This window comes from Trachypithecus francoisi, unplaced genomic scaffold (genome assembly GCF_009764315.1).
Source record: "Trachypithecus francoisi isolate TF-2019V2 unplaced genomic scaffold, Tfra_2.0 Lachesis_group11, whole genome shotgun sequence".
Lineage (NCBI taxonomy): Eukaryota > Metazoa > Chordata > Mammalia > Primates > Cercopithecidae > Trachypithecus > Trachypithecus francoisi.
The window spans coordinates 64,697,610-64,769,698 of NW_022681456.1; the positions used below are offsets into that span (position 1 = coordinate 64,697,610).

The following is a 72,089-nucleotide window of genomic DNA, read 5'->3' on the forward strand; positions in this document are numbered from 1 at the left end:
ATGTTTTCTGTGGCTGGCCACTGTGGCTCACACATGTAATCCCAGCACTTTGGAAGGCCAAGGTTGGGGGATGACCTGAGGTTAAGAGTTCAAGACAAGCCTGGCCAACATGGTGAAACTCCATCTCTACTAAAAATACAAAAGAACTAGCCAGCATGGTGGCGGCACCTGTAATCCCAGCTACTCAGGAGGCTGAGGCAGGAGAATCGCTTGAACCCAGGAGGCAGAGGTTGCAGTAAGTCGAGGTCGCGCCATTGCACTCCAGCCTGGGCAACAAGAGTGAAACTCCATCTTAAAAAAAAAAAAGTGGTTTTCTCCCTGATAGCCACATGACTATCACTCCCTCTCTCTTTTAGGCTCTGTTCAAATCACACCTTATAAGGATCTTCCATGACAACCATTTATAGTAATACCTTGCTTTACACTGCTTAATAATTTTTAACACAAACTGTATATTTGATCATTGTCTGCCTTTCCTGACTACAAATAATCTTCAAGAGATGAGGGATGTTATGTTATATTCACGGCTATGTTCATTTTGGCGCCTGGATATGTGACCAGAATATTTGTTAAATGAATCCTACCTGAAGAGAGATACTAACTATATCTTATCTGATTCAGATCCCATAATGACCTCACATAAACCCTTCTTCCAAGACATATGACATCCTGAATACTGCAGCACCACCTCTTTTTGGCTAACCCTGAAAAGTGCATATATGTGAAAGTCCAAAAAATGAAATTCCTGAGCTACATCTTTTCTAAGTTATCTCTATAAGATTCAACAAGCTCTCAGACATAGCAGATTGGGAGCCCTACAGACTGAGCAAAATAGCTGGGTTCAGTGGCATGCACCTGTGGTCCCAGCTACTCAGGAGTCTGAGGCAGGAGGATCACTTGATCCTAGGAGTTCAAGTCTAGCCTGGGCAACATAGTAAGACCCTGTCTCTAAAAAGGTTAAAATATTCACTGCTTCATGCAAATATTAGCTAATCTTGAGGTGGACTTTTTAGTTTGACCCTAGCACAGTGCCTGACATCTAATGGGCAACTCAGTAATTCTGAATGAATGAATACACAGAACCCAATAGTACCTAAGATTTCTCAAATGTTGGAAGACACTATTCATCATCACCAAAATCCTGGCTTCCCCAACCCATCTTGGCAAGCTGTCATGTAGTGGTAGTTGCTTTCAACAATGCTAAGGTTTAATCTGTCCTAGAAAGACTGGTTCAGGTAATCTCTACCTTGGCCAATTTCTCCAGGACGCAGGCGCCAATTGAGGTCATCATTCTGAGATTTGAGAGCTGTTAGGATTCTAAAAAGTATTTGAAAAAATGAGATACCACACCACCATAAAGGCAGAAATGGTTTGGCACAGGTAGATTACCAACAGGTGCAAACATGTCAGGAAGATATACAGGCTCAGCAGAGTGGCCCCAAGTTGCGTGAAATTCTACAGCTGTCTGCTTCATAAGGGAGGATGACTGTTAGGTCCCCATTCAGGTACATTAATTGTACTGATCACTATGTCTCAATCAAGACAACAAATAGAGAAATTTGTGTGTGGCATCAACTGCAAATCAAAGTTTCAAACTGTTTACCTTGTTGTGGACCTAGAGATACCATAATCGGTAACTGAAGTCCTCCCAACCCCCAGTCCAGTACTTGGGATGCTGGTGACCAGGCACTTGGCTTTGTCCACCTAATGCTGTATGAAGACTAATTTTATGGTTGTCTGGAGAGAAGTGGTGTTATATGCTCACTTCTGATAAATATAAGCCTTATACTCTCCTTTGATATTATTTGAAAGAAAATATATCAAAGCAGTAATAGTTTCAAAATATGCTTTTTCAAACTACATGTTCCTCTCTCTCATGTTGAGATTCTCTGAGAGAGCAGAAGACTGTTTATAACACTATTTGTTACTTCCATGCCCTCATTGGACTATTATCTCCTACTTCAAGTAAAATGTACTAAAACAAAATTTCAGATAATATAAATAGAAAATCATTTTAAAGTAGTATTTGTCATGTTTTTGGAAAAATACCTAAGCATTATTTTAAGTATTTATTACTATCACCTTCTAGGTATGATGGTCAAACTCTAGAATTCAGCTAGACATACAATAGTAAGAATATTTCTATTGTATTGATTATAAAATACATACTTGTGTATTAAAATATATACTGTCCAAAGAGTAAAAAGGCTTGCGTGCCAGCCATTCTGGTTGGTTATGGCACATTAGCTGCCCTGTGAGACCTCCTCCTTGATTACATCCCTCTACCCTCCTGTCCCTAGAAAACCATGCTGAATTTTATTAATGGTTTCTTATGTTGCTTTTCTAATATGTCTCTAATGTTAGAATCTCTAATATAAATGGAATACTGTGTGAATTCATCTGTGACTTGCTTATTCCAGTAAAGAAGCTTTTTTTTTTCTTTTCTTTTTTTTGAGAGTTTCGCTTTGTTGCCCAGGCTGCAGTGCAGTGGCATGACCTCGACTCACTGCAGCCTCTGCCTCAGCCTCCGGAGTAGCCACGATTACAGGGCGCCTGCCACCACATCCGGCTAATTTTTGTCATTTTAGTAGAGACGGGGTTTAATCATCTTGGCCAGGCTGGTCTTGAACTCCTGACTTCGTGATCCACCGCACCCGGCCAATGTTAAGATCTTTTTATGTTCATGTGTATAAATAGTTCTTACACTTTCAGATTCCACACTATTTTATTGTATGAATGTCCTACTATTTATTCTATTGGTGGATATTTGAGGTGTTTCCAGTTTTCTGCTATTACAATGGTGCTGCTATAAACATTCTTGTAAATGTCTTCTAGTATAAAGATATGAGTTTCTCCTGGGGATACATGCACATTTACTTTACCAAGTAATGTTACTAGATTCCAAAATCGTCGTATGAATTTATACCCCTTCCAGCAGTATTTTCCCTTGCACCACATACTAGCCAATAGATTACATTTTGAACATTTTTTTTGCCAATATTGTAGGTAAAAAATGGCACCTGTGATTTTAATATGCACTTTCCAGAATAAAATTAAATTTTATTTCATATATTTATAAACTTTCTTCTGTGAAATGTCAGTTCATGTCTGTCGTCCATTTTTAAAAAATTTTCTTTGGGGCAGATCTGTTTATTACTAACATGGTGCAGTGTAGTTTTAGCAAATTTAATTGTTTTAGTTTCTCAGTGACAATACAGATGGTCAAAAATAGGCAACAACATCTCTTTTCTAGTTCCTCTACCTGGCCACCATTTTAAAAACACAAATCCTTCATATATATAGATATATTTATATATTACTGTATGAAAACGCATTTTAAGACTTCACAGGTCATTTAAAGCTTCAGTTTATAGTCATTCATGTGAAAAATTTCTACATGGAATGTTCACTTAGAATTCCTCACTGGGATTCCAGTGTTCTATGTTAGAAATGCAGAAGTCCTTCAGTGCAATGCTAGACATTTTACCTTTGTCCATCATAACTTTCATTCAAGGGTTTCCTAACCTCACTTTTGTATCTTCATTTTTGTTTGCTTGACTAATTTCCTTTAGTATATTTTCAGGTAAGGTAGGTTGATATCTGTATAATCATATAGACGAAGATGACAAACAAGGTATCCTAACTCATGCATAGTTGTAGAATCAACATAGTGAAAAGAAACTGCAAGATCAGAACAGCAACCAGGATCCTCTAGAGGAGGGTAATAGTTGTAATTCCAGTGCCAAAAGGTTCTGGGTAGATAATCTTTAATTAAATGTTCCGGCACAAAGGGATGAAAAGTTTCTTTTCCAGTGATACCTCTGGAATCTCCTGCTTCTACATTTATAATTTCCATGCATCTCCCCGTGCTGTCTTCAACGGAGGAACTAAACGTACACTTGTCTTGTTTTAAATGCATCAACAAATCTCTTCAAGGCTTCTTTGCTTAGTACATATTCTGCACCTCCACTCAATGTAGTCCTGCTTTACATAGGGTTTTAATTTTCTCCCTAAGTAAATGGGTCCTTCATTCAGGGTCATATTTTGAAAGAAGCCATCTCAAATTGTCTAGTATGACATACGTGTCATCATCTGCTTTCAAACACCAATCGGCATCTTCTAAATAATGTTCATGAACATACTGAAAAGCTTTGTTTTCCAGTATAGCTGATCTCTGCCTTCTTTGGTTTTCAGTCTCACAGTAGGGAAGTCTTTATTTTCTTCTGAACTCATAACAACACTTTGTGACCATGCTAGGCCCACGTAACTTTGAGGCCTTTTTCTCTAGGTTTTAAGGCTTGTCAAAACCCAGCAAAGAATTTTAACTTTTTGACAGAGGTTTTCAGCGATGTCGGTGTTGGCTAGAATCTGCATGAAGTTCATTTGTCCTTCTAGATGATTGTGTCATTATTATCTGAATGCCTTGCATGAGGATCATTATGAAGCGTATTAGGCTGGGTGCCACCCTGTTCTCCCAACAAAATACTAAATAGCTGAGAACACTAAAAAAAAACAAAAAATCCTATTGCCGATCCACAGAAGGCGGCTAACAAATTCAGCTAGGATTTAGAGGCCATTTCCCGAAAGTCTATTTCTCACATCAGCCGCGGCTCCCTCTCGCTCCTCCTGGGGGGGCGGGAGGGGGGGCGGGGGGGAGCGGAAAGGAAGACGACTCGGGATCGGCGACCTTTGGTTCTCTGGGCAGCCGCAGAAGTGGCTCGTGGCCACGAGCCGAAACCGCCCGCTGCAGCCCAAATAATTCAGCAGCGGCGGCGGCGGTCCGAATTGACCATTTTTCTGTCGGGTTTCTATTGTTCTCATACAGTATGGTTTATTACTTATTCTTGATAAAAGTCCTTTGTCAATTATCTGTGTTCCAATATCTTCTCCCAGTCTGGGACTTTTCGTTTCACTCTTTTAATAATCAGTTCTTAATTTTATTCAAATTTATCAATTTTTCCCTTTATATTGTACTTTTATGACTTAAGAATTCTTCCAATCCAAGGTCATACAACTATTTCCTATATTTTATTCTTAGAGTCTGGTTTTGCCTCTTACATTAAGTCCACATTTAATCCACCTAAAACTGACATTTACATATGAGATTCCCATTCTATCATAAATCTAGTTTTTCATAATATGTGGTTTCTAGTCTCTGTATATTGTTCCATGGTCTATTCCTGCATCAAGTCTGTATTATCCTCCTTACAATACAGCTTAGTATCTGATAAGGCAAGTCTCACTCCATCTCCCTCTTGGTTATCATTTGCTTTTGAGCTTCCGTATAAAATTTAGAACCAGACAGGCATATTCAGTAACAAAAACAAACTTCTTAGGATATTATTCTGATTTGCATTGATGCTACAGATTCGGGAGGAGCTGTCACATTTAATGATACTGACTCCTCCTACCCAACAACAGAAATATTGATGTCAATAATGCCAGTCTGCAGAACACACTTTCAGGAGCAAACAGATGTCCGTTGATTTGGGTCTATCTTAATGTCTTTCAGTAAAGGTTTAAAACTTTCTACAAAGAGAACTTTGCACATCTCTTATTAAACACTAGTTACATTATATCTGGCTTCCAAATTGACTTTATATTAATCGATCTTGCTAAATTTTTAAGTCTATTAACGTATCTGTAGATTCACAATACATATATCACCTCATATCTTCAAATAATGACCTCTAAGAATCAGTTCTACTGTCATATTCTCTGGGTTGGCTTTTCTGACTCCTAACGTGGATCAATGCTCTGCTACTGAATCTTACAAGATACCTTACCTCACCTGTAAACGAGGAACCCCAATAGGACTGTTTTTAACACTTACATGAAACAACATATGGGAAAGTGACCAGCATATATTAGTCTCTTTAGTTCCTTTCTTCCAGACAGTCAATTGTTTTTTCTTTGTATGCTCAAGGTATTTTGCACATTGTAATCACTTTGAGTTACTCACTGAATGAAAATTAATTCATTTCCTGGCTCCTAAAAAAACAGAAGTAATATTCATTGGCTTTATATCTCCTTCCTGAATACCACACACAGACATTCAAATGCTATATATATATATAATATATATATACAGCCTATAATGTTTTGACCTAGGGCTAAAAACAAAAAGCAACATGACACAGCTAAATAAAATTAAGACCACTTTCTTACACCTACCACAAGAATTCTATTCAGAATGTTAAGATACTATAAATTTCCTCAAAAAAAAAAAAAAAAGTTAAATGTATTCTCAGGCCAGGTGCAGTGGCTCACGCCTGCAAACCCAGCCCTTTTGGGAGGCCGAGGAGGGTGGATCACTTGAGCCCAGGAATTTGAGACCAGCCTGGGCAACATGGCAAAATCTGCCTCTACAAAAAATACAAAAATCAGCTGGGTGTGGTGGTGCACACCTGTAGTCCCAGCTATGTGGGAGGCTTGAGCCCAGGAGATTGAGGCTACGATGAGCCATGATCATGCCACTCTACTCCAGCCTGGGTCACAGAGTGAGACCCTACAAAAAAATAAGTATTATCTAAGGATTCTCTAAGGTAACAACCTAAATGCACAATAACTTCTTTTTAAATGAGTCTCATTGTGCGCACTAAGTAAACTTAGAAACATTTTCAGTTTAAGAATGGAAATAAAAAGGGTTTGATTTGATTAGCTGACTCCACCATAATAGTCAAAATATTATTAGGTTAATTCTGGTTTGATAGATTAGAAAAGGATCTTTCAAATCTTTCTTGGTTCCTATATCGGATCTTCAGTTCCTGAGTCTGCCCTTTACTGGTTGTATTACTGAACTATTTCCTCAATTATTAAAATGGAATTACCAAATCATTATTTACTGATTCATTTTATATATATGCCTATCTCTAGATGGAAGCACACAACATTTAAAAATATTTCAGCCACTGTAACAATCAAGAAATAGTTAAAAATAAGATACCCAATTTCCACCACTAAAATAGATTTTTTTAAAGCACTAGTTATTGAAAAGAATGTGGAGAAATACACATTTTCACATACAGTGAGAGTAAAAGTAAATCGGGGCAATTTAATGTGTCAAAAAACTCAAATATTCATACTCTAAATCAAGCACTCCAAGAAATTCTTTATTGGAAAACAGGTATTTGCACTAAGATTTACCTATAAGGAAATTCATTGTAGCATCCTTTATAATACTCAAAAACCTAGTGAAATAACCCAAACACCCAGTGGCAAGAACTGGTTAAAATTATGTTACAAGTTGAAACAGCAGGTAGCCATTAAAAGTAGTTTAAAGGCACAATCTGTCAATCTTTAATGTGCATACAAATCACTGAGGATCTTGTTCAAATGTAGATTTTGATTTCACATGGTACATTCTGCACTTGTAACCAGTTCCCAGACGAGGTGATGCCAATGTGGCTACCCTGTAGACCATACTTTCAGGAGCAAACTTAGAGCATTTAAGAAAATGTCAATACTCTAAAAGCCCTCAGTTGGCCCCACATAACCTAACTACATTCTCTTTATAAAACTGACTCAGTCACACAAAATACATCATATCCAAGAACTCATGCTACTAGTAATGTTTAGAGCCAGCTGTGTTTATTTCTAAACAATGTCAATGTAATTTTGCCGTGATTTCATCACAATATCATGTAAACCAATGAAACACTGAGTGCAAAAGAGAATTGGTTTGATGAAAACTAAGTTTACTCTGGCTTTTCTTTTTGAGACAGGGTCTCACTTTTGCCCAACCTGGGGTACAGTGGGACAATCTTCACTTGTTGCAGCCTCGACGTACCAGGCTCAGGCGATCGATCCTGCCACATCAGTCTCCCGAGTAGCTGGGACCACAAGCCTGTGCCACCACACCCAGCTAATTTTTGTATTTCTGTAGAGATGGGGTTTCACCATGTTACCCAGGGTAGAACTCCTGAGCTCAAGCGATACACCTGCCTTGGCCTCCCAAAGTGCTGGGATTACAGACATGAGCCACTGTGCCTGGCAAGTACTTTTTGAAGTCTCAATAAAAATGAGCTGCTTTAAAAGCTGCCATTGACAATGAAATAACGACTTGTCCCCATTAGGATGACTACTATCAGATAAAAAGAAAAGCACAAGTATTGTTGAGGATGTACAGAACCTACAATCCTCATGCACTGCTGGTGAGAACGTAAAATGGTATAGTGGCTGTGGGAAAGTTTCACGATTCCCCAAAAAGTTAAACATAGAATTACCATTACCCAGCAATTTCACTCCTATATACCCAGAACTGAAAATAGGGACTTAAAAGATAGTTGTACACCTGTGTTCATAGTAGCATTATTCACAATATTTAAAAGGTAGAAACAAGCTGTCCACTGACAGATGAATAAACATGTGGCATATACGTACATAAAATGGGATGATATTCAGCCACATATTGACACATGCTACAACATGAATGAATCTTAAAAACTTAAGTAAAATAGCCGAGCCCGGCGGCTCACGCCTGTAATTCCAGCACTTTGGGAGGCCGAGGCAGGCGGATCACGAGGTCAGGAATTTGAGATCACCCTGGCTAACACGGTGAAACCCCGTCTCTACTACAAATACAAAAAATTAGCTGGGGGTGGTGGCAGGCACCTGTAGTCCCAGCTACTCCAGAGGCTGTGGCAGGAGAATGGCGTGAACCCGGGAAGCGGAGCTTGCAGTGAGCTGAGACTGCACCACTGCACTCCAGTTCTGGGCAACAGAGCGAGACTCCGTCTCAAAAAACCAACAGAGTGAGACTCCGTCTCAAAAAACCACAACACAAATATTGTATGATTCTATTTATATGATGTACCTGGAACAGGCAAACTCAGAGACAGATGTACAATAGAGATGACTGGGGGCTGGGGCTAGGGTAGGCATAGGGAGTTACTGTTTAATGGGTAGAGTTTGGGATGATGGAAGTTCTGGAAATGGATAGTGGTGATGGTTGCAAAACACTGTGAATGTATTTAATGTCACTGAATTGTATGCTTAAAAATGGTTAGAATGCCAACTTCTATATGTTTTACAATTTTAAACATGCTGACACAGCTCTTAAAATAGTTGCTAACAAGACAGTGAGGCAGAACTACAAATTAAGATCAGTCATTCAAATACTAACATTTGCTTGCCCCACGCCGATGTAGACACTTGGGATTTAAGATACTACAATAAGATCCTTGCTTTCATGGGACTTTATATTTGAATGAATAAGCAAAATATATAGTTAGGTCGTAAATGCTTCTGAAGAGTAAAGAATAAAACAGAGTCAAGGGAGGTAGCAGTTTCCATTCAATAGAATGGTAAAAACAAACCTCACTGAGATTCTTCTCAGGCAGCTATCTCCAGCATTCCAGTCAGGGGAAATGGCCCACACAAAGGCTCAGACGCAAGATGATACCTAGCCTGTTTGAAAAACAAAGGCCAGAGTGGCTAGAATGGAGTGAGCATGGGGAAAGGTACTGGCAGATCTGGTCAGAGGTAAGAGGAGCCAAATTGGTGCGGCAGCTCATGCCAGTAATCCCAGCACTTTGGGGGGCTGAAGCAGGAGGAGCCTGAGTTCAGGAGTTTTGAGTCCAGCCTTGGCAAGATGGCAAAAAGCCCATCTCTACAAAACAGACAAAAATTAGCAAGGCATGGTGGTGCGCACCTCCAGCTACTCAGGAGGCTGGGGTGGGAGAATTGCTTGTGATAAGATGGAGGTTGCAGTGAGCCTGAGATCATGCTACTACACTTCAATCAAGGTGAGAGACTCTATCTCAAAAAAAAAAAAAAAAAAGGTGGGGGGGGAGCAAATCATCAACTTCTGTCAGGAATGCAGCTTTACTCTGAAATGAAGAGCAGGCTGGGTAAGATGGCTGAAACCTGTAATCCTAGTGCTTGAGAGGTTGAGGTGTGAGGATCGTTTGAACCCAGGAGTTCAAGGTTGCTGTGAGCTACGGTCACACCGTTGCACTCCAACCTGGGTGACAGAGATCTTGTCTCTTAAATAAATGGCGAGCCACTGCAGGATTTTTAAGAAACAATATAGATTGAAAGCTATACTGACAACAGACTGTGCAGAGGCAAAGACAGAGAGCAACCCCAGCATTAGTAAGAGGTCCCAGGTATCTTCTGGTGGTACAGACAAAGTATTTCCCTGTAGATGTAGGGTGTGAGGAGTCAAGAGTGATGTTTTGGGTTTACACAAATGAAATGATAGTATTTATATTTGCTGTTGGGTAAGACCGTGGGTTGAGCAGGTAGGTGGTAGGGGAGAAGAGGGGCTGAAATATTAGCCCATCTGAATTGGAAATATAAATTTGGAAACTGACAGCATATAAATCCTACAGCCATGAGACTGGATAAGAAAACCAAGTGTAGAGACAAGTCCCCTGGAAGTGCCCTCAAAATTAAAAGGTTAGGGGAAACAGCAAAGGAAACTAAAAAGAATATAAATTTGACTCCCTGCTTTTAACCTTTTCTATTAACCAATCAAATAACTAGTCTTGGCCAAATCTAATAATTAGAGGGCACATTCTGTCCACGTGTGTAAGCGGAAGAAACAACTGTTAGAAGATAAATTACTCTAGATAACTTACTGCCCAGGTACGCATAATAGAGATAAGAGAAGTTGGGCCATTCGTCTTTCAGTGTTCATTCATAGATGTAGTAAGTCAAGGAAAACATAAAATGGACTGCTATAGAAGTTTATAGGTAGGCAGTCTCTCACTGTGCACAGACATACATAGAATGTGTTTACAATGTGAAATATAAAAGGCTCAAGTTTACATACTTGGAGTAGAATGGGCTGCCAGTATCCTTGGATCAATTTCTGAGTTGTATAAAAATGACTTCATCAGAAAAGTGTTTACAATAGATAATCTAAGATACACCATTGTGAAAAGGCAGCCATCACTAAAATCCTTTAATAACTTATTAGCTCCAGTTTTCACATTCTGCAAATCACTTTTGACTGTATTCTTAGGTTAGATGCCTAGGAAGATTCTTGCATTTTGTGTTAAGCTAATTTCCCCTCACTTGAGGAAAGTTGAAGAGGTCATGATGTAAAAACGATTAATCTATTTCAGGGGGAATAAAGAGCTAAAGTGGTACACAGGGCTGGTTCCTATACTGTACTGGGGAGGGGTCCAATTTCTAGATCAGTGCCAACATTTCCCACACGTTATACCCACCTACCTCATATCTAATATGACAGCCATAGTAATTGTGTAGGTAGAACCTGTAGAAGTATTTACTGGAGACTACAAGATACCACACTAAAATGCTATGGCCTATCTTACACAAAAGTATCTAACACTGTATCTTGTAGAGTAGGTACTCAACATTTGTGCAAATGAACATTTTAAAGTCATGTGTTCCTAAATGGTTAGTTTGGGTATCAGTAAAGCTTAAAATCTTATGGTGGTGGCGGCTTAGTATCATGACGTTCAGTAAATAACTGAAAATCATTCTAACTTCTACTCACTATCTGCTAGTCATAACCTTCAGAGCCCACCGCCTCCCTTTTAAGACTAGAACACTGGCCAGGTGTGGTGACTCACGCCTATAATCCCAACACTGTAGGAGGCCAAGGCAGGAAGATAGCTTGAGATAGTTTGAGACCACCGTGGGCAACAGGGCAAAACCCCATGCCTACCAAAACTATAAAAAAAAAGCCAGGCATGGTGGCATGCACCTGTGATCCCAGCTACTCAGGAGGCAGAGGTAGGAGGACTGCTGGAGTGTGGGGAAGGCTGCAGTGGGCCATGATCACACCACTGCGCTGCAGCCTGAGTGACAGCAAGATCTTGTCTCAAAAAAAGAAAAACAAAAAAAGAATACTGTCTTATAGGATAATTAAGAAACTAATGAAGCAATAGGTACAAAAACAATTTTTTAAAAACATTGATGGGTGACCAGGCACAGTGGCTCACGCCTGTAATCCCAGCACTTTGGGAGGTGAAGGCAGACGGATCACTTGAGCCCAGGAATTCAAGACCAGCTTGGCCAACATGATGAAAAGCCATCTCTACTAAAACTACAAAAAAAATTGGCCAGGTGTGATGGCTCACACCTATAGTCTCAGCTGCTCGGGATGCTGAGGCTTGAGAATCACTTGAACCTGGGAGGCAGAGGTTGCAGTGAGCCAAGATCACGCCACTGCATTCCAGCTTGGGTGAGAGAGCAAGACTGTCTCAAAAAACAGTGTTAATGGCAATCCCTTAAAAACAACAGGACAGCATCAGTGATTGTGTTCTTCAGCTGGATTGACAACCGTTAAACTGAAAACTGAGGAAGAAAGTTACTGCTGTCTCCGTCCCATAGCTTGATCCATCTACCCTCTCCCAGGGGATGAATGTGTTACTAGGTGGATTGCCACCATAAAAATGGGCGCTGAATCTTAGATAGCAAATCCTGACAATCTCACAGATCAACACCGTTACTTCTAAACTAAGCCATGCCCACACCACAATGCCCTCAATTTCTATTTCAAAGAAAACATAAGTCACTAAATATGACATCTTAAAATTTCTACCACGCACCTACAGCCCACAAACTTCTATTTTTATCTACCCTTATCTTCTCTCCTGACAGGAAGGGGTGTTTCTCTTTTATCTGTTCTTTTACCAATTTAATCTGCAGCCAGGAAGCTTTTTGAAATGCTGATTGTGACACTTCACACAATTCAGTGATTCCACATGACTCTTAGGACAATCTTTAATATGACCTACAAGCTCTGGAGAGCCTAGCCTTGCCAACTGCTTGAGCTCCACACATAAGGCTATGTTCCTCACTCCCTGCTTCAGTCAAACTGGCATTCTTTCAGTTCCTACTAGAATGCTCCTCTTGCCAAAAGCCCTTTTTGCAAGTCTGTGCCTAAAAGGTACTTCCCTTTCCCATTCACGAAGTAAAGTCATTTTTATCCCTACAGATCTCAGTATTAAAGCAGTAAATTTTTAAAAAGTTTTTCTATAAAATGAATATAGATTTTTGACAGGTAAAGTATATATCATTTATCCGAAACTGACAATAGCTTATCAGAACTGATGTACCATAAGAAAATCCAAGAACTGTTAATGAACTATGAACGACCAAGAACAGCATTGGAAATCACTTCTAATAATTATTGTTTCATGGTAATGGCTCTGAAACAAAACTAGGAAGACTGGGAAAAATCTGTCCACAAATCTTTTGTAAAAAAAGCTTCTCTCTTTCACCAAATCAGGTCTTGAACTGAGTCTTACGTAGTGTGGCATCTGGCCAAAAAATATTCCTAATGATCTTCTCTTAAAGTTAAATGCTCTCACAGGGCAGGGACGGAGAGTCTCAACTAATTCAATACAAATGGGGATTGATCAGTGGAAAGATGTAACAAACAGTAATACGAAATTTAACAAAAACCTGAACCATAATTTTAGTGGAGGCATGGAAAGGGGTCCCAGTGATGGTAGTATTATTTCTCATGTTCATATTCACTTGTTTATATTACCTTTAACATACTACTCTGAAGCTTGCAGGGTGAAATCTGAGACCTGATATTAACACCTGAAACAGAAATATCTATTGAAATCACAAGTCTGTTACTGTTTCAAAAGTACCCCATGTTTCCAAGCTAACTAGTAAAATATTTTTGCTGCAAACATTTTTACTTGATTAAAGTCTAGTGAGGTTAATGATCCTCTAAAACTAGACAAATGCTTTCTGAATCTTTGATTTAAAAACAATATAACAGCCTGGAAATCTGTCAGGCCTCTTAATCCTAATTTTAGCCCAATTATCAGTTGCTTTAAAGAGCAACAAAATGTCAATACACAAGAAAACAACCACTATCTAGGGGGCTGACTTAAAGACAAAATATAGACAACAGTCCAATTTCTGTTATACTGCATACTGCCAATAAATATTAACTATTTAAACCATACACAATGGTTACCAAACCACAAATCAAACAAAAAGGACAAACTGCAAAGTCTTATCAAAAGTTGATTTTATTTTCAATACAAGATAACACCATGCTTGTTACCAGTGCAGTTTAAGGCCGACAATGGCCATATATCAAACTGCCGAACAGTCACCTAAATGCTAAAGAAAGGAAAGACAAAGTAAACATTAAACACAAAATTGCAATTACAAACATTTTAATAAAATGGAATGAGCTTTTTAATAGAAGCTAATATGAAGTCTAATTCTCATGGACAGCAAAAAAAAAAAAAAAAAAAGTCTATTTGATCAATTATCACCTTACCTTTTTGCACAGAAATCTTATTGTGAAGTCACCATAGAGTCAATAGCTAAAATTTTAAGACTTTCTTTGGCCTTCTGATATTAAACAAATTATTTACAAACTGTGATCAGTAATTCACGGATATTGGTAATATGATACAATTTTGTTAAGGGCTTTCCATTAAAAATTGTAAAACAACTTTGTAAGGCTGTACAGGGCTGTAAACTACTTTGCTAATATACCATGGGATGCAGAGGAAGGAATAATAGACCTTTTTTTTAAGGCTAAAGTTATCAATATTATAGATGCATTCCTTAAAATACATTATGATTTATACCCAAAGGATCCTTTCCCATTAAATACCACCTGAGTACAATTTTCAAAGTAAAAAAATAAACATGAATTCACCATAGTATTTTAAAATAATTTAAATTACAGAATGTTGAGAAGTGTTACGCAGTAACAGTGCGACAAAAAGAACACACTTTCAAAATAAAATGTTTTTGCTAAATGCAGAAGGGTCTGTCCAATTATGAAATTACTGTAAAACATTTACACCCATGGCAGAATTTTAGGATACTCCCACATGAATAAAAATCTTGGTAGTATTTACTATGCACAGTTACCACTTCAAGGTGTGTGTGACTTCAATTAAATTCAACCTAATATTTAAGACTCCCATTACAATGTTAACTAACATAGCAGGAAGTCTTTAAAGACATTAAAATGTATATAATCAAGTATACGTCCCATACAAAAACCATAGTAGCTGCATACTCAGTGAATGCCAACCACCTGAAATTCTAAAAAAAGAACATTGGTTAAGACAAACCTAAATCAATCTGAACAGTGTTGCCTGAATATTTAGAATATTCACAAAAATTCCTATTGCTTCTTTCTAATGCCAAGAAAGAAGAGTATAAGAACTTTCTCCCAGAAGCCTAGACATTTCAATACATTTTCTATTTCAACTTACAATGAAACTTTAATACTGAATCTTGATTTCTCTAAATCAAAAATCTCACATTACGAACACAAGGAATGCCATATTTAAGGCCACATCTTAATAAATTTATAATTTTTGGTTGAATATTTATTGAAAAAAATTAGTCTAAGGCTTCTAAGAGTCAAGTTGCTTAAAAAAAAAAATAAATACGCCAGTGTTTAAACTGAAGGTTAAGGTTAAAAAAAAAAGTGCGCGCGCGCACACACACACACACAGTAAGAACAGAAAAATAGAATGCTTTGCTACAAAAATCCCACTTAATATATTTTAGCACAAAAATGTCTACTATACACAGTGGATAAGCGTGCATTTACGTACATACAACTAGGGGAAACATTTACAGAGGGCTATGGGATGCAAATGAACTTAATGAGTAAAATTTAAAAACCGGTTATCTGTAAAATAGCGAGAATCTCAATACTGTATTCTCAGTCAAGAATTAGAACATAAACTTCCTCTTAAGCTGAAGCTTAAAACACAAAATTGGAGCCATTGTAGAAAATACAGAAAATGCAATGATCATTCAGGTATGAAAACCAAAATGTCGAGAGCACTCCAACAGAAAAGTCTTGTAATGCATCTCATTGTATAAAACAGTATGTATTCAGATTGGCACAGTTAAATACATAAGGGAAAGAGAAAGTCTTTACCCTTTCAACAATTTTCCTTCACTATAAAATATTATACAACATTCATTAAAACCTCCATGTTTATTTTAATAACTGACCTGAACTAGTAAAAAATAAAGCAATATTCTCCACAGGAGAATTAAATGAAAATAGTATCTTAAGCTACAAGTTATCTGTATATTCCAAATTGTCATTAACTGCTTAAGAACATTCTAGGAAAAAGGACCATTAAACGGGCTAAACTATGATCAAAAGCCACCGCAACTTACTCCAAATCTTATGAAAATTGACAAAATAAAATACACATCTGCAAATTTACACTGGAATATGCTTTCCACAACATAGTTCCTTTAACCAAAACTTTCAATCCAAAGTGCTGTCTGAGAAGCAGTACCATTCAGATACCGTATCACTCATCTGTTTAACTTTACTACTGGCTGAAAGGAATGTGACTGTATAGCATTAATAAATGCTATGTTTTAAAATTCAACTCGTTTTCATATCCACTACAGTTATTAACTAAGGAAAAAATGAAAAGGTCTCTGAGACACTGTTTTTGGTGTCTATGCAAGGATTTATCTCTTTGGATTGTTTTTACACATTAAAAAACGGAAGAGTTTTCAAATAACATCAACCCATAAACAACTGAAGGGGGTATGAAGAATGAAACAAGGCTTGCAATTTTCACCTTTACTGCTGTACATTCATGTGTTATCAGGTAGAGAAGGACTTTGCAAAATTACTTGGTCAAACCAAGAAGTTATTTCCTTCTGACAACACTTAAAATAACAGATTAGCAGCAAACAAACCTAGTACCACTCACACTGTCTGCAACAAAAGTCACGTAATGAGATCAGCCAAGCAGGGAGAAGAGTGATATAGAAGGAGCAATTAAAAGGTTCCACTGATAAAAAACGAAAAGGTAAATAAAGGATTTAATTAGTATAAAATTTCCAGTTTCAAGTGCAGTTAGATTTTTGTGATTACATTTTCAAATTGTTCAAAGAAAATTTTATTTTCATGGACATTTTACTTACCTTTTAACCTTACTATTAACTAATTTCTCTTGTAATATTTACATGTCCATACTTCTTCGCATTAGGGTATTGTAGTCAAAATATTAAAAAGCCAAGAAATGACAAAAACAATATACAGAAAACAGGAAAGTTTTGATACAACTGTAAAATAATGTTAAAAAAGCAGCTGCATTTTCAACAAAACACTTAAAAAATCATTTCTGAAAGCGAACAGTTCTGATAAATATCAATGATCCCATGCAGATACTTCAAACACAAAATATTTTAAAATAAAACTGGCAGTGATATGGGTAATTTAAAACAGCTAATTTTGTCAGAAGCGGTTTGGTAGCAGACAAGATGAAAGGAAGAACAGCAGTGGAAATTTCTGGAGGGTTTCTACAGTTGCACATAACATAGTATCTAGGGTATTTTAACACTTTAAGCATTGTCCTAGAATTTGGGTATACTTTAACAACCAATGTGTATCAACAGAAGATCTCTCAAAGATAATCAGATCTTAAAAATATATTAACGTGCTCAAGAATTTTAACTCAAATTTCTGAAGTAGTGATTTCAAATTACATTCCCATAAAAACACCTAATCAAGTTGACACCCTGCCTCTGCCAATTTTGCAATCAAGAACACATGCTAGCCAGGTGCTTTTAAAGTGGGCCTGTATGTAAGGCAGGTTTGAGAAAAATCTTTGATTAAGTAACTATAGCATGAATCAATACACTGCATGAATGCACATAGTATTCCTTAAACTATGCAGACACGGTTTATCTGTAATTTCCCATTACAAATACTGGGGAATACAACCGAATGTTAATGAACATCACATCCTTCAAAAATTTATACCAATTGGAAAATAAAACTAAGGTTCTCTTTACTCACATTTAATCTTAGCTGCAGGGCTGTATTTACACTGCTTATGGCTTAAGAAATAAACCATAAGATCAATAAAAACAGCAAGTAATTGCAGCATCAAATCAGAATTGTCAAAATTTCTTCAATGTTAGCAGTTCACAATTAAGTGTTTCAGTACATCTGTGTTGTAATTAACCTGCATTACACATCAAATATGTACGGGTTTTTACTTATGTATTAAAACCTCTGCTTTTTTGACCCCTTACACATTGACTGGATTGCTATGTCCGTCAAATTTCAATTTTTACAAGTTTACATACCATTAAGCAAAGTCACAAGCTAACTAGGTAAAAACAGCTAGAAAAGCAGAATATAGAAATATTAAATATCCATGTAATCGCCTATTCTAATATCAAAATCAAGGGCAAAAGACACTTAATTACTATGTTTAATTCGCTGAACGCAAGATTAGATTGATGCATATCCAAAAACGCTATTGCAATGCTTTAAAGGACAGTAAAAACGTTGTCATAGTAACATTATCTTTAGATATTGCTGAACACAAGACTTTCCCTGAGGTGTAAACATCAAATAACTTGAACAGCTTTACACATCAGCCCCATTAAACAGTTTATTACAACACTACATCTATTGTAATCAAAGTGATGCTGTTTACAGACATTATCATATAAACATTTTTAACAAGAACAAACTACTACAAAAACAAGCATTTACTTGACTTTTTTTTCCAATTGCTTGCACATTATAATGGCCAAATGTATATAACCAGTAATAAAGTTGCAAAAGCTATAACTTTTTAAATCACACAGGTTTCCTTCAAATAAAACAGTTAAGCAACATAAAAAATAAAAGTAGAGCTACTGGTTACCATTTATGCAGATTTGCTTTATTCAGATCTATTCCTGTTCATTTTATCCATGAATCCTTACAGGTTCAGTTCAATCACAAGAAGCAAACTGCTGGACAAGCGTCATTTTCCCCCATGAAGACTGTTTTGTCTTGGAAGGTGATCCTCTTCCTTCAGCTGTAATGTGTCAAAATTTGTGATGTAGATTTTGCTATTCCCCAAAATACACAGAAAAACGCTGGCTTAACTATACATACACAAGTCGTGCATCTACTTCACTGTTACGTATTCTAACACAAAGTAAGAATTAACGGAAACAGTAGCTGCCTTTGTGGTGGTGAAATGTTCCAATTTACCTGATGATTAAACTGAGACATTCTGATTTCATTCTTCTTAGATATTATTGCCTTATAAATTTAATGACTGAAGCAGTAATGAAAACATAGCAGCTACTGTTTCTGTGATGATGGAAACATTCATAAGGCATTTTCTAAAATATGCAAGCTACAAAAATAAATGGAAAATGCTTGGATGATTTTAATGTAAATATTTTTCATTCACCCACATTATCAAGTCTATAAACTCATTTAACAATTAAATGCTGAACTAAATATAAAATTCAAAATTATTTTACAAATTAATGTATTTAACAGCATACAGGAACGTCTGCAAGTATTATAAATCAAATGGTGTTCCATGTTACAAAATTTATAAATAAGATTTATAAATAGAGTATGGACATTTAAATTAATGACATCCACGTACAAATCTTTAGACATAATACAAATTTAAAACATTTACTTTACTTTTACTCTATTCCACCTATATAGAAATACCTAATGTAGTATAAACTAACCAAAACAAGCTAAATGTGAATCTACAATGATAAAGTTCATTTAAAACTCACATAAAATTAAAAAAATAAAGTTGATAAATTAAAATTTCAAGAATACATATATATGCAAACTTCAGGTAGAGGTTCACAAGAAACATTCAATTAACTTGGATATAAGTAACCATTGAAACATTAGGTAATTAAAGTATAAATGACAAGAAACCACTTCAATAATAAAGTGATTTAAGAGTCAAGAGGGCAGAAGGTTTTTCAAAAAAACTTTTTTCAATTTGAATATGTTCATAGGGCACAGTTTAGTGATGTTTTGCCATAAAAATAACTGAAAAATACTTTCTGCTCTACAATTAAAAGTTATTTCTGCCACTGCTATAAATTTTTTTTATGTCCTTTCCTCCCCAACTAGGTTGTAAGTATCTTAAGAACATCAGTACATAGATGCATTCACACTGCCTAGCAGTAATAACTTAAAATTTTAAAACTGCAAAAGAAAAAAAATAGATGGTACAATCCAGGACTTCCTATTTTATATATAATAGTTTCTATATACCCATATTTTTCAGATAACTTCAGCCATTGCTATTGTTATCTTTTATTGCATCTTCATCTTATATTGATGAAGCTATTTAGCAAAATTATTTGGTGGGAAAAAAATCTAAAATGGTAGCTTTCAAATGTTTTATTTTTATTATGTGCAATATGCTTTTAAAAAACTGGTTTATGTATTAAAGAAAGACAAGGCATATGTTCTAATCTTAAATAATAATTACTGGGAAATTAATAAATTTAACTGCAAAAGAATGCTATCTCCCTAAATTTTCTGTTGTGCTGGAAGGGATAAAAAGAGATCAGGTCATTAAGAGTGAAAAACTAAAGTCATAGCAAAACAAAAATATTCCATTCTTCCATAAAACGTATCACATACACTGCATCTTTGTATCATTATCACTCCAGTGGAGAATTAATATTATTTTTATATAGAGAATCCTGTTTGTAAAATTGCAACACATCTTTTTCCAAGACTAATGCACTCATTTGTTTGATACTTTATAGATAGATCTTTTCTATTAATAAATTAATTTTCACCACACAGACATAAAATATGGGGGATAGTCTAGCCGTTTTTATTTCTATTTCTAAACACCTTACATTTAGGCACTTGGAAATACAAATTTTACAGTCTTAAACGGAAGTGACTTTGAAGGCAATACAACCCATTTCCAATAATCCAATTCCATATTATACTCTCAAATGTCTAAGTAGGCAACTACATCAACAAAGACAGCAAAAAGCAGCTTAAAAGTGACAAATACATTCAATGCCCATGTTTTCAATGTATCATTTGGTAAAATCTGTAACGTCAAAGCCACACAATTACTTGCTTTAGCTATTAATTATAAAAGAAAGGCCTATGTAAACAGATGTTAAAACAACTAAAAGATAAATGGAATCTACACCTTTTTAATAAAGTCTGTAAACTAAAGTGAACACTAAGTAAAATTTCAACACACAGAGAAGTACCTGTATTTTAATATATCAAGCCATTATTAACAACTCAAATTATAATAGTTTCTGTTAGAAATTTACGCACATTTGCTAGAATTAGTATTTTAAATTAATGGTAAATTCATCTTCTAAGATTCAAATAAATACTTGATAGGGCACTTTTATAGATTTTCACATTAATATACCGAATTAAAAGGATTCTCATATAATTTTAGAGATGTACTATTAATGAAATAAAATTCACTTTTCTCTATCTGAAAACTTCTCCTTAATAAGAGGAATGGAAATGAGGTGGGCAAGAGAAATAATTATCTACACACGAGTTAACTCTAAAATTAAAATTCCTTCTGGTGTTGACTAGAACATATTACATAAAAACAATTCTAGTTATTGTAGATATTTACAAGTTCTTGCTACCCAAACATTCATATTTTCATCTTTCTACCTCTGTACATAGTACTTACCTCATTTTAACTAAAGCATTTTATTACTCTATAAAACACATACATAATTGTTGCTCTTACAACCCAGTAAAATAGTAGAAATAAACTTAATCACATTCAAAGAAAAATGAACTTTGTTCCCAAAATATTTACAAAATGAACATCTCAAAATAACCTGTTATTTATAATTCATGGAGAGTTAAAACATGCTACCACAAAAGAAAAATTCCTAAAATTTAGATAGCATAAATGGCACCCTTACCCCTTTTTGGTTATTAGGTTTCTTTAAACAACGTTAACTAAATATTCATTCAAGACAAAATTTATTCAAAACAATCTATTTTACAAACTAAAACAATGGTAGTAAATTTAACACTGAGATGAAGGTGAGAGAGCAAGATGACTCACACTGGCATTGAATTTTTTTTTCAACAGGGAACATTAATCATTTGTAAACAAAACTATATTCTTAAACCACAGTGAGCAAAACACACTATACATCCATTCAAGGGATCACTTTCTACCCCCTCTTGTAACTTCAATTAACTCAGCTGTGCAGTGAGACAGGTTTTGTAATACTCAAAGCAAGAAAAATCAGAGCTAAAGCAATGAAAGCTAGCATACATATCCAGAGGAAGCAGAGCAGTTAGGATATATTAGAAAATATACGGAAACAGGGCTGGGAGCTATAAGGCAGACCTCACATAACCTAAGAGCTGCAGAAACAATTTTAAAATCTTATTACAACCAGTATCATTCACCAGGTAACTAAGATAATTTAATTTTCACATAAGCCTCAAAGCAACACTAAGAAGAAAAAGAAACATCTTCAACATGTAAGAATTTTTTTTTATTCTTTTGGCTTTTTTTGGTTGTTTTCAAATTAACACAAAGTTAATAAGCTGAACACACAATGCAAAGCATCCTAATCTTGGGCAATAACAAAATCTACGATCCTAAGATCATATTTAAGGTAGTAGAAAGATAATCAGACGAGGCTGGCCGTGGTGGCTCATGCCTGTAATCAATCCCACCACTTTGGGAGGCCGAGGTGGGCGATTCACCTGAGGTCGGGAGTTCAAGACCAGCCTGACCAACATGGAGAAACCCTGTCTCTACTAAAACTACAAAATCTGCCAGGCATGGTGGCACATGCCTGTAATCCTAGCCACTCGGGAGGCTAAGGCAGGAGATTTGCTTGAACCTAGGAGACGGATGTTGCGGTGAGCTGAGATCGCACCATTGCACTCCAGCCTGGGCAACGAGAGTGAGACTCCCTCTCAAAAAAAAAAAAAAATGTAATCGGACAGCAAAGGCAAGTTATTTAATCCAGACCCCACACCCAATGCTTAAAAATTGTCATGGATAATAAAGATTTGAGAATTGTAAAATCTCATAAAACAGGCAGAGGAAAAGCATGAATAAAGAGTATTAAAAAAATAATAATTTGGTTTCAGTAAACAAAGAAAAGCTGAATTGTTAATACAAATTTGCTGAGCAGAGATGTTCCAAAGAAGTAACAAGAGGAATGCAACCTTTTAAGTAACTCAACTATGAAACTAAAATTATTTCAGTAAGAAATGTACAATCTTAAAGCACTGAACTACTTTTATTTTGCTCAGAGTGGTCTGAGAATAGAGGCAGAAATTACAGAATATGAAGCACAATGTATTTACATACTGAAATTTACAATATTGGTATTTTCTCATTAAAATATTATCTATTTGAACTTAGATATTGAATACTTTTAGAAAAACCAATACATTTTAAAATGAGAGAATGCAATTAACATTACCAACAGTTCAAACACAAAAAAAATTAAGATGGGACAGACATTAACAGCTTGCCAAGATTAAGTTTCCAGTTAAAAAATTAAGAACTTGACCTTTTAGCCATTCATCATCACTTTAATAGATTACATTAGTATTTTATTTGTATACAGCCTTACTAGTGACATTCACTTTAGCTTTCAAATCACTCATTCCATTTAGTCCATTTAAGATTTACATGAAAGCTCAAAAGGACTCATATTTTAAAACTTCTAAAAAGGTCAACAGACCTTACTATGATGGTGATCAAATTTGCAGATAGCTTTTGTTTTTATTAAAAAGTTTTACTTGAATATATTTAATCCCAGTCCCCACCCCTTTATTCATGTCTACATCCACAATAAATACTGTTTGATATAGCAAATGTACAATAATCCAGGATAACAGAATTTTTTGCACTAGAAATGCTTATGTAAAATTTTGCTTGGATGAAGGCACATACAGTATTACAACTCAATTCTGATTAATGTACAAACAAAACATGGAAATTCTGGTATGGTACATCAGTGATTAAGAAAAAATGTCAACAATAGTTTGCACATTAGGAATTTGTAGCTAATGTCTGAATGGAATGAAACTCAAGTCATGATATAGTTAGGTGTACCCATTACTAGAATGTAATGTTAGCTAACTCAAATACTTTAAGATTAACAATGGATTTTGTTTACTTGGCTGACTATGCTAGTTTTACTAAAACCAGTAAGAAATTGTAATTAGTTAACTTTGGGTTTAAATTGGTTTGGAGGCCCCTTGATAGGCACATGCAATTTTGCAGATGAATTCAAGTTTCATTATCATGTCTTTACTAACTAGAAGCTTGCTGATAACTTATAAAGTCTAAAAAAAAAATAGGTAACTTACAGAACCTGTACCTTTCTATAATGGAAATGAGTGACATAGATAAGCATTTCAACTAATAACCCAGTCACAATCCACCTTAAGCAACTGATGGATACTGAGAATTTTTTTTCATTAAGGTGGGATCAGATGTATTTAACTCAGGGGGAAAAAGTGCTACATCTTTAAAATTTAGTGTTTAGATTTACATAACACAATATTCAATTTTTACATTCAAAAACAGTATCAATTTCAATAAGCTTAGTTTTAAAAGTATAAGATATTTTTTGCCTCATATTAAAAGAATGTTTTGAGATTTATATTATATTTTGTAATACACGGAAAACTATACAAAAATCAAAGTTTTGATATTCAATCTGCATATTCAAAATGTAAAGTATCAAAACCAGCTTTTTAACTTAAAAAGTCCTTAAAATTGTAAATAGTGTTAAGAGCTTATTTGTGTTCCATAAAAATAGCACGCTTATTTTCTAGGCATTTAAGGACCTCATTTGCATTATCTGTTATGGTTAAAGAAATTGCTATTCTGTCACAGAATTACATACACTTGATAAAGCCTTTAACTTTGCCCATAACAATTTAAATCCTAACAATTACCATGACTGAATTTTCAGTAAGTTTCCCATGATTACTGAAAATAATCATATAAAGAGTCTTTACCTATGAGGGGTTTGTTTAGCCCTTAATTTAATTTGAATATGCCAACCAACATATAAAGAAAAAAATTTTTAATTTACAGAATAACCTTTGTGTCACATGCATAAGCCTTATAGTGCCCCCCCCCAGCTCTTCACACGAATGCTGTTAACAAATATAAAAAATAAAATTACATGTGAAAATGAAGCATAAACAGACAACTCTTCCCACTTTATGAAAAATGTACACAAGAAATAGTTTTAAAATACAGAAAAAAAGACAATGATTATGATTTATGAATGAAACATCAAAGAAAATTATTTCCAGTTATTCTAAACTTGGGTATACGGCTTGACACAATTTAAAATTTTTTAGATATGGTGCACCTGAACCCATTTTAATTGAATAACTTTTACATCTTCTTTGCAAATTAAAGGATACTGTTTCTTTTAAAAACAAAAACCAGATGTCAGGATAGTGTCTCTTCTAAAAAAAAAAAAAAATTTCTTTTCCTTTTTTTTTTTTTTTTTTTTAGGAAAAGTCTCTTTGAATGTTGAGAAAACATCCTCCTGTATTATAAACTATTATTGTGTCAGATTTTCTCATAAATTTTTAGGGACAAATAAAACTAGTTCAGAAATAGTAACTTTCCATTTATTTTTAAAAATCCAAACACATAATATATATGTGAAATAACTCCCTGTATTTTGTATTCTAAATTACACACAACCTAAGTATGTGATTACAAGAATCCCAATTTTTAGATTTTAGAAGTACACAATGAGTCCTCTTGATTATTTCCTTGCTTTGTTAAGACCATTAACTATTTGAAACCTAAAAGTGATAACTCAGCAATAAAATATTCAAAGATAAAAGGGTCAAAAATTTACCTGTCATTACTTACCCATAATTTGTTTCAGATGTTTCCAGAAGATTACATTCCCAAGTAGTTGGACCATTTAAAATGTAGGTATATACTGTACAAACAGTAGCCTCGGAGTTATAGTTACTGTTAAGAATACACACACATTTAACAGGAACAAGGAATACCCACCTTCTAACGATGACGATACTCGCGCTCTCGGTCACGCTCTCGGTCACGGTCTCGGTCACGATCCCGGTGCCTCTCTCGTTCTCTGCTTCTCTCTCTATAATAATCGTCATGACGGTCTCTACTACGGGATTTATGACGCCGACTCTTTTCTCGTGATCTACTATGGTCCCTCTCTCTTGATCGTTCACGTCTTCTAAAAGAAATTACTGGATTAATGCTCTCCATAATTAGATAGCTTAAAAATATTCAATTTTTTGATGTCTAAAAAAATCTAAGGGAGCAAAAAATTCTTCGTAAATCTGGTTTAAACTTACTATCCTGAGCTGCCAATAATGATTTACCAGCTCACCAGTAAGCATGAACCAGAAATTTCATTATTAAAAACACTACCAAAAAATCAGCAACCGAACACATCACAGAAATGCATCACATCATCTATTTAAGCTAGTAGCCTAAAACAGACGTGTAGTATTTACTGAATGAACAAATAGAAAGGTACAGGGAAAATTTCAAAGCACCCATGTTTTAAGCTAAACAACATCTACAATATGATTTTTTAGATATAAGAGTCATGAAGTCGTAACATATGATGGGGCTTAAATATATGAAAATGACACAACCTATTAACATACGGTTCATGAGGAGCAGCGTTCAACACAAAGAAACTTTCTAATATGCATCTTTTATTCAGGGAAGAAGAAGAGGCACAGGAGAGGGCTAACAATTACGACCAGTAGCAAGAATTGATATAGTATTCACACTGTATTTAATATGTAGAAATGTTTCATGAACTGCCATTTTTTAAAAAGAAATAATTTAACCAAAGCTTACTGCCTAAAAGACTTCTACAAATTCTGCTAAATTTACAGTAAGGAAATAATAACTGTCTATTAAATAATATTTATGTCTTATATTACTACACCAGACAGCTAAGCTCCTTGATCAAGGCCTAAGTTATTACTTTTTTTTTTCAAGATAGGGTCTCTCTCTGTCACTCAGGCTGGAGTGCAGGGACACGATCACAGCTCATTTCATCCTCGACCTCTGAGACTCAAGCAACCCTCCCACCACAGCCTCCCAAGTAGCTGGGACTATAGGCATGCACCACCAGGCCCAAGTATTTTAAAAAATTTTTTGTAGAGATGAAGTCTCCCTATGTTGTCAAGGCTGGTCGCAAACTCCTTGGGCTCACGTGATCCTCCTGCCTTGGTCTCCCAAAGTGTTGGGATTTAACAATTATTACTTTGGACTTTAAAACTTAAAAAAATGATACAAGATACCTATATCTATGACAAATTTGTTCAGACACAAAGATTCTTACACTGGGTCAAAAAGGTAATAATTACAAAATTGGGGACCATGTCAAAGGCAGGCTCCTTTCTCTTAACTTAAAGACGACGACTACCAGATAGAGTACACTAAAGACACATCTAAGAATACCAAGTGAAGCTTAAAGGTCTGCCTTTCATATATAAAATTTAAAAGTTAGCAGCAATGCTTAAAAAAAAAAAAAAAAAAAGGGAACTACCTAAAAGATAGATCATTAATTTTTTCAGTCACTCCCTCATTCAAGAAATTTTTATTTAGCACTCATTCTATACCAGACACTCTGTAGGCATTAGAAATATTATAACGAGCATGGGTGAGCACAGTGGCTTATGCCTATAATCCCAGCACTTTGGGAGGCCAAGCTGAGAGGATCACTTGAGCCCAGGAGTTCAGGACCAGCCTGGGTAACTTAACAAGACCGCATCTCTTAAAAGAAATACAGTGAGCAGGATAAAGCCCCTGCTTTATCTCATTAGAGCACGTGTTTATTCAACATGTGCTCTAATGAGGAAAAAATATGCCTTGATAACAAGCATTGGTTATGGTAAGTACTATGGAAGAAGTAAAAAGAACAATATAACGACTAATTTGGGAGAAGCCCCCTCCTAAGAAGTTAGAAGGAGACGTGAAGAATAAGGAGTCAGCTATGTGGAGACAGGGAAAACTGCTCCCAGGAGAAGGAATATAAAGTGAGGTGGTCAAACATTTGATGTATCTAGAGAAAAAGGAGAAATATGGCTGGAGAACAGTAAGGGAGAGGTACAAATGAGGCTAAAAAGATAGGCAGGGGCTTTATCACACAGACCCTCAATCTTTACAGTCTTGTTTTAAGACTGAGTAGAAGTCTTTGAAGGGTTTTAAGCAAGCAACTAATATTTAGAGTTAAAAAAGAAAAAACACTCCAGATGCTAAATAATCAGTAAGTAAAAGCAAAGTCCTCTTTTTAAAGTCTCAAACACAGTATTTTTTCCATTTGTAAACTAACAGTTTTTTTAAATGGAAATGAGACAGGAAAGTTTTACCTTGATCCAGAACCATAAGACTTGGACTCAATTCCATGAAGGCAATCTTGCAAAGAACTAATAAGAACTTTGCAACGATCATCAGCGGACACTTTGGATTGTTTAATTAAAGAAATTGCAGTTACCAATGTCTCAATAGCACTCCCATAATCACCTGTGAGGGAAAGGAAAGAGTTTCAAGTCAAACAAATTTTGTTTACAAAATACCATCAAACCACTTGAGATAAGAGTGATAAGGCATTTTACAAAAGTACTGTGCTATAAAATAACTATGCAAGGCAATGTCTTCTTTTACTGTTTCACCATTTGCAAAAGACTTTCATGGTCATGATATTAACTCAACTTATTATTACAGGTGTGTAAAGCACATTATCATTTTGCAAATATAAGAATAAATAAGGTGGCTGGGCGCGGTGGCTCAAGCCTGTAATCCCAGAACTTTGGGAGGCCGAGACGGGTGGATCACGAGGTCAGGAGATCGAGACCATCCTGGCTAACACGGTGAAACCCCGTCTCTACTAAAAAAAAATACAAAAAACTAGCCGGGCGTGGTGGTGGATGCCTGTAATCCCAGCTGCTCAGGAGGCTGAGGCAGGAGAATGGCGTGAAGCCGGGAGGCGGAGCTTGCAGTGAGCCGAGATCCGGCCACTGCACTCCAGCCTGGGCAACAGAGCGAGACTCCGTCTCAAAAAAAAAAAAAAAGAATAAATAAGGTGTCGTAAGGCCCCGGAACCTTTAAATGTCAAGGGTAAGACTTATATCTATACCAAATAACTTAAAATTTGGATTTTCCCCACTACATTGTGACACACAGCTTTTTTCAATGCTTTTTAAACAAGTCACAGGTAATGATTTCGGAATACAAAAAGAACATGTAAATGACCTATCTTCTAGATTGTACTTACATTTTTAGGTCATTCCTAATAACATAAATAAGAAATTTTATTAATACAAGAAATATACAAACCAGCACTGGCATCAGATACAGCTCTCGAAATAGCACTGCTTGAGATTGCCCTATTTCTATTCATGATTTCTTCAAATTCAGCTTCACTTAATGGCGTTCTTGCAGTATCCATTTCCCTGTAAAATAAACACACAAACCTTAACTCATACTCAAGAGATTTCCTAGGTTAGTCACAATAGTGTATAGCAATTTATACTAGCTGCTTCTGACATGTGCTTTAGCAATAGTAGTTACTTTTCCATATTGAAGCATGCTACTTTTGCTGCAAAGAGAACATGTCTAAAAATCCTCCTATACCAGTATCTTTCAGCTAAAACAGAGTAGCAGCTTAAACACCTCATCTTCTTGGAAGGCAGAAATAACATATTTATATAGCTACAATCTAATTATTTAGTCATTGTTCCTATCTTTTATCATCAAGTACTTGCACAGATACACACTAACCTACCTTCCAGGGGGGCCATAGTCACCCCTATCATATGGTGGAGGTCGACCATATGGGTCTGTTGGTGGTGGACCTCGGCTATCTGATGTAGGCATGCCGCTGTTAGTTGGTGGAGGAAAGAAAGCTGGGTTCACATGCGGAGCTGGTGGTGGGGCACCTGGAGGTGGTCCAGGAAGATGCGGAGGAGGAGCTAGTGTAAGGGGTGGCCCAAGTGGACCGGGTGGACGAGGTGGAAAGGGGCCTGGAGGTGGAGGTGGTCCCTGTTGTGGAGGTGGTGGGCCAGGAGGGGGGCCGTAGCCTGGAACTGGAGGTGGAGGGCCAGGAGGAAGTGGACCCAATGGAGGCTGCCCAAAAGGTTGTCCAGGAAAAAGAACTGGTGGTGGAGGGCGATCTCCTCGATTAGGAGGCCCAGCTAGAGGAGGAGGCAGAACCTGACCAGGAGGTGGAGGACCTGGCGGACCAGGTGGGCCTGGCGGACCTAAGGGTGGACGTGGTGGAGTCTGTCCAGCTAAAAACAAAGGAGAAAGAGAAAAAAAAACCACTTCACTAATAAGATATTTTCTTTCATATGCCAAGATTATACTTTAAAAGCATAAAGCATACACCAAGTCTTTGTCTTTAAATAAAACCCGTATGGTAAATATTACACTACCAACTACAATGAAGTATATCCTTACAAACTTAACTAGCTCCATTTATGCTTAAGAAAAATTACTGAAACAAAAACTTTAATAAAAAAGATTACAATGCCTAGAGATATTTTCCATCTTTCAGTGTACACACACTTCTTACAGTGAAATCACCCACCTTATATTCTACTCTGATGCCAAGCTAGAAAGTGAAACAAGGAAAAATGATCTTGAAAGGCTTTTTTTAAGAGGTAAGAAAATAAGACGGATGTAAATATTCTATATATAAGTCAAGCAAGTTTGGAGAAAAATAAAGACCTTTTAGGCCAAAAATGGGTATTTCCTCTATGCTGTGCCCCATATGCCATGGAATCCTAGTTTCCAGGAACAAAGGCCGAGTTCCTTTAACAAGATGCTTGATCAAATTTCCTGGATTCCAAAAATAGCATAACAAGGAGAGTAAGTCACATTAATAATGCATTACTTGAAAAAGAGAGAAAAGGAAAAGAGGTATTAGGTAGACATGTTTTATCCATGGTAATTTAAGAAAAGTTTTACCTGGAAAAGGTGGGGGTGGCCCTCCTGGTCCTGCTGGCCCAGGAAATCTGTCCCCACCAGGAACAGCCCCTGGAAAACGGCCCCGTCCTCTACCACCTTGTGGAAATGCTGCACGGGAACTGCCTCCTGGAGGACCAGCTTTACCTTCCCCAGACATCTGTCCTGATTGTGTAGCTGCAAATATCCAAATACTCATAAATAGCAATTATTAAAAATAGTATTCTGAAATGTAACCACTATTATTAAAAACAACTCTATTTCTAACATATTAACTTGCAAATGCCTTGTGCCTATGCAAACTACATAAGGAAGTATGGGTTAGGAAAAACATTCACATCTATTTGGGTACTTTTAAAGACTCAAATTTTTCAGGTTTAAATATATTTTCCATAAGTAATCACGAGTTACTTTCAAAATACCAGCACTCTGCAGCAGCCAAGACCGAAATTCTTCAATAGATATCTTAATTTCAGTATTACATCATTTAAATTTTGTAACATACTTCTTCTTAAGTCTTAAGTGCTAAAACATTAAAAGAAAAGGAACCACTTGAATTTCTGTTAATTACATAATCATCCATCTTATCTCTTTACATAATAACATCCTTAAATGTGTAATGACAAATCTTTTCTATATTCAGTTTACTAAGTGGTGAAAGGTCTTGTTGCCAAGCAGAAAAATCAATGAACATTTTCCGGTTATCAGTGATCTCTCCCCCACCATAATATACATCCACATAGCTTTCCTTTAATCTAAGAATTAGAATGTAGTTTCCTTCTGTATCTAAGATGGAAATAATAGGACAAGAATGGCAGGGCTACAGAACTTGCACATTGTTGTGTAGTATTGGGTCTGTTATTATATCTGGAGAAAAATGGAACAAGAGTAGGTTTCTAGTACACAGGCCCACAGTCATAACCAGTGATTACATTTAATTCAAAGCATGGACTTTGTGAAATGGAGTTTCTAGTGAGCAAGTATTAAGATGACTTCTCTAGTATAAAACACCTAACAAATGCACTGGTTAAAATGTACGTATTTTAATAAAAGCCTCTGAGGACTGCTTACTTTTCCTGGACTGCATTTCAAATTGACTCAGGAACTGTTTATTGCATGGAGTTACAACAGGATTCTGACCATGAAGTTCTCTTTTAGGCAACAGATCCATTAACTTTTTTGAAGACGCTTCAGATCCAACACCAACAAGGGCAAACCTAAACGGTGTTTAAGGGGCGAGGATACAAAGTAAAAAGAGATGAATATTATTACTGTTATTCTTCTGTAAAAAGGTCTTAATCTGCTTTTATCTAAAAAAACAGCTAACCTCAGCTTAGAAGGCTGAGGCAGGAGGATTGCTTGAGCCCAGCAGTTTGAGGCTACAGCACGTTATAATCACAGTACTGCACTCCAGCCTGGGCAACAGAGTAAGATCCTGTCTCTAAAAATAAATAAATAATTTTAAAAACTGAAAATATTTCTTAAAACTATACGAGTACACATTTTTGTTCATATTCTATAACACCATAGAATTCAGTCATTCAAAATACATAATTTGGTGGTTTTTAATATTTCACAGTGTTAAAACCACCACCATAATCAATTTTAAAACATGTTCATTACCCCAAAAAGAAACTCCATATCCATTAACCATCACTCCCATTTCTTCCCATCCCTGTACCCTATGGAACCACTAAACCTAATTTCTGTCTCTGGACTGGTCTATCCTGGACATTTCATCTAAATGGAATCACACAATAGGAGATCCCTTATGACCAGCTTTCTTTAACTAGCATGTTTTCAAGGTTCACCCATTGTTACAGCATGCATCACCACTTCATTTTTTTTTATGGGTGAGTAATTTTCCATTATAAATATACAACATTAAAAGAAATCTATCCATCAGTACATGGACATTTGGGTTGCTTCCAATTTTTGCTACAATAAAAAGATGTACAATACCATTAACCATTGGGCAAGTGCAAATCAAAACCACAGATACCATCACATTCCCACTAAAATGGCAAAAATAAAAAAGACAACAAGTATTAAAGATGTGGAGAGGCCGGGTGCGGTCGCTGGCCTGTAATCCCAGCACTTTGGGAGGCCAAGGCAGGCGGATCATGAGGTCAGGAGTTCAAGACCAGCCTGACCAACATGGTGAAATCCCATCTCTACTAAAAATACAAAAACTAGCCGGGCGTGATGGCACACGCCTGTAGTCCCAGCTACTCAGGAGGCTGAGACATGAGAATTGCTTGAACCTGGGAGGCAGAGGCTGCAGTGAGCCGAGATCCTGCCACTGCACTCCAGCCTGGGCGACAGAGTGAGACTCTGTCTCAATCAATCAATCAATCAAGATGTGGAGAAACTGTAACCTTTGCACATTGCTGATGAGCACGTATTAATAAAATGGCACAATGGCTCTGGCAAATAATCTGGTAATTCCTCAAAAGTTTAAATACAGAGTTACCATATAACGCAGTAATTCCATTCCACGTACACATCCAACAGAACTGAAAATAACACGTTCACGCAAAATGGGTACACAAATATTCACAGGGGCATTTTCCTTAACAGCCAAAGGTGGAATTAACCTAGACATTCATCAACTGATAGATTAAAAGAAGAAAGTGCTATATCCGTGTAGTGGAGTATTATTCAGCCATAAAAACAAACGCTGATGCATGCTTCAACATGGATGAACCTTAAAATCATTATGCTAAGGAAAAAAGCCAGTCATATAGGACTACATATTTTATGATTCCATTTAGATGAAATGTCCAGAACAGGCATATCCAGAGCACATTAGCGGTTACCAGCAGATAGGAAATGGGAGTGGCTGCTAATCGGGTGCAAGGTTTCTTCTTGGGGTGATGAAATGTTCTGGAATGAGACAGTGGTAATGTTTGCCAAACTTCATAAATATAATAATCCCTGAATTGTACATTTTAAAAGGGTGCATTTTATGACATGTGAATTATACCTCAATAAGAAAAATAAATTTAAAATAATCAGAATGATTACCAATTTGTACAGTTACAGGATATTCTAAATTATTTGAGGGAGGGAGGGTCTTAGTAGCTTAAGAAGCTTAAGCTCTTTTCCCCCTAATGTTCAATATGATCTTGTAAACTATACTTCTTATTCTAGTCAACAAGTTCTGCTGTTTGCACCAGGATTATCTTGGGTCATAGCATTTATGAACAACTAAATTAATTTAACAAGTATTTATTAAGCACTTCTTATACGCAACGTACCATTCTAGAGCTGGAGATGTAATAGCGAACAAAAAATCTCTGCTCTCATTAAGCTTAAAGTCTTGGAAGAGACAACAAACAAGTAAAATATATCAGAGCGGAAATAAAGGAAACAGGATAGGAAGGTGCTACTTTGCACAAGGTGGTCATGGAAGAAAACTCTTGAACATTTTGAGTCCTGAATGAAGTGAAAGAGTAAGCCATGTAGATATTTAAGGGGGAAAAGTAAACCAAGAAGAGAAAACAGCTAAAGGTTCTAGGTAGAAATTGGTCTGGCAAACAGCAAAGAGACTAATGTGGCTGAAAGAGAGTGGTAGGATAGGGTTAGAAAGGTGGTGGGAAAACAGATCACAAAGTACTTTGTAGACAATGGTAAAGACTGAGACAGAAAGGAAGCCATGAGAAGATTCTGAGCAGAAAGAATGCCATCTTTTTTTAGAACTTCTATAATGTGGAGCATAGACTGTAGGGGGCAGTCTATACTTCCAGTTATGAAGCTACTGCCAAGTTTAAGTGAGATGATAGTGGCTTTGACCAAGTGGTGTAAGTGAAGTTAGTGAAGTGGTGTAAGAGAAGTGTTCAGACTCTGCATACATTTTGAAAATATTCTCAGTTTAGTATAACCTTCTAAGATAACTAAGCAATATATGAAATAAGCATATTCTTTATCATTTTGCATCTAACAATTTATCCTTAAAAGAAAATCCAAAATCTTTACCAAGACTTATATAAAATGATGTCTGCTGCAACATTATGTACAATAGGCAAAAGTGGAGATAACCAAAAATAAGAGGTAAATTACGGTAGCATACCAGCTATGATGCGAAAGAATTAGACATTAGAGATGCGTATTTATTTTTATTCCTTATATCAAACATATACACACATGAATTATAATTCCATTGTTTATTTTTAGGAAAAAGCCCAAAAGAATCTTCACTAAAATGTTAAAAGTAAACATCAACGGATGGTAGGATAGTGGCATTTTATTTTCTTACTTTTGGATATCTATATTTTATAATGTTCTCATTCTGATCCTATCTCACTTGTATAGTTTACTAGTGAAATACAGCAAAACATTCATGTAACACACAGTATTCAGCTGCCCATCTTCTCCCATCTCTTAATCACAGGCTAAACTGTGATTTCAACAACCATTTCAACCACAGAGAGAGAAAACTTGGGAAAATTAGAAAACAGATCTGTCCACATCTCCATTCTATTGGTTTTAGTGTGCTAGGTAATAGGGTACATAAAATGAACAGTATCAATCTCTGCTCAAGAACCTCCTTCCAATGTAAACAATCATGTGTTGTATGCACGTGTAATTAACATTAACTTAAAGGAAAGTTAACTTATTAAAAACTGTATCACTAGCTACTAAATCAAAAAGAAAGAAAAAAATCTTACCCCTTGGACTGGCCGTTTGCCCGATTTTCAAAAAATTTTATCTCCAAAATATCATTTACTCCCAAAGAATGAACTGCTTCAGTTAAGTCTTCATCTGTTGTCCACTGCAAGATATTTTTCCCCTCATTAACCATTAAAATATAACCAAGATTTTTATTATCCCAGTTTAGTTTTTAAGGGGAAACTTAGGACATACAAAATAAATGCTGAGTGCAAATCTAAGTCTAGTTAGGGCCAGTCAGGCTCCAATTTTTAAACAGCACAAAAAACATCTGGGAACCTAACTTCATTCCCTGATACGTATTTCAGAAACTAGAAGGTACCCTTGGGGTTACAATAGGATTTGACTCTCAAGAGTTTCTGGTACAGCTTAAAATTGCTATGATTTTAAATTGTGAATAAAACCAATTTCACTTCCTCCCATTAAAGGAAAATATTTTGAATTTCATCTTGTTTTTGAATTAAAACGTAGACAAGAAAAAACTAACATGTATTTAATATCTACCATGCACTTTATGTATTAACTATTTAACTCTTCTGACAACCCTATAAGCCCTATTATTATCCTCATTTTACACATGATACAATAGAAGTTAGAGTTTGCCCAAGGTGATAAAATTAATAATAGATGGTGGAGCTAAGATCCAAATACTTACTTAGCAACCATACTTACATAACTACACTGCTACTGTTTCCAATACTATAGAATACTCAGACTGGGTGATGGGAGATGTGCTACAAATTAGTTTTAAAAGAAATGTGAATAGGCTGGGCACCATAATGCCAGCACTTTAACAGGCTTGGTTAGGAGGATAGCTTGAGGCCAGGAATTTGAGGCCAGCCTGAAGCAATATAGCAAGAAGTCAGCTCTACAAGTTTTTGTTGTTTTTTTAATTAGCCAGGTGTAGTGACACATGCCTGTGTTCCTAGCTACTTAGAGGCCGACACAGGAGGATCACTTGAGTCCAAGAATTTGAGGCTTCAGTGAGCTATGATTACACCACTGTCCTCCAGCCTGGGTGATAGATAGTTTTGCAAATTGTCACCCCCACCAAAAAAAGAAATGTAAATAAAAAGGTTAAAAACTCAGTGTTACTAAGGAAATGCAATGGTGCCAAATTTTACTGATTTCTGGATATACAAGTTTTTAACTTTCAAGTATACATAATAACTAAATAGAGATATAAAAATTCTATAGGACTATTTTAATGATATTTAAAATGTAATGTTAATAAAAATATAAATATACATATGTGCATTTAATGAAGCTCTAAATCAATAATCTTAGTCTCATGACAACCCAAATTAAAATATACATACAGCAGTGCTTCTATAAATCAGATTTCAAATTTAAGAGCAGAAATAAAACTCAAATTTGTAATACAAATTAAATAATGGACACTATTTTTAAACCAGGAGTGATACTATGTCTCTTGCCTTTTACACTTGAATCCTGATTTGAGACCCCATGTGAGCATTATTTTTAGTGAAACTGCGCTATCTGAAGCAAGGTAAAGTGGTAGCATAAAAAAGGTAACTGAAGACAAAACTAATTTAACTATATTTAACTAGTATCTCCACCAAGAAAAGCTGAATGACCACAAAACTCAAAACTAGAAGAACTGGAATTAATGATGTTGCAAAGATATCTATATTTCCCTCCTCACTGGACAAGCAAACACGTATAGAAAAACAAACACAGTAACTTCAAACTTATAAAAATCTGGAGAAAAACAATTACTAGGGCAGTTCAAAATCAATTACCAATAATTTAATTCATATATTAACTTCACTCACCCATGTTAGATTTCCAATATATAACGCAATTCTCTTTCCAGTATATGTATAGACAACATTTGGTGCCGCTCCTTTACCGACATCATCACCAACTGTTGGTGGGAGAGTATCCATGTAATCCCGGTCTTCTGGGGCATCTCCATTATTTGCAGATGGAGATATGACATCGTCATACAAATCTATCTGATCGTGCCCACCATATTCGGCTTCCTGAGATGCAGAAATAATGTTCTAGATTATACAAAAGTCAAAATACCACTAAAACAGATTTGAACACAAATTCAACTTTTTGTTTTAAAAATCGGATAGAAAAAGGTCAAGGATGATTTCAGTACCAATTTTTTTCCATTTTATGCAATAGATGTATTCTTGAACAGGCCTAAAAAGTGAATTTCTTGCTGGGCATGGTGGCTCATACCTGTAATCCCAACACTTGGGAGGCCAAGGCAAGTGGATCACTTGAGGTCAGGAGTTCGAGACCAGCCTAGCCAACATGGTGAAGCCATGTCTCTAGTAAAAATACAAAAATTAGCCAGGCATGATGGCTCATGCCTGTAATCCCAGGTACTCAGGAGGCTGAGGCAGGAGAATCACTTGAACCTGGGAGGCAGAGGTTGTAGTGAGCCAAGACGGTGCCACTGCACTCCAGCCTGGGCGACAGAGTGAGACTTCATCTCAAAAAAAAAAAAGTGAATTTCCTTTTTTATTTTTTATTTTTATTTTTTGTAGAGACCAGGTCTTGCTACAATGCCCAGGCTAGTCTCAAACTCTTGAGTTCAAACAATCCTTCTGCCTTGGCCTCCCAAAGTGCTGGGATTATAGGCTTGAGCCACGGCACCCAGCCTAAAGTTAATTTCCGTATAATGAATCCTACTTTTCCACTGATACTTATAATATAAAAAATAAGTTCTTTTGGAAAAAGAAAGACATGGAGACAAATAACATGAAACTTTCCTTGGAAATACTCTTAAGTAATAACACATAAGTGCAAATAGACAAGTTTCTTTTAAACTGACATTAGAAAAATCACCCCAAAATCCAAAGCCATTATATCTTTAATATTTGATCACAGAAAAATAGTTATTATGTTCTATAGTATTCAGATCTTGTTTTCCAACCTTGAGGAATCTACTAATTTTTTTTAAAAAGCATAGTGAGCTGAGGCATAGGAAAGAAGAAATATGGGCACGTAAATAATTCAAAATGTCATAATGAACAAGGGAAAGAGAAATAACAAACAAAATACATGTAGAACTATCCAAATTAATTATCTTCCAAGTTGTATCATTCTCAGTGAACAAAGAGCTAATGCTTACCTGAATTCTTAGTTATCTAGTCAAGTAAATTAGCAAGAGAAAAGCAACAGACCACAAAACAAAGAGTAAAGCTCTGGCACTGTCACCAACAGAATTAAAGCAATGCTACTGGGTGTCACATGCCTAAATGATAATTAGAGAAAAGGAAAACTAAAATGAAACAGACATAGGAGCAGGAAAAAAATAGAAAAGAGGGTTCAATTTGTGACTAAGTACAGGAAAAATGAAATGTAGGTAAAAGCAGAATACTCAATACTATTTAATTGCCTTTGATAACCATTACTAGACCCATAAGCTTGACTGAGCCTGTAGCACAGGAAAATTTCCATTTTTATCTTCTACTCTCCCTTTCCACAACTAAGTACCTGTATTGGTGTGAACCATTTTATTCTTATGATGTAGAACATTTGACATAAGGAAAAAGACAATTACAAGACAACTTAAAAGTTCATATATAACTTACAGATTCTCCCACTAATAAAATTTACTACAGAAATATACAAATGGCACATATGGAGGAGCTAATGGTTTTAGGGGCCATGAGCCAAAATAGTCCCTAAATGGATAGAGAATGACCCAGAGAAAAGCATTTGTTATATGATGGTAAACAGAGCAACAAGATATTATTATGGGCCCGGGCTACTGTTTTGTTATTTAAAAGACAGCCAGAATAAGATCTTTTTAAAAGAAAAAGAAAAAAGCCTAGAAGGGGAAATATCATTTATATACATAAAGGGACCTCAAGTAATTATCAGGTAATCTATGTAATTAATGACGTATCCAATTTACTAGTTACAGGATGTTTACATACCAATTTTACTTGTTATGAGGTAGAATATCTAAAAGACTTATTTAATAAGGGGTCTGGGATCTCAAGGTTAAATCAGAGAACAAAGCTAAATTTAACAAAGGGCAGAAACTAAGACCACAAGTCACCGAATAATGCCATAATTTTATTGTTTGTACAGCAATCTAAAATAATCTTTAAGAAATGAGTTTTTGTTAAACAAAGTAACATGCTCAAATTTCAATGACCACAGAAACTAGGAAAAAAGAGGGTGTAAGTTTTGTTATGAAGTTTCAGTGTAGCTGAAGCTTCAGGCGGTGTGGCTGCAGCAGTAGTTCCATGCACTTAAGATACTAAAAAGTTTCCCACAAGGGGTGTTGGGCACTTTAATCTCTCTTGAAATCCGATTCTGTACATCAAGTAGAATTATTAATATTATTCAAAGGGAGTTGAGTTTCCATCCTCCTCAGCAGAAACTATAATCACAATATATGGTCTGAGGGAAAGTAAAAAAGAATGGAAGGGTTATTAACAGCAGTACTAAATGTATTTTTAAATTTATACTTTCACTTACATAAATGGGTGAACAGATTATTTTTCTTCTATTAGCTACAATTAACCTGTGAAAATGTTTACATAAGTAGACAAAAAATTTACAAGCATAACTGCAGCTACACTAACCTGGTACACCACAATCACTATTTTTGTCCATCCATGAATTCCTATGTTGACACAAACCAATTTTCCACATTGATATGATTCTACCAATATTTAGGATCAGCCATTTTGTCTGGCAGTTGTACTGCTTCCAAGTGGTTGTAGTACGATCCTAATTAAGACCATTGTCCCGGGGTCCATGTGGACTAGTTAGCTTCTCTGTTCCAAGGCCACAGCCTGTACACTTAGCCCCAATGGTATACATTTAAACTTTGTGGAAAAAATATAATGAATCTGAATACATTTGCTGCCATTACTAAAAATGAAACTCAAAGCACACTCTCATGTAGTATCAGTAATCTTCCTTTTAATCAGCTTCATATCATGTCAATCCTCCAGAGTAAAAAAATACAGAACACACTGAACTTTGTTCTTACTTCAGAAAGTAAGAAAACATGCATGATGTTTGCATGAGAAATTATGAAAAATGTATATCACAGGTCATACAGAAATAGAGCTCTGCAAGCCTACTGAACAAACTAAAGGTTTCCAGTTTTAAAGAAATATTTAACAGTATCATTTTTTATTACATAGTCTTTTCAATTATTACTTTTAATTTTAATGACATTCAAAAACAAGAAAATATCATCATCCCTCTAGTTATCTCTGATACCAAATGCTGCCCAATCTTATCGGCTGTTCATAGTAGCTGGCTAGCTACATTACATAAAGATGAGAATAAACAACAGCTCTTAGGGTTAAAAAAAAACTCACTAATCTTTTTCATTCCCTACCATTCTAAATCACTACAATCATTCTAAAGGCAAGGTATTTTCTCAACATTTTACGAAATAAGATTACGTTCTACATGACATACAAGTATCTGTTGCCAAGCCAGAGAAAATGGATGGTAAAATGACCAAAATCCTATTAGTTCCCTTAAAGTAAGGCTTCTCAACCTTTTCATTATCCCTGTCTACTGCCTCCCTTCAAGCAGTTACTTTTAGACATTTTTTCCCCTAATTACCTGTCTTACAATTTTAATATCACAGATACATGATACATATTGTATACCACTATTGGGATGAACTTGCTAGCTGTCAAAACATTCATCATTCTCCCTGACAGACCTGACATTTTTTTGATGGTTCTAAAATTACAGTAACATCATTCGAGGCTAGGCATGGTGGTTCATGCCTGTTAATCCCACCACTTTGGGAGGTCAAGGCAAGAGGATCCCTTGAGTCCAGGAGTCTAAGACTAGCCTGGCCAACTTACGGAGATCCCATCTCTACCTGCCCCTCCCCAAATACACACACACACACACACACACACACACATTTCGTGCATTATATGATACTATCAGTAAATGCACAGCAAAGGCCACTTGTTTCAAAGCGTATTTTAAATTATTTCCATTTAGAGAAATATATGAAGGGGGGAAGTTACATTTTGCATTTACAAAATATATCCTGTACCTAGGAAAGGAAACACTAGTATGCAAAATCCAATAGCAAATAACCTAATGCATATATTTTTAAAGAAAATATAACATTTTATCTAATTATGTTCTGAGTAGGCATTAAAATTGGCTAGTAATCCCTGTAAAAACCCCTTCCTTAACTGATGGTAAGGAAGCCAATTTGGTACTAAAAATACGCCACATAAACCATAGTGGACAATTCATAGGCAACTAAATTAACTGTACCCATAAATAACAAAACAGAGAAGAGTTCTAGCTTCCCTGAACATTCCTATCCATTTTTCTGAATCAATTCTAACTAGCTCATTCTCAACCTGACAGATTTCAGATGGTTTCCTAGTAAACATAAACAAATCATAAACAACGTTTCTCTGATATTTGTCCAAGAAACTTACTTTCATTAACTGGCTAAACAATTGGCTAGAATACACACATAATGACTGAATGTAAAGCAAAATGATTCATGACATAAAAACTGACTTATCGGATGTTCAGGTCCGTAACTCCTAAGTGAATTTTTCGTTTCAACTACCACCTCTATACACCTCCATTTTTAAAAAAGTAATTATTTCTGTGTGTGACAAAGTCTTGCTCTGTTACTCAGGCTGGAGTACAATGGCCTGATCTCAGCTCACTGCAGACTCTGCCTCCCAGGTTCAAGCAATTCTCCTGCCTCAGCCTCTGAAGTAGCTGGAATTACAGGCGAGCACCACCACGTCCGGCTAAATTTTTTATTTTTAATAGAGACAGCGGTTTTACCATGCTGGCCAGGCAGGTTTCAAACTCCTGACCTCAAGTGATCCGCCTACTTCAGTCTCCCAAACTGCTGGAATTATAGGCATGAGCCACCACACCTGGCCTACACTTCCATTTTAAAGATGGGTGGTCAGATTACTAAATTTGTGCTCAGCGACCAACTGCCTGACAGGCCAGAAACTAAATCCCACATTAAGAGTTTCTGACTCCCAAACAAGCAACAAAATACACTACTTCAATGAACACAGTGTAAAGTTCACAGAATTTCTTTGACTTTCCTCTCCAGATCAACAAAACTCTACAGATTAAACATAAAGGGATGGTAACTATAACATAGGACCTGTCAGTGTGCTATAATTACAGTAGTCCCCTCTCATCTGAGGGGGATATGTTCCAAGACCCCCAGTGGATGCCTAAAGCCAAGGAAAGCAAGGAACCTTTCCTTGTATAATGTTTTTCCTTATACATACCTATGATAAAGTTTAATTTATAAAGTAGGCACTGTAAAAAATAACTAATAAAAGAGAACAATTATAGTCATGCATGACAAGGTTTTTGGTTCAGGTGGTCAGATTAGAATGGAACTGAAAAATTACTATTGTTTAGTGATCTTAGCCCAATGCATTACTCACACGTTTGGGCTGGTAATGCTGGTGTAAACAAACCTACTGTGCTCCCAGTCATATAAAAGAAGAGCACATGCAATTATGTACAGTACATGATACCTGACAACAAGCGACTGTGTTACTGGTTTATATATACTATATATACTATACTTTTTTGTTTTTACTTTTTTTTTTTTTTTTAAATAGAGACAGGGTTTCAACATGTTGGCCGGGCTGGTCTCGACCTCCTGGCCTCAAGCGACCTGCCACCTCAGCCTCCCAAAGCACTGGGATTACAGGCGTGAACCACCACACCAAGGCCAATTACACCATACTTTTTATCATTATGTTCGAGTGTACCCTTCCTACTGTAAAAAGTTAACTGTAAAACAGCCTCAGGCAGGTCCTTCAAGAGGTATTACAGAAGGCATTGTTTTCCTGGGAGGAGAGCCCATGCTTCTTACTGCCCCTGAAGATCTTTCCAGTGCCACAAGATGCAAAGGTGGAAGACAGTGATATTGATAATCCTGATCCTGGGCAGGCCTAGGCTAATGTGTGTGTGTGTGTCTTCAGTTTTTAACAAAAGTTAAAAAATAAAAATAAAAAAGGCCAGGTGTGGTCGTTCATGACTATAATTCCAGCCTCCTTTGGGAGGCTGAGGCAAGAGGATCACTTGAGGCCAGGAGTTTGAGACCTGTGCAACACAGTAAGACCATGTCTCTTCTAAAATAAAATTAATTTTAAAAGTTTTTTTTAAAAAAAAATAGAAAAAAGTTTAGGCCAGGTGTGGTGGCTCACGCCTGTAATCCCAGCACTTTGGGAAGCCAAGGCAAGAGCATCACTTGAGGTCAGGAGTTCCAGATCAGCCTGGCCAACATGGTGAAACCTCATCTCTACTAAAAATACAGTAGTTAGGCAGGTATGGTGGTGAGTGCCTGTTATCCCAGCTACTAGGGAGGCTGAGGCAGAAGTGCTTGAACCCAGGAGGCAGAGGTTGCGGTGAGCCAAGATTGCACTACCGCACTTCAGCCTGGGTGACAGAGTGAGACTCCATCTCAAAACAAAACAAATAAGAAAAAAGTTTATAGAATAAGGATATAAAGATTTTATATAGTTATACAATGTCTTTGTGTTTTAAACTGTTATTGAAGAGTCCAAGAAGTATATAAAGTAAAAATGGGCCAGTCACAGTGGCTCACGCCTGTAATCCCAACACTTTTGTAGTTCAAAGCAGGAAGACAGCTTGCACCCAGGAGTTGCAGACTACCTGGGACCACACGATGAGACCTCATCCCTATAAAAAAATAAAAATTAGCCAGGCATGGTGGCACACGCCTGCAGTCTCAGCTGCTCTGGAGGCTGAGACAGGAGGACTGCTTGAGCCTGGGAGATAAGGGCTGCAGCGAGCCACAATTGCACCACTGCACTCCAGCCTGGATGACAGTGAGAAAATACTCAATCAACCAATCAATCAATCAAGTGAAAACACTACAGTAAGCTAAGGTTAATGTATCATTGAAGAAAAAAGTTGAAATAAATTTAGTGTAGCCTGAGTGTACTGTACAGTGTTTATGAAGTCTACAGCAGCGTACAGTAACGTCCCAGATCTTCACATTCACCCACCACTCACCTGCTGCCCCTCCCAGGGCAACTTCCAGTCATGCAGGTTCATGATGAGTGCCCCATACAAGTATGCCACTTTTTATCTTTTATACCAAGATTTTCACTTACCTTTTCTATGTTTAGATATATTAGATACACAAATACTTACCACTGTGTTACAACTGCCTACAGTGTTCAGTACAGTAATATGTTGTACAAGTTTGTAGCCTAGGAGCAACAGGCTACACCATACAGCCTACATATGTAGCAGGCTGTACCTTCTAGGTTTGAAATGCAAAAGCACTCTATGATCACAAATGATGAAAGCACCTAAGACGGACTTCTCAGACATATCGCCATCGTGAAGCGACACGACTGTATAAGTTTACTGTAATAAAAGTTACCTAAATATAGCATCTCTCAAAGTACCTTACTGTATGTAATATTTTCAGCCCTCAGAACCACGAGTAACTGAAACCACAGAAAGTGGAACTGTGGATATGTGTGGACTACTGTATGTAGGTATCTCTCAGTTCCCCTACAGTGTACTTTAAGGGTAGAGACTACCTAAACTTTGTATCCCTCATTGCTGGCACATAACAGACACTTAAGAAATGTATTTTCAACATTTTTTTTTTGTTTTTTTGAGACAGGGTCTTGCTCTGTCATCTAGGCTGGAGAGCAGTGGCCTGATCTCAGCTCACTGCAACCTCTGCCTCCCAGGTTCAAGCAATTCTCCTGCTCAGCTTCCTGATTAGCTGGGATTACAGGCAGGCATCACCATGGCCGGCCAATTTTTGTATTTTTGATAGAGATGGGGTTTCACCATGTTGGTCAGGCTGGTCTAGAACTCCCGACCTCAAGTGATCTGCCCACCTTGGCCTCCCAAAGTGCTGGGATTACAGGCATGAGCCACCACACTCGTCGTAAACAATTCAACTTTTAAATTATTTAGTTTTGGGCAGAATTTTAAAATCTACAATTACTAAATATTGGGCTAGTAATTACTACACTTGAGTATAAATCCCAGTTTAAACTGAATTGACACACTATTAAGTGTGAGACAGAATCACTTTCTTCTCAACTTCAAGTAATATGGAGGTTTGGAAGACGTTCAAATTGCCCTTCCAACTGTTCTCAACTTGGTGACATCCAAAGACCTCTAAGAACTAAAGAGAACCCATAAGGATTAGTCAGTCCCTTGTGCCTCCTCCCCCTTCATTCTCCATTCTTAAGTTCACCTGGTGAAGAAAGCAACTCTATTAGAGCTTCACTAAATTATTATTCTCAATCTATCTCCAAACAAATTAGTTTCTGCTAAGACTGTTGAATGCCTCACTTTTTTCTACTACAACAGATGCAAATCAGTTTTTGAAATAATACTGTGCCTTACCAAAATACAAAAAAGCTTCATAAAAGTATGACATTTAAAACAGGAGACTCAGCAGGATACAGACAAAAAAATAGTAGAAAATGGAAATAAAGACTATGCCGAATTTCAAAGTACACAAATCCAATTAGAACTGCAGTTTACACTGGAAAACAAAGTTTTTTTTTTTTTAATGTTTACAACAGTTTTGAAGCCAAAATAAGTCAAAACTGGCTAATACTTAGGAAAGTATTTTACTCAACGACAATAAAACAAGAGGTCTAGTCTACTATAGCAACTAGTAGAAATAAGGTCACCAGCTAGTAAAGATTAAATCAGTTGTAAATTATTTTGTGGTTGCCTCTAATGGTGGTAAGATTTCGGAAAAATATTTCAATGACAGTAACATTTTTAAAAGCAGGATAAGCTCTGAAAATAACCAACTATCCTTTTGTGACTTTTTTTTTTTTTGGTGCAGGAACTACCACAGCAAGCAGTGGTACTGCAAAAGGATATACAAATCAATCAATCATTGACTGGCCAACGATATGCAAAGTAGCAAAATCAATGCCTCTATGTATACTCGCCATTAATCTATTCAAACATATAAAGATTTTACTGGTAAAATTACACAACTGTGTTAGATATGTGGTACGTACCTTATACAAATCGTTGAAAAGTTACATTTAAAAGGAGTGCCTCACTGGGTCCACAAAACTAATCTCTTCTTACCTCCCGCCCAGTCAGCACTTGCTACTGCACAGGGATAAGAATCCACCCAGCTATCCGGATAAGGGAGATGTCCCTCTCTAAGTATGCAAAAGCCCAAACATATTTCATTAAGAGGTACTGAAAAATGCTTAACTACTAAAATTGCGTCCCAATTCTTCTTTTATTGTGCATAGAAAGGTGAAGCAATGTATTCTCTTGTAAGAAAAGCTAATAAGGGCAGCCTTGAACACTTAATCGTTGTTCCTTGCAGTTACGGCCCTCTTCTAAACGCACTGTTACATTCACTTGATAAATAAAAGGAAAAAAAATTCCTAGAGGTCTTATAAGCGTTAGAATCTGTACTGCACTCGAGGAATGTATCTGATTTGTAACTGACACAATTCAAGCATTATTATTTAAAACAAGCACAATTTTAAAAACACAAAGACTTAAAAACTTAACCTTTGATTACAATGTATTACATTTAAACAAATCCAGTCTTCAACGGAGTAGCAAACATTTAAAGCCAACTGGTAGTTTTCTGTTTTCTACTATTTAAACCAGAACAAAGTCATTCCTGAAAAATAAAACAGTAAAGAGCTCTTGAGTTTCCTTGTTTTTAAAAAGCCTAAGCAACTAGTCACGAATATGATGGTTAATGGAGGGGGAAAAAAACACATTAAGCCAGTATTATTTTATTAAGCTTCTCATAAGGACCTGGGAAATACAAAAAAATAAACCTTTTAGGAACACCGCAGTTAGGCACAATTTGTTTTAAATGTGTTACTACATAAAATGCAGTAAAGATACGACCAGCAGGTTCAAACCTTAAACGTCACTACTCTAGCAACAAACGACATCTTTTGCAAGGATGCCCATTATCAGACATCACAGCTCCGCGTTACCTCTAAGCAACGTCGTTCAGGAAAACCTTGCATTCTCACTTTCGCTCCATCTTTCAAAAGGTAATGCAGGGCCGGGAGATTTAACACTTTGTTTTCGAAAACAGGGTCTTATCTACAACTCTATTTTTAAACCACATCATAGGATTTGGGGTGAATGTTCTTTCATTTTAATCACTATGAGACCTGTGGGTGAGCTAACATCTTTCTGTTCCATCCAAACATCGCGCTTCCAATCTTCCTTTTAGTCCCCGGCCACCCATCTTCACAGGTATTTTCATCACAAAAGCCAAAAACGACTGGGCTTCAAAGGCACTGCAAGCCCTGGATTAACAAGGCAGGACCAGCGCACCGACTTTTATCTGTGGCTCCAAAAGTCAAATGACTTGTTGCAAATAAGCCCGCACCTCAGCCGCCTTCATAAAGTGTGAAGGGAGGAGGAAGGCGCCACGCCGAAACCTGTCGCAAACCCGAGGAGAGCCCCAGGGACTGGGCGCGCGGGATACAAAGGGCCGTGAATGCGGCCTTCCATGAGGCGACAGTGCGCGGGCAGGGAGACAAAATGGAGCAATGGGAGGAATCTGAGCCCGAGCGGCAGCGGCGGGGAAGGGGCGGCGGCGGCGGGCGCGCGCCCTGTCGGGGCTTACTCCTCCGGCCGGCGACGGGGGAGGGGGCGCGGCGGCGGCCAGTTCTCTCCGCCGCTTACACGCGGCCCTACCGCCCGGGCCTAGCGCGGCGGGAAGCGCCAGCCGAGTGCCGCCAACAATAGGGAGCGAGGCAGCTCCGGCAAGGGAGGTGCCGGAGGCAGCTGCACAGCGGCCCGCATCCGCGCTCCGGGCCCCGTGACGGGTCGCCGCGCCCGCGGCCCGTGAAACGACGCGGTAGAACGAAGGGCGGGGGGGGGGGCCCACGCCGGGGGTCGGCGGCGCGGCCCAGAGGCGGCAAGGGCGCACAGTCTGCAGTCGCTTCGGCTCGCGGCCGCAGCGGGCCCCGGGTCAGCGTCCCAGCCACAGCGCCGCCCCCGTCGGCGACGGGGACCCGGGCTCTCACGTACCTGGTTGAACTCTTCGCCCACATCCGCGTAAATGTCTATGTGGTCCACGCCGTCCGCCATCTTCCCTCAGCCTCGGCTGCCGCCGCCGCCGCCGCCTCCTGCAGGTCCGCCCGCCGCGGCAGCAGCAGCGGATCTAGCGGCGGTGGGGGGGCGCTTGCGTCACTTCCGAGGCCCGAGGGATGGAGGCGGGAGCTACAGGGGCCGGCCGGGGGCGGGGACTGTGCAACCCAGCCGCTCGGCTGGCTGAGGAAAGGCTGCGCCTCTAAGGGCAGAGGGCGTTTCTTTTGTGTCTGGGTGAGGCCCGGGAGTGCGGGGCAATTTCTTTGTCCTACTCGCGCATCCAGCTTACCACTGGGTCCCACCTGTTTCCACACACCGTCTTTTCACGTGGCCTCTGGCATACTCAAACGTTTTGTTAATATTTTCATTTATCCGTTTTTCTTATCTTTCACACATGCAGGACCTCTAAAGGTGGAAGTTATATGTTTATGGTTGAATACAAAGTGTAACCCCCGGGCATTCTGTGAGCGGCTTAAGACCAAAAACAATGTGTTGTTTCTGCATCCTCAGAGACAAGCAGAGTTTTATTTGCATGTAAACGCTAGATACCCGTCAGTGGTTATATTTTGCACGCTGTTTATGTTGCCATTTCCATCTCTAATCTTCATGGGCTTCTTTCCTCTCCCCTTCCTCTCGCATTCATTGCCCTTCATTTTTTCTTCCTTAGATCTACAGTAGATTGTCTCTGGCATAGTTCAGATGCTTGTAAAATGAATGCAGTCATCTTAGAGCACACCCAAGAGAGTGGAGGTCTCTTGAGGCCAGGGGCTTCTTTCTCAGAATCCTAGAATGTCCCAGCGGGAAGGGAACTGGAAAGGTGTCCTTAGGTCCAAACATCTCATTTTACAGAAGAGAAGACTGAAGCCTAATAGAACCTAAGTGATTTAACCAGGTCACATGGTCAATAAAGCTAGGAACATTCAGCCACGATACTTTGCTCAAGGATGTCTCTCCAATTTGAAACTTTCCCCTCCGTTCTTTATTTCTTTTTGACTCATTAAGAAGTATACTACAGTAGAGCGTGTTTCCTGAGAAACTGGCCAGAAATCATCCATAGAATAACCCAAACAACATCTGTAAGTTTGGGCATCTCTAATCCAAAAATTTGAAACGCTCCCAAATCTGAAACTTTTTGCGCACTGACATGATGCCGCAAGTGGAAAATTCCACACCTGATCTTATGTGCCAGATTGTAGTCAAAATGCAATCAAAACTTTGTTTCATGCACAAAATAACTAAAAATATTGTATGACATAATCTTCAGGCTATGTGTATAAGGTATATGTGAAACATTAATGAATTTCGTTTAGACTTGGGTCCCATCTCCTAGATATCTTATGTATACACAAATATTCCAAAATCCACCAAAATCCGAAATCCAAACACTTCTAGTCCCAAACATTTTGCATAAAAAAGACTCAATCTGCACTTGGCATGGTGGAAAAAGCTTGGTTGCAGTCATGGAGACCAGTCTGGTGATCTGGGTACCCATTTCTAATCAGACATTTTATCAGCCAGATGACCTCAGTCAAGTTTTCAACTCTCATTATCAATCTCAGAATCTTTAAAATCCAGGCAATAATACCTACCTCACCAAGGCTGAAGGTTGGTGATACTTTAAATGAGTTAATATGAGTTAATATGCAAAGTGCCCTGTCCTGTTCCAAGAATCAGTACTTAAATACTGATTCACTTTCTTTCATAGGGCATTATAGAAGAAAAGAGACACTGAAGTTTAAAGATGAGAGCATTTTCTAGATTGGTGGTGTGGTAGAATGATGGCCCACCATAGATGTTCATATTCTTATCCCTGAAATCTGTGAATATGTTACCTTTGCAGATATGATTAAGGATCTTGAGAGAGAGATAGTGATACCTTGATTGCCCAGTAGGCTCAAAGTAATTGCAAGGGTCTTTAGAAGTGAGAGAGGGAGGCAGTAGAATCAGAAAAGATGCAAAGATTTCTATTGCAGTTTATTTTCTTTCAATACAATTAAAAACCATTCCAGCCAGCATGGAGGCGCATGCCTGTAATCTCAGAACTTTGGGACGCCATGGAGGGAAAACTGCTTGAGCCCATGAGTTTGAGACGAGCCTGGGCAATATAGGGATACCTTGTCGCTACAAAAAAATAAAAAAATTAGCCAGGCATAATGGTGTTCACATGTAGTCCCAGCTACTCAGGAGGCTGAGTTGGAAGGATCACTTGAGCCTAGGAGGTTGAGGCTGCAGTGAGCCATAATTGCACCACTGCATTCCAGCCTGGGTGACAGAGTGAGACCCTGTCTCAAAAAAAAAAAAAAAAAAAAAATTATTTCAAGGCTCTGACTTCTATTGTTGTCTGTAAAAAGTCAGCTGTCAATTGACTATTGCCTCTTTGGAGTTAATTGGTCCTATTTTTTCTGGTTGTTAAGATTTTTCTTTTAGACTTTAGTTTTCTGTTCTCTTACCATGTGTGCTTGGAAGTGTATTTCTTGTTATTTGTGATGCTCAGGATTCACTGAACCTCTTGAATATATATATTGATGTGTTTCATGAGTTCTGGAAAATTCTCAATCATTATCTCTTCAAATTTTGTTTCTGCCCCCACTCTCTTCTCTCCTTTCCTGACTCCAATTAAATATATGTGGCCAGGCACAGTGGCTCACACCTGTAATCTCAGCACTTTGGGAGGTCAAGGCAGGTGGATTGCCTGAGGTCAGGAGTTCAAGACCAGTCTGACCAACATGGCGAAACCCCATCTCTACTAAAAATACAAAATTAGCCAGGCATGGTGGTGCATGCTTGTAATCCCAGCTACTCAGGAGGCTGAGGCAGGAGAATCACTTGAACCTGGGAGGCAGAGATTGCAGTGAGCCGAGATCGCACCATTGCACTCCAACCTGGGAAATAAGAGTGAAACTCCATCTCAAAAATATATATACACACATATATATGCTATGCATATTAATATATATTATATATGCTATATTTTAGTATAAAATGTACATATACATACATATGTGTGTGTATGTTAGATCTTTTTATTCTATGCACTGTTTCTCTTACCCTCTTTTTAAAAGTTTTCCATCCGTTTGTCTCTCCATGCTTCATTGTAGGTCTCCATGCTTCATTCATTTTTCTGATATATTTTCTAGTTTACTAATTCTTCCTCCTATGGTGTTAATCTCATCTACTGAGACATTAATTTTGTGTTTTTTATAATTTTCGATTATAGAATTTCTACTTGATTCTTTAAAAAATCTCTTAGGTTCGTTTTTATGGCATCTAATTATTTGCCAAAATTGTCAGTCTTGGCTTTCATCTCTTTGAATATAGTAGGCATCATTGGTTTACAATCTGGGGTCTCTGATAATTCCCATATCTGGAATTCCACTGGGATTGCTATGTGTTATATATTCTGACTGTGGCTCACTTCCAGCAATCAAAATAATGTAAACTCAAATATTTAAGAAGAGCAGGCAAGAAGTTGGAAGGCAGGTAATGTTCTAAGGTTCTCCATATGTCTGCTTTTTCTCTATACAGAAGAACTTTCTCTTCTTTTCCGTGTGCATGGCAATGCAATGGTGAAACCTCAATGCAAGTTCCAGGGTTCAAACAACCACTATTTAAACAAATATTCAGCAGTCTTAGTTTCAATTACAAAATCTAAGGAATGTCAAAGTAAGGTTCTCTGTGCTGGAAAAAAAAATCTAGGGAAAAAGGAACTGATTGCAACCCAATTTTTATGAGATTCTACTCCCATGCCAATCAAGGTTTTTAAAGGGAATGGAGTCCAGAGTAAAAACATGGCTGACAAATCCTACCCTGTAAGTCAGGAAATGGTGGAGAATTCTCCATAAAAGATGGTAGCTTTGAGCCAGACAGACATCTCAAAGAATGTCTAACACATTCTACTTATTAGACGACAATATATAAAGTCATCATGGTTAGGGAAGACAAATGCAAATCCATAAATATTTTACACTTGCTATCATTCCAATTTACGCCAAACAAGTCAATGCCATAATATCCATAGGAACAAGATTTGCATTCCAATATACTACGGGCCATAGTTTAGCCCAGTGGTCCCCAAACTTTAAAAAATACTTACTTCTAGTCAGGTGCAGTGGTTTACACCTGTCATCTCAGCTGCTCAGGAGGCTGAGACAGGAGGATCTCTTGAACCCAGGAGTTTGAGGCTGTAGTGAGCTGTGATCACACAATTGCACTCCAGCCTGGGTGACAAAGTGAGACCTCTTCTCTAAAAACAGAAAAGAAAATTAAAAAAAAAAAATTCATTGGCCGGGTACGGTGGCTCATGCCTGTAATCCCAGCACTTTGGGAGGTTGAGGCAGGCGGATCATGAGGTCAGGAGTTCGAGACAAGCCTGATCAACATGGTAAAACCCCATCTCTACTAAAAACACAAAAATTAGCCAGGCATGGTGGCAGATGTCTGTAATCCCAGCTACTCATGAGGCTGAGGCAGGAGAATCTCTTAAACCTGGGAGGCAGAGGTTGCAGTGAGCCAAGATCATGCCACTGCACTCTAGCCTGGGTGACAGAGCAAGACTCCATCTCAAAAAACAAAAAAAAGAAAAAAATTTAATTAAAATACCTATATCAGTATAACATTTGAAAACATGCAGCCATAATATATGTAAATGTAAACATTATTTTATTAAAATTTTTTATGCTAACACCATGAACACAATACAAATACAAAATTTTAAATCATGAAATGAGATTTTTTAGTATCTTGCCATGCATAAAGGCCATAGATTATTATTAGTGGATTTAATCCATATTTCGAATAGTTTTCATTTTGATTTTTTAACATTTTAACATTTTTAATTTTTGTGTGTACATAGTAGGCGTATATATTTATGGGGTACATGAGATGTTTGATATAGGCATGCAATGTGAAATAATCACATCATGGAGAGAATGGTCAAGCATTTATCCTGTGTGTTAAAAACAATCTGATTACATTCTTTCAGCTATTTATAAATATACAATTAAGTTATTATTGACTATATACTCACCCTAGTCAAATACTAAGTCTTATTCATTCTTTCTATGTTTTTGTACCCATTAACTATACCCACTTTTGACCCCCAAACCCTCATTACCCTCCCCAGCCTCTGGTTACCACCTGTCTATTCTGTATATGCATGAGTTCGATTGTTTTGATTTTTAGATCCCATAAATAAATGAGAACATGCAATGTTTGTCTTCTATACCTGGCTTATTTCACTTAACATAATGATCTCCAGTTCCATTCATACTGTTGCAAATGACAGGATCTCATTTTTTTTTTTTTTGTAGCTGAATAGTACTTCATTGTATATATGTATCACATTTTCTTTATCCATTCATTTAGTGATGGACACTTAGGTTGCTTCTAAATTTTAGCTATTGTAAATAGTGCGGTAACAAACATAGGAGTGCAGATATCTATTTGATAAACTAATTTCCTTTCTTTTGGGTATATACCCAGCAATGGGATTGTTGGATCATATGATAGCTCAATTTTTAGTTTTCTGAGGAACCTCCAAACTGTTGACCATAGTGGTTATACTAATTTATATTCCTACCAACAGTGTACAGGTGTCTCCTTTTCTCTACGTCCTTGCCAACATTTGTTATCTCCCGTCTTTGAGATAAAAGCAATTTTAACAGGGGTGAGATGATGTCTCATTGTAGTTTTGATTTGCATTTTTCTGATGATCAGTGATGTTGAGCAATTTTTCATATACCTGTTTGCTATTTGTATGTTTTCTTTTGAGAAATGTCTAGTTAGGCTTTTTGCTCATTTTTAAATCAGATTATTAGATTTTTTTCTATGGAGTTATTTGAGCTCGTTATATATTCTGTTTATTAATCCTTGGATAATAGAGATGGGTAGTTTGCAAATATTTTCTCCCATTCTGTGGGTTGTTATATTAGTCCATTCTCACACTGCTATAAAGAACTACCTGAGACTGGGTAATTTGTGAAAAAAAGAGGTTTAACTGACTCACAGTTCCACAGGCTGTACAGGAGGCATTGCTGGGGAGGCCTCAGGAAACTTACAGTCATGGCAGAAAGGTGAAAGGAAAGCAAGCAGGTCTTCACACGGTGGCAGGAGAGAGCAAGTGAAGGGGGAAGTGTCACATTTTTAAACAACCAGATCTTATGAGAACTCACTCACTATTATGAGAACACCAGGGGGGGAAATCTGACCCCACCAGTGATTCAGTTACCTCCCAGGTCCCTCCCCCAACATTGGGGATTATGATTCAGCAAGAGATTTGGGTAAGGACACAGACACAAACCATATTATTCCACCCCGGCCCCTCCCAAATCTCATGGCTTTCTCATATTTTGAAACCAAACATGCCTTCCCAATAGTCCCCCAGAGTCTTAACTCATTCAAGCATTAACTCAAAATTCAAGTCCAAAGTCTCATCTGACACAAGGCAACTCCCTTCCACTTATGAGCCTGTAAAATAAAAATAAGTTAATTACTTACTTCCAAGATACAAAGGCGGTACAGGCATTGGGTAAATGCTCCCATTCCAAAAGGGAGAGAGATTGGCCAAAACAAAGGGGCCCCATGCAAGTCCAAAACCCAGCAGGTCAATCATTAAATCTTAAAGCTCAAAAATAATCTTGTTTGATTTCATGTTTCACATCCAGGTCACACTGATGCAAGGGGTGGGCTCCCAAGGTCTTGGGCAGCTCCACCCCTGTGGCTGCTTTCATGGGCTGGTGTTGAGTGCCTACAGCTTTTCCAGGTGTACAGTGCAAGCTTTCTGGGGACTGGAGAACAGTAGCCCTTTTCTCACAGCTCCACCAGGCAGTGCCCAGTGGGGACTTTGTGTGTGGGGGGCTCCAACCCCACATTTCTCCTCTGCACTGCCCTAGTAGAGGTTCTCCATGAGGGCTCTGCCCCTCCAGCAGACTTCTGCCTGGACATCCAGGCACTTCCATACATCCTCTGAAATCTAGGCAGAGGCTCCCAAACCTCAACTCTTGGCATCTGCATACCCACAAACCCAACAACACATGGAAGCTGCCAAGGCTTGGGGCTTGCACCTTCTGAAGCAATGGCCTGAGTTGTATCTTGACCCCTGTTAGCCATGGCTGGAGCTAGAGCAGCTGGGATGCAGGGTGCCACGTCCTGAGGCTGCACAGAGCAGTGGGGCCCTGAGCCTGGCCTGCAAAACCATTTTTCCCTCCTAGGCCTTCAGACCTGTGAAGGGAGGGGCTGCTGCGAAGGTCTCTGAAATGCCCTGGAAGCATGTCCCCCATTGTCTTGACTATTAAAATTTGGCTTCTCTTTACTTATGCAAATTTCTGCAACCTTGAATTCCTCTCTAGAAATTTTTTTTTCCTATCGCATGGTCAGGCTGCTGCAAGTTTTTCAAACGTTTATGCTCTACTTCCCTTTTAAATATAAGTTCTAATTTCAGACTATCTCTTTGTGAACACATATGAGCATATGCTGTTAGAAGCAGCCAGGTGGCACCTTGAATGCTTTGTTGCTTAGAAATTTCTTCCACCAGATACCCTAAATTATCTCTCTTAAGCTAAGTTCAACAGATCTCAAGGGCAGGGGCACAATGCCATCCGTCTCTTTGCTAAAGCATAGCAAAAGCAGCTTTTACTCCAGTTCCTAATAAGTTATTCATCTCCATCTGAGACATCCTCAGACTGAACTTCACTGTCCATATCACTATCAGTATTTTGGTCACAGCCATTCAGCAAGTCTCTAGGAAATTCAAAACTTTCCCTCATCTTCCTGTCTTCTTCTGAGCCCTACAAACTGTTCCAACCTCTGCCCACTACCCAGTTCCAAAGTTGCTCCCACATTTTCAGGTATCTTTATAGCAATGGCCTGCTTCTCTGGTACTGATTTTCCATATATTAGTCTGTTCTCACACTGTTATAAAGAACTACCTGGTACTGGGTAATTTATGAAGAAAAGAGGTTTAATTAACTCACAGTTCTGCAGGCTGTACAGGAGGCATGGCTGGGAAAGCCTCCGGAAACTTACTATCATGGCAGAAAGGCAAAGGGGAAGTGAGTGTGTCTTTATATGGTGGCAAGAGACAAAGAGAGTAAAGCGGGAAGTGCTATGCACTTTTAAACGCCAGATCTTGTGAGAACTCACAAGTACAAGAACAACAAGGGGAAATCTTCCCCCATGATCCAATCACCTCTGATATGGTTTGGCTCTGTGTCTCCACCCAGATCTCATTCAAATTGTAATCTCCATGTGTCAAGGGAGGGGCCTGGTGGGAGGTGATTGAATCATGGGTGGCATGATTCCTGAAACAGGAGGCATGTCTGGGAAGGCCTCAGGAAACTTATCATTCATGGTGGAAAGATGAACGGGAAGCAAGAGACATATTACATGGTAGCAGGTGTGAGAAAGAGTGTAAAGGGGGAAGTGTCATATGCTTTCATCCAGATCTCATGAGAATTCACTCACTTGATCATATGGACATTTTAACAATATTGATTCTGCCAATCCATAAACATCAAATATTTTTCCATGTTTTTGGTGTCCTCTTTAATTTTTTTCATCAGCATTTTATAGTTTTTATAGTTTTATGTAATTAAATACCCAGGAATTAACTTAACCAAAGAAGTGAAAGATCTATAGAGATCTTTCTATATTTTATGTGTGGCTATTGTAAATGGAATTACTTTTTTATTTCTTTTTCAGATTGTTCACTGTTGGCATGAAAAAACGCTACCGATTTTTACATGTTGATTTTGTGTCCTGCAAATTACTGAACTTGTTGATCAATTCTAGTACTTTTTTGGTGGAGTCTTTAGATTTTTCCAAATATAAGATCACACCATCTGCAAACAAGGATTTTTTGACTTCTTGCTTGCCAATTTGGATGCCCTTTATTTGGCTGATTGCTCTAGCCAGGACTTCCAGTACTATGTTGAATAACAGTGGTGAAAGTGGGCATCCTTGTTGTGTCCCAGATCTTAGAGAAAAGCTTTCAGATTTTCTCCATTCTATATAATAGTAGCTGTAAGCCTGTTATATATGGCCTTTATTATGTTGAGGTATGTTCCTTCTACACACAGTTTTTTTAGGGTTTTTATTGTGAAGGGATGTTTAATTTTAACAAACACTTTTCCTGCAACTATTGAAATGATTATGTTTTTTGTCCTTCATTCTGTTGATATAGCACATTGATTGATTTGTGTATGTTGAACCATCTTTGCATCATAGGGATAAATCCCACTTGGTCATGATGAATGATCTTTTTAATGTACTATTGAATTTGGTTTGCTAGTATTCTGTTGAGGATTTTTGAATCAATATTCATCAGAGGTTGGGCAAAGTGGCTCATGCCAGTAATCCCAGCATTTTGTGAGGCTGAGGTGGGCAGATCACTTGAGACCAGCTTGGCCAACATGGTGAAAACCCATATCTACTAAAATTACAAAAATTAGCTGGGTGTAGTGGTGGATGCCTGTAATCCCAGCCACTTGGGAGGCTGAGGAAGGAGAATTGATTGAACTCAGGAGGTGGAGTTTGCAGTAAGCTGAGATTGCACCATTGCACTCCAGCCTAGGCAACAGAGTGAGACTCTGTCTCAAAATAAAATATATATATGTGTGTGTGTGTGTATATTTATAAAATATCTATGTATATATGTTTATCTCATATATAGTCATCAGAGACATTGGCCTATAGTTTTCTTTTTCTTTTTTTTTTTTTTTTGAGACGGAGTCTTGCTCTGTCACCCAGGCTGGAGTGCAGTGGCCGGACCTCAGCTCACTGCAAGCTCCGCATCCCGGGTTTACGCCATTCTCCTGCCTCAGCCTCCCGAGTAGCTGGGACTACAGGCGCCTGCCACCTCGCCCGGCTAGTTTTTTGTATTTTTTAGTAGAGACGGGGTTTCACCGTGTTAGCCAGGATGGTCTCGATCTCCTGACCTCGTGATCTGCCCATCTCGGCCTCCCAAAGTTCTGGGATTACAGGCTTGAGCCACCACGCCCGGGCTTCTTTTTCTTTCTTCTGATGATTACCTGGTTTTGGTATCAAGGTAATACTGGCTTCATAGAATGAGTTTGGAAGCATTCTCTCCTCCTCTATTTTTTGGAATAATTTGAGTAAGATTGTTCTTAGTTATTCTTCAAATGTTTGGTGGAATTCAGCAATGAAGCCATCAGGTCTTGGGCTTTTCATTACTGGGAGTCTCTTTACTGTAGCTTCAATCTTGTTATTTGTTATTAATATGTTCTGGTTTTACATTTCTTCCTGGTTCAATCTTGCTAGGTTTTATGTATCTAGGAATTTGTCTATTTCTTCTAGATTTTCCAATTTATTGGCATAGAGTTGCTCATAGTAGCCACTGATAATCCTTTGAGTTTCTGCCGTATCAGCTCTAATATCTCCTTTATCATTTCTAATTTTATTTATTTGTATCTTCTTTCTTGTTCTAAAGATTTGTCAATTTTGTTTAACTTTTCAAAATGCCAATTTTTTGTTTCATTGATCTTTTGTATTGTTTTCATTTCATTTATTTCTGTTCTGATCTTTATTTCTTTTCTAGTAATTTTGGGTTTAGCTTGCTCTTGCTTTTCTAGTTCTTCAAGATGCATTGTTAGATTGTTTATTTGAAGGTTTTCCTCTTTCTTGATGTCGGCACTTATAGCTGTAAACTTCCTTCTTAGTACTGTTTTGCTGTACCCCATATGTTTTGGTATGTTGTTTGTGTTGTCATTTGTTTCAAGAAATTTTTCAATTTCCCTTTTAATTTCTTCATTGATCCACTGGTCATTCAGGAGGATATAGTTTAATTTTTATGTATTTGAATGATTTCCAAAATTCCTCTTATAAATTTCTAGTTTTATTCCATTATGGTCAGAGAAGGTGCTTGATATTATTTGAATTTTTTGAATGTTTTAATACTTGTTTTGTGACCTAACATATGGCCTATCCTTGAGAATGATCCATATGGTAAGGAAAGGAATATGCAATCTACAGCTATTGGATGAAATGTTCTGGAAGTATCTATTAGATCCATTTGGTCTCTAGTGTAGATTAAGTCCAATGTTTCTTTGGTGATTTTCTGTCTAGAATATCTGTCCAATGCTGAAAGTGGGGTGTTGAAGTCTCCAACTATTATTGTATTGGGGTCTATCTCTCTCTTTAGCTCTAATAATATTTACATATCTTGGTGCTCCAGTGTTGGATGCATATCCATTTAAAATGAGTATATCCTCTTGCTGAATTTACCCCTTTATATACCCCATTATATAGTGATATGGTTTGGATTTGTGTCCCCACCCAAATCTCATGTCAATTTATAATCCCCAATGTTGGAGGTAGGGCCTGCTGTGAGGTGATTGGATTAAGGGGGTGGATTTCCCCCTTGCTGTTATCATAATGAGTGAGTTCTCATGAGATCTGGTTGCTTAAAAGTGTGTGACACCTTCCCGCTTGCTCTCTTCCTTCTGCTCTGGCCATGTAAGACATGCCTGCTTCCCCTTTGCCTTCTGCCATGATTGTAAGTTTCCTGAGGCCTCCCCAGAAGCAGAAGCCTGTACAGCCTGCAGAACCATAAGCCAATTAAACCTCTTTTCTTATAAATTATCCATTTTCAGGCATTTCTTTATAGCAGTGCGAGAACAGACTAATACATATAGTGACCTTGTCCCTTATAGTTTTTGTCTTAAAATCTATTCTGTCTGATATAAGTATAGCTACTCCTGCTCTTTTTTGGTTTCCATTTGCATGGAATATCTTTTTCCATCTCTTTAGTTTCAGTCTATGTCTGTCTTTACAGATGAAGTGTGTCTCTTTTAGGCAACAGATCAATGGGTCTTGTTTTTTATACATTCAGCCATTCTATCAAATAGTCTTAAAATTTTGATGTTTTGGGACCAAATCTTGTTAAATCTGATTACATTATCATTTTCGTCTTATTATGTAGATCATAAAAATTCTTACCAGAAATAGCACAGGCGTTGGCCCTGCCATTTTTTTGTCTTTCACTTGTACTTTCATTATTGGTGTTAGCTTTGAACCATGTTTTTTAGGAATCTTCATAAGACAATTGGACATGGGTACTTTGTGATGGTTAATTTAGGTAATCTAGAAAATATGGTCTGTAAGTCTAAGTATGTGAGCTCTCATAAACTGCCATGTATCATACTATACTGCAAACAAGGTGTATTATGTGCCTGTGTGAGGGAATCACCTGAGAATCCTCTGCATTGTAGAACTTCTCCTCTTCCCTTATAATTGTGCAAATACCAGAGGAGGGATTACTGGGCAGCTAAAGTAGTTAATGATTCAAAACTCCTCACTTTCATGGGTACCTTCCACAATTTGTTTAAGATGACTGTTTCCTTTCACTCCACTTTCTTCTTTCATAAATCCTCTCATGTAGGGTAGAGTTGGAGGGGCAGCAGCATCTTTTTGTATCTAAGTGGAATTTGAATAAGGGATACATTTACTTGGGTTTAATAGGAAATATCTGTGTTATTGTTAGCCATCTTGGTATAGTGATAATTCCCAGAAATATTTTTACTGCCACTGTACTGACTCACACAGCTTCTGTGATACAAAGATACAAGGCCAGGGATCCTATTGTGATCTGAGTATGTCCAACATGGTAGACTCTAGAAGTATGTGTGCAGTGGAGGAGAAACAGTTGAAAATGTCTAGAGCCAGATATTACTAGGTGGAAAAGCAGTTTAATCATGAGACATACAAAATTGTAAGTGGAAGATATGGTTTTCATTAATGCCCACTCAAAATGGAAATCTCTAGTGGAGGGAGTACACTAAATAATGGGGCACATAAAATAATCACTTTTTTTCCTCTTTGTGATAAAATCACATGAAATTTCTGTTTTTCTTTGTAAAATATTTATATTCATACCTTATTTTGTATTCATTTAAAAAATTATTTTTCTTTAAGAAAGCCCCCAAAGGATAGAAATATTAGGCCCCATAAAACCTAGATTCATATCTGCCTCATCCCTTAGCAATGTGAAACCATTTGATATCAGTGAGTGAGGACATCAGTGTCAATTCATATATTAAATATTAATTATTTAATTTTTTTTGAGGTAGAGTCTCGGTCACCCAGGCTGGAGTGCAGTGGCGCGATCTTGGTCACCGCAAGCTCTGCCTCCCAAGTTCACACCATTCTCCTGCCTCAGCCTCCTGAGTAGCTGGGACTACAGGTGCCCGCCACCACGTCTGGCTAATTTTTTTGTATTTTTAGTAGAGACAGAGTTTCACCATGTTAGGATGGTCTTGATCTCCTGACCTTGTGATCCACCCGTCTCAGCCTCCCAAAGTGCTGGGATTACAGGCGTGAGCCACTGCGCCCAGCCTAATTATTTGATTTTTAAAATAAAAATATAAAAGTATATAATCAAGTAACTTTTGTTATCCTGATGAATAGATGTGTATACCTCACTTCAAGACAATTGATTAAACCAATTATTTTACTATGGCTAAATTTAAAAAACATTCTAAGCTCAGAGAAGTGTATCATATGTTCTACTAACCCTCCTTGATTCAGTCAATCCCACATTTCAAGCACTACAATTCCTGTTACCAAATTCTGTTAGGTTGAACCATATGAAAGAGTAGCTTTTTGGTTGTTTGTTTTGAGACAGTCTTGCTCTGTCACCCAGGCTGGGGTGCAGTGGCGTGATCTTGGCTCACTGCAAGCTCCACCTCCCAGGTTCACGCCATTCTCCTGCCTCAGCCTCCCAAGAAGCTGGGATTGCAGGCACCTGCCACCACGCCCAGCTAATTTGGTTTTTGTATTTTTAGTAGAGATGAGATTTCACGGTGTTAGACAGGATGGTCTCAATCTCCTGACCTCATGATCCACCCGCCTCAGCTGCCCAAAGTGCTGGGATTATAGGCATGAGCCACCATGCTTGGCCAAGAGAGCAGTTATATATATATATATATATATAAAATAAATTATAATTTATATTATATAGTATAATTTATAATATATAATATAAATTATAATTTATAATGTAAAATAATGTATTATATATAATTATACATATTACCTTTTATTATTAACATTAACAAATAATATTATACATATTATATAATATATTATTATATATTATGTATTATAAATATATATTATTATATATTATATATTATATAATACAATATAATACATAAATGTATATTATATATAACATATAAATATATGATATATAATATCTTGCATATTATATTGATAAAATATATATATTATATATGATATATATTAATTATGTATAATAATATACAATATATATTATATGTCATATATAATATTTATTATATATATTTTATATAATAAATATATACTATACTATAATATATTACATAATAATATGATATATTATATATTATATATAATAGTATATATTATATTCTATAGTATGTATTATATATTATAAATAAATTATATATTTATATATAATTGTATAAATAATTATAAATATTATAAAAATTTATAAATTATATAAATAAATTTTAAATTTATATAGTATATAAATTATATAGTATACAATATAATACTATGTAATATATATAATATATTATAAATATTATATATTATAAATGTTATATTATATCCTATAGAATATAATATATATTATATCTGATATTATATATTATATTAGATATTATATATTATATTCTATCATATATATCATATATTATAAATATTAAAATATATATTTATATATTATATTATAATACTATATATTATAAATGTTATATATAATTATATATACTATAAATATTAAATACTATATAAAAATTATATATTATATGATCATATATTATATAATATATAATATATATTTATATATTTATATATTTTATATAAATATAAAATATATATTTTATATGTATATGTTTATATACATATAAAATATATATTATATAATATATACTATATACATGTATAATATATAATATATTTATAATATGTAATATTATATATACATTATAATATGTAATATATAATATTATATAATATATAATAATATATTTGTGAGTGAACTCACAAAATTGACTAAGCAGCTTGAGAACTAAGCTTGGAAAACAAGCAGAAACTAAATGAGGCATAATAGAGTCAAGATCATGCCACAGAGATAAACTGCTTAGAAAACTACTACTTGCATCACGTCACTGGACTCTTGATGTCACTTTTTTGTACTCCACTACTTGTGGTCACTCACTGCCAGACTGCTGCAACTTTGACAGCTGTAGCCACTTCATATAACTCTGAATTTGGTTCCTTCACACATTCTCTCCCAGATTCTAAGTTCGAGGCTGAACATTAAGCCCATATCACATGCTCTTGTACACACCACCAGGGTGATCAGATACTGGCCAAAAGAAAAGTTTTTCTTATAAAGAAAATATTGAATAAAAATACATCCAAATGGGCCGGGCGCGGTGGCTCAAGCCTGTAATCCCAGCACTTTGGGAGGCCGAGACGGGCGGATCACGAGGTCAGGAGATCAAGACCATCCTGGCTAACACGGTGAAACCCCGTCTCTACTAAAAATACAAAAAAACTAGCTGGGCGAGGTGGCGGGCGCCTGTAGTCCCAGCTACTCGGGAGGCTGAGGCAGCAGAATGGCGTGAACCCGGGAGGCGGAGCTTGCAGTGAGCTGAGATCTGGCCACTGCACTCCAGTCCGGGCGACAGAGCGAGACTCCGCCTCAAAACAAACAAACAAACAAACAAACAAAAAAAAATACATCCAAATGTTAGTATTAGTTTTGGGCAGTGTGATTATAGGTATTTCATTTTCTTACTATTTTTATTTTTTTAAAAATTCTTTTTAGAGATAAGATCTTGCTCTGTCACCCAGGCTGGATTGCAGTGGTGTGATCATAACTCAGGGCAGCCTCAAAATCCTGGGCTCAAGGGATCCTCCCACCTCAGCCTCCCGAGTAGCTGGAACTATAGGCTCTCACCACCACACTCAGCTAATTTTTCGTAGAGACAGGGTCTCACTGTATTGCCCAGGCTGGTCTCCAACTTCTGGCCTCAAGGAATCTCCTGACTCAGCCTCCCAAAGTGCTGGGATTACAGGCATGAGCCACCATATCTGGCCTTATTTTTGTATTTATTTACACATTTCTATGTTTTCAGTATTGTTACAATATATATTTATTGGCTTTATAATTTAAACATTTTGTAACTTTATTTAAAATAAAAAGGCATAGACTTGGTATGTTATTATGCATTATAACCATACATTTGGACTCAAGATGGAGCTTGGCATTTAAAACTTGTAATCATAAGTCACACACCCGATTTAAAAAATAAAATAATCTGAAAGCTACTCTGTACTGTACCATAAGATACTTTTTCAGCACTTGTATAAACATGTGTTTGAAAAATAAAGCTCTTAACATGACTTTAAAGCATATTGCTTGTTACAAATGGTCTTTTTTGTGCTTTGTAAAATTATACTTGTCTTTGTGGTTTTTAATAATTTATTTCTGGAAATTACTGAAGGTGAAATTGGAATGTCAAGTCCAAGTGAAGGGCTGGACATCAGCAAACACAGTAACATTAATAGGAGTGGGACTATTTTTCAACATCACCAATTGACCTTTATTTGCTAATGAGATTCAAAACTAGTAATCATACTGTTTATTTTTTCCCTCAACATATATAGTAACTAAATAAATGTGTAAGTGATGACAGAATGTATTCATTCCACTGTTCAACAAATATTTTTAATGTGCTACTCTGTGGGGGCCACTGTAGGAGGCAGTGCAGAGGGAAAGAAATGTAAATAAGATTCCATCATGATGTGGTGAGAAGTGGTGTGATAAGGGTCCATGTGATAGATCTTGGTTTCAGATCCAACTCTGTCACTCTGTTCCTGTGCATTTTGGGCAAGCGTTACTTAACCTCAATGGGACCTGTTTAAAATATATATATAGGGATAATAATACCTACCTCAGCTGGGTGCGGTGGATCCCACCTGTAATCTCAGCACTTTGGGAGACTGAGGCAGGAGGATTGCTTGAGCCAAGGAGTTGGAGACCAGTCTGGGCAACATGGCGAGACCCCATCTCTACAAAAAATTAAAAAATACAAATAAATACCCTAAATTGTGTATTAGATTGGGGATGACAGGAACGGAAAGGAGGTAACAATTATCAAGTATATAGTAATATCTACCAGCCCCTAAGATAAGTGCCTCATAAGCACCTACTCAAATTGCAAACTCTATGTAGTGTGGGAGATGAGGGAGCTGGTGATCCTTGGAAGCACAGACGCTATTTTGAAATTCCCTGGGAAAATGTATCAGTCAGAGCCTGGCAGGAGCCAGATGGCACACAGAAGAGGGAAAATGGAGAATTTGAAGGAGTAACCACTTATGAGGATGAGGGCAGGATTAAGAGAAAATAATAAGGGAGGATAAGGCTCTGTAGGGTAAGTAAGGGCCAGTAGCCTGAAGAGACAAAGGGAACAATCAGTTACCAAAACCCAGCAGGAGAACTGTAATTGTAGGAGAGGGATGCCTGACTCAACCTCAGCCTTCAGTAGAGCCCCACAGTCAGGAGAACCTGGGAGGTAAATACCTGATGTTACTTCCTCTTGACCTCAGATCTCCTGATAGGCATGCCCCTTGGTTGAACCCAAGTCAGAAAGGACGAGGTAACCATTGATAGAGTTTATAACGATCACCCCCTGGGGCAGAGAGCAGGCTGGAGAAGCTGGGGAAATGAATCTGGAGAGGCAGAGCAGAATATCTGGCATAGAAAATAGAAATGAGAAAATCTTACCTCTCATGTATGTTCACTTGTGGGATCAAAGAGCTTTAATCCACTTTTGGAGACTAAGAACTTCAGAGAAGGGATCATTCCAGGCTGGGCTTTACCTCAGTACCTGCCCTATTCTAAATTCTAACTCAGGAGTGATGTGATTAAAGTGATTTATTCAAGTTTGGTGAAACCTTCAACATGGCCTATTTAGTTATTAAATTGTTCAATAAATAGGGAGCACTTATGCAAGTTTAAACAAAAAGTCTTTTCCTCACTCAGAACCAAGAAATGTTTCATCTCAAGAGCTTGCTTGGTAAGCCATTGTGAAGCATGAGTTCTAACTAACAGGCTATTGCATCCCCTATTCCATTGCATTTTCATGGGCTCTATCAAAATGAAGCAATCTTGCCACTCCTTTTTTGTATACTGTCTCTCTTCTTCCAAAAAACTCTTAACCTCAATTACATGGAGGCAGAAATGGAAATAGCTAGGGTCAAATTACAAAATGTCTGTGCTCTAGGCGCTAACAATGTTCACATAGGCTTTGGAAGTGAGCAGGCCTGAACGTAGTTGATGATGATGTGGATAAATCTTTAAGTCATACTTATTACACTGTAAACTCCTTGAGGTCAGAGTACATATCCTATCCATCTTTATACACCCATAGCATCTGGAAGAATGTCTTAGGTGTATAAAGTATTTCATAAATGTTGGCTGAATTGAATTGTTAAAAAGAATCAACAAACTTCAGATCTAAAAAGGACATATAATCCCAGCCCTCCCTTTTTTTTTCACAGAAGAGGAAACTGAATCCTAAAAAGGTTAATAGTAAAGCACTGCTGGTACAAATTATTGAAAAGCCCGGGTTCACTCAGTTTATGTTGAATTTTCCTTTCAGTATTTCTCAAATACGTTCTATTCTGCTATCATTTTTCTGATCCAGGCCCTCATTACCGTGTATCACCAGCAAAGATAATCTAATCCAATGTGTTAATTTTACAAGGGAGGGAGGTGACTTATTGTAAGACATTAGAAGGGATGTATTTTGTTCCGTCTTTATGCACCATTTTCAAGTTTTACTCAGTGGAGTGGAATTCTAATCTACTGGCAAACACTTTCATTGCCTTTCCTTTCCTAGCCTCCTTCGCAGTTAGGGTAGCCATTTGATTTGGTTCTGACCAATGCAACCTAGTTGGAAATCTACTTGTAGCATATAAGGACATTTTTGCTTTCATAATCAATGGGATGGATATAACTTTTATCCTTTCTTCTCCTTTTTTCTGCTTTGCATGTAAACTTGATACCTAAAGGAGTTATAGCCTCCATATTGTAACTGTGAGGCAATAAACATCTAGGCAAAAGCGACTATGCTAAAGAAAGTGAAATAGAAATAGTCTGTGCTAAGGTTCTGTTCTGGAGTATGACAGAACTATTGAATAATGTCAGACATCGTTTAAAAATATAAAGTTAAATATGTTCTTTAAAAATTAAAGGTAACGTGCAAAACCAGAGATATAATTTATAGCTTTTGACATCAGTGAGGATAAAAAAATGTGGGCTAATGGAAGCCTTTTGTTAACCTAACAGGAACCAAAAAAGGAGAAAAAAAAGAAAAACAAAAATGTGAATAGAAAACACAAAATAAGATGGGAGTGTGTCCGAAAACATCAGGACATAGCAAATGCATATCAAGCTAAACTCACCAATTAAAAGATAGAGATGATCAGAATCAATATGATCTTGAAATTACACGACACATGCCCAAAGGCTCACAGGGGATTAAAAATAAAGGGTGTAGGAAGCAAATATCAGCCAAAATGAAGGTGGCGTAGGCATAGTAATATCATATAAATGAAAATTTAAGGAGTAATTATTAATAAAAATATATTTAAGATAATATTTTTATTAATTTTTTTTTCTTTTTTTAACCATATTTACATTGAAGAACTAAATGTATCTTCTTTAAAGAAATGTTGGACAGGCACAGTAGCTGACACCTGTAATCTCAGCATTTTGGGAGGCCTAGGTGGGAAGATCATTTGAGTCCAAGAGTTTGAGATCAGCCTGGGCATTATGCAAAATCCCATCTCTACAAAATATACAAAAATTAGCCCTGCATGGTGGTGTCCACCTGTAGTCTCAGCTACTTGATAGGCCGAGGAGGGAGAATCACTTGAGCCCAGGAGATCGAGCCATGATTGTACCACTGCACTCCAGCCTAGGAAACAGAGCAAGACCCTTTCTCAAAAAGAAAAAAGAAGGAAAAAAATGTTGGCATGAATAATATAAAAGTATAAGGTAAAGGAAAATAAATTACTGTATAGAGGCAACTACTGTTAACATGTTGGGTATTTTGTTTCAATATTTTCTTTTGCTTTTTTCCCCGACTGGAAATAACTATATATTTTTAAAATTCTGTAGAAAACTAATCTATTAATATATGACAATCATAAAGAAGTTTAGACAATGCTGAAAGCAGAAAGAAATAAAAATTAGCCTTATGCCTGGAAATAATCCTATAATTGTTTCATGTATATCCTTTCAGATATTTCGATGCACATGTATACATGGACTTTCTTTTTTAAAAATAGCATCATAGGTAGGGTGCCGCACTTCACTCCTGTAATCCCAACAGGTAGATTAGTTGAGCCCAGGAGTTTGAGACCAGCCTGGGCAACATGGCTAAACCCTGTCTCTACTAAAAATACAAAAAATTAGCCATGTGTGGTGGTGTGCATCTGTAGTCCCAGCTACTCAGGCGGCTGAAGTGGGACTCACCTGAGCCCTGTAAGTCAAGGCCACAGTGAGCCATGATTGTGCCACTGCATTCCAGCCTGGGTGACAGGAGTGAGACACTGTCTCAAGAAAGAAAAAAAAGCATCCTAATATATGTCCCTTTTTCACCCAATGATGCAATGTAAGACATCTTCCTGTATCAATATTATATAAATATTAATACATACATTAATGTATATATATTATCCATTCTATGATTTACCCTAATATTTCTCAATGTATTATTTTTTTTTAGACACAAGGGCTCAGTTCATCCTGCAAACTGTAGTGCAGTGATGCCATCATAGCTCACTGCAGTCTTGAAATTTTGGCATCAAGTGATACTCTTGCTGGGATTTCAGGCACGAACCACCGTGTAGGCTAATTTTTAAATTTTTATTAGAAACAGGGTCTCTCTGTTGCTCAGACTAGTCTTGAGCTCCTGGCCTCAAGCAAACCTCCCACCTCAGCCTCCTGAGTAGTTGGAATTAACAGGCACAAGCTACAGCGTCTAACTCTCCATGCATAATTTTTCAAAGTTGAAATAATGCTGTGTATCATTTTCCATCTTGCTTTCTTCATTTACTATAAAACATTTTTTAAGATTTTTTAAAAGATATATTTGAATGACCAAATGCTTTATTTTATATCTATGCAAATTTACTTAGCCATTGTTCTATTGTTGGATATTTAGGTTGTTCACAATTTTTCACTTATAGGTGCTCTCTTTGCATTTTGCTGCTATAACAGAATATCACAGCCTGGGTCCAAAGCACGATGCTGGCATCTGGCAAGGATCATCCCATGGTTTAACCCATTATTTTATCAGGAGCCCAATCGCAAGATAACCTACTCCCATGGACACTGGCATTAATGTCTTCATGGGGTCAGAGCCTCACAAAGGCCCCACCTCCAAATACCTTTACATTGACAAATTTCAATATGAGTTTTGGTGGGGACATTAATCCATAACAGATACTACAACAATAATTATTTTTGAGAATAACTTTTAATAAAACTTGGGTCTCCTAGATTTTCCTCAGAATTACTTTAAATACAAGAAAGCCACCAGCAAAGCATTAATTGAATGTCTAACTAGTAATTAATATTTGTGTACTTCGCATATTTGCTTAAGTCAAATTTATGACTTAGTAATGTTGATTATATCCAGTAATGGGCTGATTATATCCATCTTTTTTTTTTTTTTTTTGAGATAGGGTCTTGCTCTGTTGCCTAAGCTGCAGTGTAATGGCGTGATCATGGCTCATTGCAGCTTCAATCTCCTGGGTTTAGGTGATCCTCCCACCTCAAAGTATGTGACACCATACTACAGGTGGGACTACAGGAATGTGACACCATGTGCAGCTAATTTTTTAATGTATTTGTAGAGATGGAGTCTCATCACATTGCCCAGTTTGGTCTTGAACTCCTGGTCTCAAGCAATCCTCCTGCCTCAGCCTCCCAATGACTGCATTCTTTTTTTTTTTTTTTTTTTTTTTGAGACAGGATCTCATGCTGTCACTCAAGCTTGAGTGCAGTGGTGTGATCATGGCTCACTGTAGCCTCAACTTCTTGGGCTCAAGTGATCCTCCTGCCTCAGCCTCCCAAGCAGCTGGAACTACAGGCTCAACACCACACCCAGCTAATTTTTGTAGAAATGGGGTTTCGCCATGCTGCCCAGGCTGGGCTTGAATTCCTGTGCTCAAGCAATCCTCCCATCTCAGTCCCCCAAAATGCTGGGATTATAGGCATGAGCCACTGTGCCCGGCCTGACTATAATCTTTATAGTACAGTCAGTCTTAGGAAATCTATGCAGATAGGCATTTATTTATGTTTTATAAGGCTTGAGCAGCATATTACAATTTTTAGTTGTCATAGACTTTTACAGTTGTTTATGTGCTTTTTGGATATTTCATGGGTCAAATCTGTGTGTGTTTTCCTGCTAAATCCTTGGTAACACGATCCCCCAATCAGTGCATCATTTTCCCCTGAATTTCTGCTTCCTTTAGTCCTAAGGACCAGCCAGGCTGGTGGGAGTTCTGTAGCACCAAGGATGGTGAGGCAGAAGGTCTGTTGCCTGAAGCTGTAAATGTCACAGAAATCAAGGGAACATGCCAAACACAGCTATATGGAAAGCTAAGCTGAGTGAGCAGAAGAGAAATCTGGATCTTTGCAACCTGAGGGCAAGTGGCATCGGCAGATATTATGGTGGCTCACACCTATAATCCCAGTGCTTTGGGAGGCCGAGGTGGGAGGATAGATTGAGGCCAGGAGTTCCAAATCAGCCTGGGCAACATAACAAGACCCTGTCTCCAAAAAAAAAAAAAAGAAAAGAAAAGAAAAAAAAAGCCAGGTGCAGTGGTACACCTGTAGTCCCAGCTACTTCGGAGGCTGAAGTATGAGTATCAACTGAGCCCAGGAGTTTGAGGCTGCAGTGAGTGTGGTAGTGGCACTGCACTCCAGCCTGTGCAACAACATGACACTCATCTCTTAAAAAAAATAAAGTTAGAAATTAGAGAGTTGTTTCAGGAATTTAAAAACCAGGAATCAGGCTGGGTACAGTAGGTCATACCTGTAATCCCAGCACCATGGGAGGCCAAGGCAGGAGGATTGCTTGAGCCCAGGAGTTTAAGACCAGCCCTGGCAACATAGCGAGACATTGTCTTTAAAAAAAAAATTTAGTCGGGCATGGTAGCACACACATGTAGTCTCAGCTACTTGGGAAGCTGAGATAGGAGAATCACTTGAGCCTGGGAGATACAGGATTTGGTAAACTATGGTCATGCTACTGCACTCCAGCCTGGGTGACAGAGCGAGACCCTGTCTCAAAACACACACACACACACACACACACACACACACACACGCCAGAGATCTAAAAGTGGAGAAAAATAAATAGATGCAGTGAGGAGTCCAGAGTCCGGGCCTGTCCAAATTATACCTGGTAGGAGGTTGTTACTGCTGGACTTATTGTGCTTGTCTCTATATGGCAAAAGAAGGTGTGCTCAAAGAGCCATGGTGGCTCACACCTATAATCCCAACAG

The 72,089-nt window shown here is 37.3% G+C and overlaps 1 protein-coding gene and 1 pseudogene across 4 annotated transcripts; both read right to left on the reverse strand.

The window, feature by feature from the left end:
• Positions 1-3,509: 3,509 nt before the first annotated feature.
• On the reverse strand, positions 3,510-6,180 carry LOC117091027 (annotated as a pseudogene).
• A 7,777-nt stretch (positions 6,181-13,957) lies between these two features.
• CPSF6 (cleavage and polyadenylation specific factor 6) lies at positions 13,958-48,599 on the reverse strand. Of its 4 annotated transcripts, none has more exons than XM_033221317.1 (11): positions 48,435-48,599; positions 37,193-37,402; positions 35,396-35,499; positions 31,797-31,942; positions 30,729-30,902; positions 30,489-30,599; positions 29,545-30,049; positions 29,097-29,212; positions 28,130-28,283; positions 25,779-25,968; positions 13,958-18,776 (listed from the first exon to the last, which is right to left on the reverse strand). In XM_033221317.1, exons 1-10 carry the CDS (start codon positions 48,492-48,494, stop codon positions 25,782-25,784), a joined length of 1,767 nt encoding a protein of 588 aa, XP_033077208.1. In that variant the 5' UTR covers positions 48,495-48,599; the 3' UTR covers positions 13,958-18,776; positions 25,779-25,781. The 4 variants fall into 4 exon arrangements, with proteins under 4 accessions (XP_033077208.1, XP_033077207.1, XP_033077209.1 ...); XM_033221316.1 differs by having other exon boundaries at positions 25,779-25,971; XM_033221318.1 differs by lacking the exon at positions 30,489-30,599 and having other exon boundaries at positions 25,779-25,971.
• Between the last annotated feature and the right edge of the window lie 23,490 nt (positions 48,600-72,089).

Bases quoted from the DNA above. Each gene is read 5' to 3' on its own strand.
- CPSF6 (XM_033221316.1), bottom strand. From the start codon at position 48,494: ATGGCGGACGGCGTGGACCACATAGACATTTACGCGGATGTGGGCGAA. The intron at 35,500-37,192 runs GTGAGTGAAGTT...AATATCTTGCAG, and splicing joins ATATTGGAAATCTAACATGG to TGGACAACAGATGAAGACTT. The intron at 30,600-30,728 runs GTAAAACTTTTC...TTTGGAATCCAG, and splicing joins GCCACCCCCACCTTTTCCAG to GAAATTTGATCAAGCATCTT.